We start from the raw sequence: 72,089 nt of genomic DNA on the forward strand, positions 1-72,089 counted from the left end.
ACCATTAACTACCAACAAGATGATTAGACAACTCTTTTGCCATTGGGAGAGTTTGCTTGTAATAACACAGTACATTCTTCTACAAAATAAACATCTTTCTTTGCCAATTATGGTTATCGTCCACGACTTGATACTTTTGACTTTTCAAAAGTTGATAATCCTACTACAAAAGATTTGGCAATTCATTTGTCAGAGCTACATGCAACGATGAAGGTACAGTTAAAAGAAGCTCAAGAATAACAAAAGATCAATGCAGATATCTATCAAAAGGAACAACCACCATTCCACATGGATAATAAGGTATGGTTACTTTGTCGTAATATTAAGACCACTCGTCATTGTGATAAGTTGGACTATCTAAGGCTTGGACCATTTTTTATTTCTGCACAAATCAATCCAGTTGCATATTGTTTACACCTACCGGAGACAATGAAAATCCATCCAGTATTCTATGTGTCTCTTCTTGAACCATACAAGATATTGGACATACCAAAAAGAATACAAGCTCCACCTCCTCCTATAGAAGTGGACAATAATAAAGAATTTGAAGTGGAAGAAGTCTTAGATTCAAGGCGGTATCAAAATAAATTGGAATATCTTATCTATTGGTATGGATATGATATTAGTGAATGCACATGAAAGCCAGTAAAGAATCTTGCAAATATAGCAAAGGCGATAGAGGCTTTTCATCGACAACATCCATCAAAATCAAGATAAAAATCTTCTTTATAAAAGAAACAAAATCTAGGCAAGATAACATTCTACTTTCAATCCTTGTTTGTAGCTTCTTTGTAGTTGTGACGCTTAAGAGATGGAGAACCAAAAACCAGTGGATTTGACTCAAGAGCCTTTATTTGCTGACCTATCGGATGAGACATTATGATTGTCACAACCTTCAAGATGATATAATCGAGATGAAGATCTTCAAGAACAACATGCTCTTCCTTGAATAGATGGCGAGATACAACGCATTTGGTATCATGACCTTGGAAGAGACTCCCAATGTTTGGTGATTTTACTAGAGGTAGGAACAACTCTTGATGGTGTTCCAAATATTTTATTCGAAGGAAGTTATGAAGGCCTCAACAATGATCAAATAACTGGGTGGTCTTTCCGCCGTAATATGGAATACTATCAATGGTTGAGAGGTCCTATCAACCATCTTCGAAGAAAACAAAGATCAGAGTATGTGGCGAATACAACTCATCGCATCATAAATTTTCTTAACATATGATTACCGCTCCTTGCGGAACTCGTTCCTAGAATGGAGGGCAATGTCATGGACATATACATGTAAGCCAATAATTATATCTATAAATAGGTAGAAATAAGTAAAAATAAGTAAAAATAAGTTAATTCTATAGTATTTGGTATGAAAGCTTTTTAGAAGCTTTATAGACACTGCTTTGACTTTATAGGTGTCTTTAATTGACTTTTTGGGATAAGAAATGTGGTCAACAAGTTGGCCATGTACCACACATGTTATTAGCTTGAAGACCAAGCTAACTATATAGCCCACACATAGAAAAACTTATCTTGTAAGTCAAGGCATATATCTTACAAAGTCAACACATATTGGAGGTCCTATAGAATGTCGCCATGTAGCGCCTAGTAAGATAGTATATATAGAGACAAGAATAAAGCTTTCTTCACTCTTGTCAACTCTTTTCTTGCTTCTAGTCTAGTTTCAAGGTTCTCAAGTTTTCTAAGCTTTTGGTAATACCCATTCCAGTTTCTTTCTTAATATACATATCAAGTTATTTCTATTTTTTCATCTTTCTTTGAAAGAAGTCTCACTTGTTTATTTATATTTATCATATTCTTATCTTTGACAAGTAGTTGATGATATGTTTCAAATACTATTTCAAAATTTAATTCATTTTTTTATCTATCAATTTGAGAATGAAAAGCTAAAGATAGTTTTATATCTATTTTTAATATCTTAAAAATAACCTTATAAAAACTTCTTACAAATTGAGTTCTTCTATCCAAAATAATATTCTTTTATAATTTATAATAGCAATAAATATTGTCAAAAAAAAATTTAATTTTTTCATTATTTTTGATAGTTTTTGTACATAATAAATATATCTTGGTGAAATAATATACTATCAAAAATATAAAATTATAAGAACTTGAGATTAAAAGAAAAATAATAAAATCCATAGAAACAAAAAAACCATAGTTGTTTTAATATAGGTAGTCGTTGAAAAAGTCTTAAACAAATATTATATGATTGTAAAAAGTCTTCAATTGTCTTTTATATTTGAGACCATTAAAACTCTTTTGATATTAGCTCTAAAGTCTTATTGTATCTAAAATGTCCTACAATAAAAAAAAATTATAACAAAGTTGAAGAGCACGTAGTCATGCTTCATCTTTTAAAATATATAAGCATCTTTTATAATAAAAAAGGTTGTTCTTGAATTCAAACTAAGAAATATTGTGAAATTTAGAAGGATTCTTTTTAATATCATAAACAAGAGGATTAAAAAACATACTTGATTGAACTTGATTAAAAAAGATTAAATCAACAATTAATATTGATTTTATTGTACAAAGATAAAATTAGTCTAGTTTTTAAATAATTATTTATTATTAATAAAATATTACATCTCTTTCTTTTGGTATAAGATAAGATTATCTAAAAAAGAACATCTAATAAATCTTATTTTTTTCTTGATTGATAAGTGATTTTGAATTCAAATCTTGAAAAATATATGTTTCAATGCACTTAACAATAATTTAAAATATTTATCAATATAAAATATTTAAGGTTCTTGTGATTTGTATAAAAAAATTATTAAATTAAAATTACCTTCTAAATTTTGGCACTATGCTTGTAATAAATATACTATTGTAAGAAGTTTTTTATTATAGATTTTATAATTTATATTGGTAATTTAAAAAATAAATAAAAAGCTATTTGGTGAAGTTTATCATTTGCTTTCATTTATGATAATGCTGCATTGAAGGCAAAGTCCAATACATTTGATACTACAAAAAAATTAAAAATTAAAAATTAAAAATTAATATAATACAAAAATGGGTACAAAAAAATAAAAATTGTCTTTAAAGCTTTAAATGTTTTTTATATTTTTTATTCTACTTAAGTTTGTTTTTAAAATTCAAATATATAAAACGAAGCTAAAACTTTAAAAAAAAAAAAAATTAATAAAGATCTGATAGTAATTGGCCAATTCCAAAAAAATTAGACATCTCTTATTATTTTTGAAATCTTTCAATCTATAATAGTCTAAACTTTCTTAGAATTTATTAAGAAATTATCATTTAAAATGATATATCATTAGAAATTGATTTGAATTGTATAAAATATACACTTTTTATCTTGGTACATATTCATACATCTCTAAGTTTTTGTAATACACAATAAATATGAAATTTATGCTCTTTAGTATTCTTAGAATATATTGAAATATTATTGACATAACAAGCAATAAAATCTTCTAAAAGCTATCAAAAAATATCATTCTATAGATGTTAGAAATCAATTAATATATTTATGAATAAAAATATATGATATCATATTCAAATTATCTATATTAAATTCAAAACATAATTTCCTATTTTTTTAATATGTTTCAAATTGTATGCACTGTATAGATCTATTTTTGTATAGATCTTTTCTTGATTTAAGTGATTAAAAAGACTTAATATCAAAGGTAGAAGATATCTATTTTTAATGGTGATCTTTTAAATCTTTGATAATCTATACACATCCATAGTGATCCATTTTTTTTCTTCATAAATAAGATAGAAGAACTTATTAGAAATTTCAAATAATATATAAAATTCTTAGCTAAATTTTCATCAATGTACTCTTTAAATCTAATCAACTTGTTATATAATAAGCTACAGATTAGTCTAAATGGAAAATTGAGATTTTTCTTAAAGATTAATTGGGTAATCATAAAAATAATATTTTAAAAGAATATTTAAATTTTTCTTCTCAAAAATATCTTCATAATCTTAATATTAGTTCATAATGCTGCTTAAAACCATTTTACTATTAAAAATGGATGTGGCATAAATAGCAAAATTTAATATTTCTTTTGCAATATATATGAAAGCTCTTATATTTACTAATAATAATTTAGAATTATGAATTTTTACTTGAAAAATAAAAGTTTGGATTATGCTATTAGAAAAATCAAGATTATAATAAATTTAGACTATTTAATAATTATACTTCTTTAGCCATAATAAACTTAAAGTAGTTGGATTGAAAAAAGACCTAATAACATTAAATATTATTAAGCTATTATGACCATTAGTTATTACATATATAGGAATAGTTTCATAGCTAACATCTCCAAAAGACAAAAAATGACCATCTATGACATCTACATGCATAGACTTAGTTTTCTTGACTAAGATTATTTCTTATTTTTTAAAAAAAGTCTTTATTTATAAAAACAAGTTGACGCTTTTAAATCTAACAAAATAAAGACTTAGTATTTTTTTTGTCCTAAAAAAATATTTTAAAGCAAAATAAGAGATTTGACAAAAAAAAAATAGGACCTTTAATAGGTGTCACATAAGATTCTAATTGTGTAGTGTCATATTATAATACAATTATATGGTGAAAGATAAAAATATGGTTTCTATTATAGCAGAATTTAATTAAAAAATAAATTAAAAAACATGAGTAAAAGATAGGAAGGTAGTAAAATTATTTAGTTTTAATATATATATATATATTCTAAAAATCTTCATTGTGTTAATAATATCTTTTAAGGGCCAATATATTCACTCATTACTAAAGAAACAACATCCACATAGGATTTTTTTTATAGCTCAATTTGAGATCTTTTTATATTAATTTTTTAATATTTTATAAAAATATATATGTTATAATAGCCTTTTAAAATCTAATGATTGGATTTGATTATACAATGAAAAATTTAACTAGCTCCATATTGTTTTATTCCAACTCTCTCTTAAATAAATTGGTGTAGAAGAAAATAAATAGGTATTTTTTTTTACTCTATGGATATAAAAAAAACAAGTAGGAATTTAGTCTAAAAAATTATTTTCTAAAAAAAAATATTTCTTGCATAAGAATTTAAAGGCAATAAAAAATCAAATAAAATATTACTTGATAAAAACTTATATTGACTTAATATTAAAACCAATAAAATAAAGAACATTTGGTATCAAATTCTTCTATGGTTTATTTATAAAATTAAACTTTAAATGTCTATCATTTTTATGGGATAATGGTGCAATACTAATAACATACTTTACTGAACTAGACAAAAAATTACTTCAATAGAATAAATTTTCTAAAACTTTAATTTCACAATTTTTTTTTCTTTTGAAAAGATAATATTGAATGATGTATTATACTTCATCTTCTCATCTTCTTCATAAAATAGACCTATGAAATAATGGAGGCATTCATCCAAGTAACAACTTGTTGTTTTTAAGATAAGATAATAGAATAAAGTAGTGATAAAGCTAAAGCATAGGAGCTTCTTGATAAACATATTTAATGTACTTTAACTCATGAAATTAGTATAAAACATGCTGCCTCTAAAGAAAAAATCACCAAGTGTTTTTTAAACTATTTTCTAAATAGTAAGAATAGGCCGATCTAGTTTTGTTTTAACAAATACTTGGTCTAATCTTTATTTTCTTATGCTACTTCACTTTTATACAAATTAATATCTAATTCACTTTTATAAAAATTAATATCTAATTCATAGAATTAAAATCTTTAGAAATCTTTCAGCAAGCAACAAGTTATATTAAAAAAAAAAAAAATACTTTCATTTAGGTTTAAAAGTTTTTGTAATATTTGGTCCTTTTTGAAAGAAATTTTTTATATAGTCTATTAAGATGCAAAGAAACAAGTTTCTCTTCAAAAAAAACAAATATAGAATATATTCCATACTAGAAGCATTGTTTGGTTGAAACTTCTCAAATATTAAAAACTTTGTTAAATTTTGTTATCAAAAAATTAACAAAATATTTGTAATATGAGACCTCTCTATTTAAGAGATAAAACAACTCTTAAATTACTAAACATATATTTTTTTTTAGGTGCAAAAAAATAATTAAATAAAACTCTAAAATATCTCAATACAATATGATCATTCACAAATTTATCAATAGACTTACATAATTGGTTACTCCATGTTTGTAGTACTTTTAGCTTTGCCTTTGAATATAAGGAGTTAATTAGTTTATTGTAACATTATATTTTATTAATGCATTAGATACACTCCATTCATGTGTCAAAAAAAAAAATAAAAACAAAAAAAACTTTTGATTCGAAGTTGTAGATTTGGTGATGTGTATAATAACCACTTTAAGGCCTTCTTACTCATGTTATTAAATTCTCTTTTGAAAGATAGTTTGTCTTATAGCTTTGATTAGATAATTTAATTAGAAATAATTGACATAGTGAGAAAGAAATAGAGAAGTATAGTACTTTACAATCTATGAATCGTGGAAGCCAACTAAATATTTGGTTGATTATTGCTAAATAGATTCTTTGTAAAGATGATTTTAAAATAGTAAGTTATATTTTAATATTGATTCTCTATTTTATTTTATTTAATATTTTTAAAAATATGTGAAGACAAAAAAAATGTGTCTACCACTAGTAGGTAAAAAAACTGAAGGTAATAATAATTTTTTCATTTGACATGCTTTTTGCTATATAATAACTAAAAACTTTAAACTATTGATTATTTTTATTTTTACATAAAAACATTTATTTTGTAATTTTTATGCTTTATATATAGATCTTGTGTACAACATTATTATTTAATATTTATTAAAAATATATATATAATATATATAATATATATTATATATTATTAATTTTTTCTTCATTTATACATAACTATAATATTATTTATGTTATATCAATAATTTCTATAAAATCAATATATTATATAGAAATTTGGACAATATTGTTTTGTTTTCTTTTTTTTAAATTCAAATCCAAAGATATGTATTGTCTTTGCAATGCAACATAGAGCTTATTGTTAAAGTAAAAGTAGAATAAGTTACCTAATAAAGAATATTAACTAAGGTAAGTTATTATTGGTGAAAGGTTTGACTCTTGGTATATGGTAAGGACATCCAATGGATATAGGACAAAGTCATGGACCAAGAGTCAAAGTCAAAAGGATAAAGTATTAACAAGGGAATATCCAAAGACTAGGTATGAGTCATTAGTGTGTCTCATAAGATATCCTTGAACCTCGTGAGATGCCAAAAAGATCTTAGGACCACGTGTGTAAAAGTCAAAGAGTGGAAGTAGTCTTTTAGGGCAGCAACTATTACATATAAGTAATGGATATTGGAAGTGAGAGATATCTTATTCCATACTCTCTTTGTGTGCAACCTTGCTGATGCTAAGTATTGTGTCTTCAAAGTGCTTGTTCTTCAATAGGTTATGGACCCACTCACCTTTACTTGTGAGTTTTGAAGTACTTTGAAGTCTTTCTTGTTGTGAGGAATAGATCTTATGGTTGTTACTGAAGTTTGAGTTTGCTCTCTTCTAACCCTTCTTATGCATCTAGTTATTGATGTAGTTTTTGCTTTTATTTGTTGTTAAGTGCATTGATAGTCTTGGTTGTTGTTAGACTCCATATAATGATATTTTAGAACTTTAGTATTATATTTCTTTGCTGAGTTTCATCATTGGTGCTCTAACTTTGTACTTTCATATACTTAACTTCATAAGAGATTGTCTTATTTGTTATAAGAAGTGTTTTGTGTGGTTAGAAGCATTTTGTGAAAGAGGGGGGATTGAAAAGTGGCAAAGCTTATGCAAGAGGTTTATATAGAATATAAGACTTGTGAGAAGTCTTATATATGAAGTTGAGAGTAATAGAAGAGTGAAATCACTTGTATAATTACAAAGATGGCATTTTGGGTTTCTAAGGCAGCAACATCTTTTTGTTGATTTTGAGAGTTCTATCTTCTCTTTTCTTGATTTTCTTTCACACATCCCTTCCTTAGACATGGCTTCAAGTGAAGATGAGAGCTTGAGAGTGATTGAAAAGTTTAGAGGTGACAACTTTTACCATTGGAAGAAGAAAATGGAGCTTTTGTTGGCTTTATTGAACCTTTCGGACATTGTTGATGAAAGTGAAGACCCTCTAAGTGACAATGCTGATATTAAGGTAAAGAAAGAGTACAAACATCATGAAAAGAAGGCTTTTGAGATGATTGCAAAAAACCTTGATGATGCCAATTTTTCACATGTTATAGCTTGTAATAGACCAGCGGAAGCATGGAAGATTCTTTGCAATATCTATGAGAGTAGAAACCTTGCTAATATCCTTTGGACAAGGAAGAAGTTCTTGACAATAAAGATGGAAGAAAGAGATGACCTCATGGCTCATGTTAACAAGGTAAAAGTACTTACTAACCAATTAGCAGTTGTTGATAAACCAGTTGATGATAAGGATATTGTGTTAATATTGCTCATGAGCCTTTTCAAATCCTACAACTACCTCATTGTGGCATTGGAGTCCATGAACATGAAGGAAGTTACCATAAACTATGTCACGTCAAGACTCGCCCATGAAGTGACCAAGATGAAAGAAAATGAGCTTACAAGTGATGATTTGGCTATATTTTCAAGACAAGGCAAAGGTAGCTATTTTCACCAACATGATAATTCAAAAAGCAACATGAAGAATTGCTATATTTGTGGAAAACTAGATCATTTTGTTAGGAATTGCTACAAGGCCAAGAAAGGAGATAGAGAGAATGCAAACAATGCTAGTGATAGTTTTGGTGGAGATGAGTATGCTTTGATGGCAAGGGAAGGAGCTTCCATGGCTGCTATTTCGAAGTGGATTATAGATTCAGGTGCTACTAAGCATATGACACCATATAAGTGTTCATTTGACACTTATGAAGAAATTCCAGCAACAAAAGTGTGCTTGGAAGACAATGGTATAGTGCAAGCTATTGGAATTGGCTCCATTGTGGTGGAGATTGTTGTGAAGGACCAAATCAAGAGGATCACATTGAAAGAAGTCTAACATGTGCCAAAAATAAAGAAAAACCTCTTTTCGGTGAGCAAACTTGTATCACATGGTTATAAGGTTCAATTTGATATGAATAGATGTTTTGTCAAGATATTGGATGGCCAATATGTTGCCAAAGGCCTTAGAGATGGAAATCTCTACTTTATCAATTGCAAGAAAGTGAATAAACTTGAAGTGGCGGTATTTACTGATTTTCCATAAGATCAAGATAAGTTTAGAATTTGGCATCAACGACTTAATTATTTGAATACCAAATGCATGAAGGAGCTCCAATCCATAGTAAGTGGCTTGGATCTTGGTCAATTTAGCCGCAATACCATGACACTTGCTTGTGAAAGATGTATACAAGGTAAACAACAAAGGGCTTGATTTTCAAGTAGAGTTGCAACACATGCAACTAAATTATTGGAGATTGTGCACTCTGATGTTTGTGGACCAATGAAGACACCATCAATTAGAGGAGCAAGGTACTTTGTCAAATTCATAGATGATTTTTTAAGAAAGGTGTAGATTTATATCATTAAAACTAAAAGTGAATATTTTTCAAGATTTAAGGAATTTAAGGCTCTTGTAAAAAAACAATGTGAGTGCAAGATCAAAATATTGAGAATAGACAATTGAGGTGAATACATTTCAAAGCATTTTGATGAATTCATATAGATTCAAGGTATTGCAAGACAAACCTCTACTCCTTACACTCCACAACAAAATAGAGTTGCTGAAAGAGCAAATCAGACCATTGTAGAGATGGCAAGGAGTATGCTTCATACACAAAACCTTGGGCATGAGTATTGAACGGAAGCTATGATAAATGTGGTGTACACAAGGAATAGGTACCCTACAAGTGCACTTACATCAATGACTCCGCAAGAAGCTTGGAATGGAAAGAAACCTTGTATTTTACACATGAAGATTTTTGGATGCATTACTTATGCAAAGGTACCAGATTGTATGAGGTCCAAATTTGATGCAAAAGGTACAAAATGTGTATTTGTTGGATATTTTAAAGATACCAAAGCATATAGGCTAATGTGTTTAGAAACCAAGAAGATCATCAAAAGTCGTGATGTAGAGTTTTTGGAGCATAAGAGTGTTTTTGAGTACTTGGAAGAGTGTCTAAGTGTGAGTAAAGGTGTGTTTGTGGACACATCTTTAAGTTCAGCAAAGAAAGAAGAAGAAGAAGATGATGATGATAATGAGGATGGAGGAAATAAAAGTCAAGATCAAGTGCTAAAGAAGGTAAATGATAGTGTGCCTTCAATTGCTAGAACCAACAATGAAGACAATGAAGATATTGAAGGTGATGATGATAATGAAGAATATCAACCTTTGAGTGAGAAAAGACAAGCATTGAAGAAGAAGAAGAAGAAAGTTAGAAGAGAGGATGGAATGCAAGAAAAAGGGTCTTCTTCAAATGAAAGGAGATATCCTTTGAGAGAAAGAAAACCATGTGGTGAATGGTGGAAGGACCACATCTTTCCTCAAATAAGTGAAGAACATGCTAATGTTACACTTTTTACTGATCCATTGAGTTTATCTGATGCAATGAAGTCCACGGATGCATTGAAGTGGGAGAATGCTATAGAAGAAGAATATAAATCATTCATGGACAATGGAATATGGAAATTGACTCAACTTCCATCAAATCGAGTTTCAATTGGTTGTAAGTGGGTGTTTAAAACAAAGAAGGATGCAATGGATAATCTTGTGAGATATAAGGCAAGATTGATTGCGAAAGGCTACTCACAAGTTGCTGGTGTAGATTTCAATTAGACATTTGCTCCCGTTGTCGTATTACGTGCTTTCCTGCTCGAGAACGCGCCGGACGTCTGGCTGTAGAAGGTAGTATGGAGATCCGCTGATAGTCAAGCAGTCTATCAGTTTTTACTGCTGGAATATAAACGACTGCAAGAATATACCGTAAATCTTTACTGATGCCCTTCGATTGCTTGTCGAAGTCCTTTTTTTTGCCCCAACTGGTAGGTCTCTAGACGTTACAGAGAACCCCAAACAACCCAAACTGTTAATCTTCAATACTCCTTTGTACTTACGATCTTGTATCCACTGACTGTCCTGTTAGATTAACCCAATAAATTTCATTCACTCCGCATACTCAATCCTATAGACACTCCTTTAATCCTTCAATCACAGACGTAATTCAATTTTACAAAACAGTCAAGAGTATTCAAACCCACTTCATTTAAAAATCCCGATTCACCATTACAACACTGACTTCAGCAGCGATTGCCTCAGTCGTCCCAAAACTCTACGAAGAAGAAAAATCCAAATTCTATGTCTTTCCTTCCCCGACCCGAAGCATGAAGCTCCTCTCTCTAATTCCCTTGATCTTCCAAAAACCTCCAATGAAAACCGAACTAGTAACCTTGCAAAAGCTTGAAAACTCGCTCCCCCCGATTCCCCCCGAAAAAAACCTCCCTCCCTAAAACTATATTCTCCCCTAATCTTATCCTCTGAATTTCTTCAATCTTCCATCTTAGATCCGGAATTGGCCCCCGCAGTCAGAGCTTAGATCCGAAATTGGCTCACGTCATCAAGCTTTCTCCTCCGTTTTTACCTTTAAGAAATCCATTTATCGAAAACAACGTTCCCTGAAACGGCACAGAGAACAGGACAGCCTGAAACAGAATCGAACCCCGTAATCGGGACCACATTGAGTCGCCCGACCAATTCAGGTCCTATATTGGGAAAGATGCCCGTAGTAACCTGGATGTTCCCGTAATTGGGTCAAATTGGTCCTCACGTCAGATTGGCTAAGACCCGTAGTAAGACCTGGATTTCCCGTAATTAGACTGCATTGGGTTGACCGGCCAATTCAGGTCTCATACTGGATAAGAGGACCCGGATTGGATTATCGAAATTGGATCCAATTGGCTCCTCGAACCCGTCGTGTGAATTGGTCCTTCTCTTCCTACTGACTCCCGTTATTGGAATCAAACGGAGCATTTCAGTATGCCCCGGCTGACTGTAACGGAGTGACTGAACCTGACCACTCAGTATTTGTACTGGAGTTGGTTGATGCTCCCAATATTCGAGGTAACTGAATATTAATAAAATTCCCCTTTCTTTTTATTTTCACTGTATACTCGTGTTACAACATGACATCCACCCCCTCTGAACCTGTGCATCCTCCGGTGTCGTGTTGTAACACGAGTATACAGTGAAAATAAAAAGAAAGGGGAATTTTATTAATATTCAGTTACCTCGAATATTGGGAGCATCGACCAACTCCAGTACAAATACTGAGTGGTCAGGTTCAGTGACTCCATTACAGTCAGCCAGGGCATACTGAAATGTCTCGTTCGATTCCAATAACGGGAGTCAGCAGGAAGAGAAGGACCAATTCACACGACGGGTTCGAGGAGCCAATTGGATCCAATTTCGATAATCCAATCCGGGTCCTCTTACCCAATATGAGACCTGTATTGGTGGGGCAACCCAATGAAGTCTAGTTACGGAAAATCCAGGTCTTACTACGGGTCTTAGCCAATCTGACGCGAAGACCAATTTGACCCAATTACGGGAACATCCAGGTTACTACGGGCATCTTTACCAATATAGGACCTGAATTGGTCGGGCGACTCAATGTGGTCCCGATTACGGGGTTCGATTCTGTTTCAGGTTGTCCTGTTCTCTGTGCCGTCTCAGGGAACGTTGTTTTCGGTAAATGGATTTCTTAAAGGTAAAAACGGAGGAGAAAGCTTGGCGGCGAGAGCCAATTTCGAATCCAAGTTGAGGTGAGAGCCAATTTCGGATCCAAGCTTGAGGTGGGAGCCAATTCCAGATCTAAGACGGAAGATTGAAGAAATTCAGAGGATAAGGTTAGGGGGGATATAGTTTTGGAGTGGTGTGGGTTTTTTTTTTGGGGAAGAAGGGAATCGAGGGGGGAGCTAGTTTTCAAGCTTTTGGAAGGTTACCAGTTCGGTTTCATTGGAGGGTTTTGAAGATCAAGGGAATTAGAGAGAGGAGCTTCATGCTTCGGGTCGGGGAAGGAAAGACATAGAATTTGGATTTTTCTTCTTCGTAGAGTTTTGGGACGACTGAGGCAATCGCTGCTGAAGTCAGTGTTGTAATGGTGAATCGGGATTTTTAAATGAAGTGGGTTTGAATACTCTTGACTGTTTTGTAAAATTGAGTTACGTCTGTGATTGAAGGATTAAAGGGGTGTCTATAGGATTGAGTATGCGGAGTGAATGAAATTTATTGGGTTAATCTAACAGGACAGTCAGTGGATACAAGATCGTAAGTACAAAGGGGTATTGAAGATTAACAGTTTGGGTTGTTTGGGGTTCTCTGTAACGTCTAGAGACCTACCGGTTGGGGCAAAAAAAAGGACTTCGACAAGCAATCGAAGGGCATCAGTAAAGATTTACGGTGTATTCTTGCAGTCGTTTATATTCCAGCAGTAAAAACTGATAGACTGCTTGACTATCGGCGGATCTCTATACTACCTTCTACAGCCAGACGCCCGGCGCGTTCTCGAGCAGGAAAGCACGTAATACGACATAAGTGGTGAACCCGACGTGAAAGCTTGAGGTAGAAGGTATTGGATTTCGGTTGATTTTATCTTTATTTTTATGGAAAACGAAAATAAAAATTTTGAAGGATTTTTGGGAGAAGTTTCTGGTGGGGAGTCTTCTAAAGGACAAGGTATGCACATGGATCCGTCTATTGCTAGTTTGTTTCAAGCCTTCTCATTGTCAATGCAACAACAGCAAAGCAATGATCGAAAGAAAGCTTTGGCAACCAAAGCATTGCAAGCAGTGGTCAATAAAATTGATCAATTTGATGGGAGGAATATTTCAAGGTATTTAAGATGTTATGTTCGTGAAATGGAATTAAATCGGGTTTCTGAGAAGAAAATGGTTGCACTATTTGGACTTGCCACGATACCGGAGATAAGGAACCACATTACATCGATTACGGATCATTGTGGGAATTCATGGGAGGATTTTTCACATGCATTGAAAGACGAATATTTCTTGGAAGATGCTGATCGCGTTACTAAAAAGCTGTTCCTGGGATGGATTGAACGGCCCAATAAGAATTTGCAAGCAACAGAGCTACTAAGGGAATTTGAGAGGCAGTACTCTCAATTATCGAAGGTAGAAAAATTGACATTGGAGCCGAACAAAGTTGATCTATTTCTTCAAGCTGCTGATGGAGAATTGCAAGAGAAATTAGAACCCCTTCTTGAAGACAAAGAAGAAGATGAAGGATTGACAACGAAGTGGAAGAACGTTGAAGATGCGATGGGGTTGCTTACAAAAAAAGAAAGGAGGAAGGATAGGAGCAATATTCCGAAAACAGTACAAGCACCCAAAGCTCCAGTACGTACAACACCACCGACAATGCCTATAGTTCAACCTTCGACATCCTTGTCAAAGAAAGCAGATATGGGTATGGAAGAAATTATACGAGGAATGTGAGATCTTCAAATCAAATTGGCAAGACTTGAAGAGAATACTTCTATAAACAATTCGAAGAATGTTTCAAAACAAGGATATGTACAAAGATGCATTTGGTGTGATGATGTTTCACATACTAGAAAAGATTGCAATGAATTTAATAATATGATACGGCAGGGAATTATTTGCTGGAAAGATGGAAAGATAGCATTGAAAGATAGGGAGGATCTTCTTCAAACCAATTTTGGCAAGGGAGGAATGAGAGCATTGGTTCAAGATTACTTAAAAGAGCATGAAACAGTAGTACGAGAAAGTGCAAGTTATGGTGCTAGAGTAGATGATGAAATTGGTGGAAGTACGGAAACTAGTGAGTTTTGGGCTTCTGCCGTTTCTACAATGCAAGAAGGGAAATTACCTCGAGAAGCGTTATTGAGAACTGCAGCTACAATACGAGGAAGAACAGGTTGGGAGGATCCTGTTGAGTCTCTTTCAGTTCATGCATATATTGCTAAGAGCCAACATGAAGCTTTGATGGAAGAAAAAAGACGAGGAAATTTTGATGATACTAGAGAAGGAAATTCTTTTAAGAGGCAAACTCGAGGAGACAAGGCTCGGGAGGCAGCTTCACAAGAATTGCCTGTAAAGGATACCTCAGCATCATTGGGAGAAAAAACAACGGAGACAAAAGATAAGGGCAAATCAATTGCTTATAAGCTACTTTCTGATATTGAAGCGGCAACAAATTTGAAAGGGGTGTTGGAAGAACGTATATTAAACGCTAAGGTGGAATTCACATTGAAAGAAGTCTTGGGAATTGCAAAGAAGGAGTTTCATGATATTATCATTGACAGCATTAAGCGAAAGAGGCAATTAATGAGCGAAACTGGAATGAGTCATGCTATTGATGCAAGAATATGTAGAGATGAAGAAGAGGTTGATATTGGTTACAAGCAACCAACAAATGAAAAGAATGGGTATAATCAGCGAGTACGTTTCGAAGATTCTAGTGACAAGGAAATGGAAACTTTGAGCCATTATACTCGAAAGCATTGGACAAGGGCAACTACTGAGGTATTGGTGAAGGTAGGAGATATAGAAGAACCAATAGTTGCCTTGGTGGACCATGGTTCTGAAATAAATCTCATGTCTAAAGATCTTTATAAGAAGCAAAAATGGCCAATTGATATGGAACATGGATGGGCAATACGAGCAGCTAATAACACACGAGGCGAATTATATGGAGCTTGTCCAGATGTCAAAATTCGGATTGGGGATGTTGCGACGGAGCAACATTTCTTCGTTCAAGATACAACGTCTTATCCGTTGATTTTAGGACAACCTTATATCACGGCAACACGGATGGAAACAAAGGTACTTGACGATGGTTCTGCTTATGCAAGGGTACAGAGCGAAGATGGGAGGAAAGCTGTACAATTTCTAACAGTACCTCCTAACCATGAACGGAATCGAGATAGGTTGAGGGAGAAACCATTGCTAAAGATTGTTGAAGGATTTAAGGATTTTGGGGAGGTACCACTGTAAAGCGAGATTATGGAGGTACAAAAGAGGAGGTACTCTCGCGAGATGAAGGTGCCTTTGATGCGAGTTTTATTGGTATATTGGAGAATGGAAATATTATGTATAAGAAAGTTGATGATTTTAAAAGAAAAGAAAGAAAAAGATTATATGATATTGAAGGACAGTTACGCAAGATAGGTACATTGCAAGATAATGAGAGGATTTTGGGTGTTTATGAAGAAAATGGGCTGGAAGATTCATTGGAATTGATTACATCTATTGGGTTAGGGGATAATGATAAGATTATTGAGATTCATTCGAGAGAGGTTTATACCATGCTTGAATCTTTTCAAGCACCAGAAGTCACAGTAGAGACGAGATATAAAACGGCAGATAAGAAGGTAAAGCCCGTTGCCAGACCATTACCAGAGGATTCTAAAGAACAAATGGGAGAAGCATCAAAAGAAGCAAGTTTAAGAGATCCAATGAGTATTGGACATCAGTTTACTGAAGAGACTTTTGAAGAATTGAAGATTGGTTCTGATGGTTCTTTATTGCCGGAGGAAATTACTTGCTTCAAAAAGATGTTGGCTAAACAAGGTAGATCGTTTGCCTTTGAATCTCATGAAATTGGGTGTGTGGATCCAAATATTGTAACACCTATGGTTATCTTCACTGTACCACATGTACCTTGGAATCTAAGACCGATTCCAGTACCGAGGGCACATTTACCTAAATTGGTGGAACTATTGAAAGAAAAGATAAAGATGAAAATATTAGAACCTTCATTTGCGCCGTATTCTAGTCGATGGTTTACGGTACCTAAGAAGAATGGGTCACTACGGTTTATTCAAGATATGCAGCCGGTGAATGTTGTAACTGTCAGGAATGCAGGAATTGGACCTATTGTGGATGAATTTGTTGAGGCGTTTGCTGGAAGGGCGATCTATTCAATGGGTGATTTGTATTCAGGTTATGATCAATTTCAACTTGCCGAAGGAAGTAGAGATATGACAACGATGAGGACACCGCTTGGATTGGTTAGAATGTGCACTCTTCCTCAAGGCGCGACCAACTCGATTGCGCATATGATGAATGGGATGAATAAGGTATTGAGAGATTTTATTCCGGAAAAGACTATGCCTTTTCTGGATGATGTTCCTATAAAAGGGTGCAGAGAAGGAGACAAGGATGAAACTTTAGATACGAGGGGGTGTCGCAGATATGTTGTTGATCATATACAAGATTGTGAAAAGATTTTAACTCGGCTTGGAGAAGTTCATCTTATATTATTGGGTATGAAGTCCGTATTTGGAGTGCAAGAGGTTGTAATTGTTGGACATTTATGCGGATCTTACGGAAGAAAACCAGATCCGACTAAAGTTGATGCAATTGGAAGGATGAAAGAAGATTGTGGTTCTTTAACAGAGGTTCGCAGGTTTTTGGGTGCATGTGTATTTTATCGAATCTAGATCCCTCATTTTGCTCACATAGTGGATCCATTATGTGAACTGTTACGCAAGGGTTACCGATTTGAATGGAAAGAAAGGCATATTCAGGCAATGCAAAAATTGAAGAAATTATTGATGTCACCTCCAATATTGAGGAAGGTTGATTATAAGTGCAATAGACCAGTGATTCTTACTGTAGACGCTAGTCCAATTGCCGTTGGATGGGCGGTGGGTCAAGATGATTCGAATGGGAGTAGATTTGCAGTTCGATTTGGGGCTAAAGTTTTAAGTATTCGTCAGCGTGCATATTCGCAAGTCAAAAGAGAACTTTGGGGAGTCGTTTCGGCTATGAAAGCTGAAAAGGACTATTTGATTGGGGCAGTAGTAGTAATTGAAACAGATTGCTTGCCATTGCTTGGAATGATTATTAACTGTTCAACGCCAGATATTGCAATGTTGAGATGGATTGCTTATATTAAGTCACTAAATTCAGAATTTAAGCATATCACTGGAAAGGACAATTTAGTAGCAGACATGCTATCTCGAGCAAGATACGAGAGGGAGGACGAAATGGTTGAAGACATTGATGATGTCGGATTGAAATTCTATTCAATATCGAATCTCAACAGAGAAGACAAGCTATTTCTTGAAGAATCTTATGAAGGAGAATTATTGGATATTGGTCATTATTTGAATACCTTGTCTAAGCAGGGGAATTGGTCTACAAAAAAATTCAAACAAATAAGAAAAAAAGCATATGGATTTTTACTTCGAGATGGATTCTTATGGAAGAGACCGAAGAAAGGAATTGGGATGCCACAACGAGTGATAGGCAAAAGGGAAGAAAAACTAAAATTATTAAAGGAGTTTTATGATAGTTTATGGGCAGGGCATAGAGGAATCTGGGCTACTTTTGCTAAACTCAAGGAACGATATTGGTGGAAAAATATGTATCGAGATGTGCTCTCATTTGTAGAGTCATGTGAAATCTGTCAATCGTATTCTAATATCCGACATCGAGATGGTCTTCATTCTACGTATCCTCTGGCTATTCATTTTAAATGGGTTGTTGATTTGGTTATTATGCCGGTTGGGTTATGGCAGATGAGATATTTGGTTTTAGCTCGTGAAGATTTATCAAATCAAGTAGAAGGAAGAGCATTGAGGACAAAATCTACAGAGGGGATTTGTAGATTTTTGCTTGAAGATGTCATTTGCCGTTACGGGTGCGTAGGAAAAATCACTGCAGATCGTGGAGAATTAAATGCACAAGAAGCTCGTAAGTTCTTTGAAAAATGTGGAGTTAAACTATCACTGACTACTGCTTATAATCCGGAAGGGAATGCGAAAAGCGAACGCGGTCACCCGCCGATTGTGAAAGCATTGGTTAAAGCTTGTAATGGAAAGATTAAAGAGTGGCCACGGCTTTTGTCATTTGCATTATGGGCTGATCGAACAACACATAGTTCGGTGACAGGATATATGCCAGTAGAACTTATGACAGGTCAAAAACCAATTATGCCGATTGAAGAAAAGGTACTTACTTGGAGTATGCTACCATGGGAAGATGGATTGACAAGAGAAGAACTTCTGGCTATTAGAATTCGACAATTGGAGCAAAGAACGGAAGATGTCCAGATAGCATTGGAAAGGTTAAAAAGAGCAAGGTTACAAAACAAGGCGCGATTCGATAAGCAACATCGATTGAGACCAAAAGTAATCGAGGAAGGTGACTGGGTACTTGTTTATGACAATAGTCTGGATAATCAACATAGTACTTTGCGGAAATTTTTAAAACGTTGGTTTGGACCATATGTTATAACAACTGTTCATGATAATGCGACTTACTCATTACGGGAGTTAGATGGTACAAAATTGAAAATACCAATTGCAGGGAAGAGAGTAAAAATATTTAAACGAAGACACGCAGAGATGAATATGGAAGACCTTAATGAAGGTACACAGATTCCGCAGCAAGAAGATGAAAGTGATATGGATAATGAAGGTGACGAAGACGAACTGGACAAAGACGTAGGGGATATATTCTGAATCAAACAGCAATTGGGTAAATTGGTGCATACCGGTGTCGTATTACGTGCTTTCCTGCTCGAGAATGCGCCGGGCGTCTGGCTGTAGAAGGTAGTATGGAGATTCACCGATAGTCAAGCAGTCTATCAGTTTTTGACTGCTGGAATATAAACGACTGCAACAATGTACCGTAAATCTATACGGGTGCTCTTCGACTGCTTGTCAAAGTCCTTTTTGCTCCAGCCGGTAGGTCTCTTGACGTTACAGAGAACCCCGTACAACCCAAACTGTTAACCTTCAATACTGCTTTGTACTTACAATCTCGTATTCACTGACTGTCTTGTTAGATTAACCCAATAAATTTCATTCACTCCGCATACTCAATCCTATAGACACCCTTTTAATCCTTCAATCACAGACGAACGGGACATTTCAGTATGCCCTGGCTGACTGTAACGGAGTCACTGAACCTGACCACTCAGTATTTGTACTGGAGTTGGTCGATACTCCCAATATTCGAGGTAACTGAATATTAATAAAATTCCCCTTTCTTTTTATTTTCACTGTATACTCGTGTTACAACACGACATCCACCCCCTCTGAACTTGTGCATCCTCCGGTATGCACCAATTTACCCAATTGCTGTTTGATTCAGAATATATCCCCTACGTCTTTGTCCAGTTCGCCTTCGTCACCTTCATTATCCATATCACTTTCATCTTCTTGCTGCGGAATCTGTGTACCTTCATTAAGGTCTTCCATATTCATCTCTGCGTGTCTTCGTTTAAATATTTTTACTCTCTTCCCTGCAATTGGTATTTTCAATTTTGTACCATCTAACTCCCGTAATGAGTAAGTCGCATTATCATGAACAGTTGTTATAACATATGGTCCAAACCAACGTTTTAAAAATTTCCGCAAAGTACTATGTTGATTATCCAGACTATTGTCATAAACAAGTACCCAGTCACCTTCCTCGATTACTTTTGGTCTCAATCGATGTTGCTTATCGAATCGCGCCTTGTTTTGTAACCTTGCTCTTTTTAACCTTTCCAATGCTATCTGGACATCTTCCGTTCTTTGCTCCAATTGTCGAATTCTAATAGCCAGAAGTTCTTCTCTTGTCAATCCATCTTCCCATGGTAGCATACTCCAAGTAAGTACCTTTTCTTCAATCGGCATAATTGGTTTTTGACCTGTCATAAGTTCTACTGGCATATATCCTGTCACCGAACTATGTGTTGTTCGATCAGCCCATAATGCAAATGACAAAAGCCGTGGCCACTCTTTAATCTTTCCATTACAAGCTTTAACCAATGCTTTCACAATCGGCGGGTGACCGCGTTCGCTTTTCGCATTCCCTTCCGGATTATAAGCAGTAGTCAGTGATAGTTTAACTCCACATTTTTCAAAGAACTTACGAGCTTCTTGTGCATTTAATTCTCCACGATCTGCAGTGATTTTTCCTACGCACCCGTAACGGCAAATGACATCTTCAAGCAAAAATCTACAAATCCCCTCTGTAGATTTTGTCCTCAATGCTCTTCCTTCTACTTGATTTGATAAATCTTCACGAGCTAAAACCAAATATCTCATCTGCCATAACCCAACCGGCATAATAACCAAATCAACAACCCATTTAAAATGAATAGCCAGAGGATACGTAGAATGAAGACCATCTCGATGTCGGATATTAGAATACGATTGACAGATTTCACATGACTCTACAAATGAGAGCACATCTCGATACATATTTTTCCACCAATATCGTTCCTTGAGTTTAGCAAAAGTAGCCCAGATTCCTCTATGCCCTGCCCATAAACTATCATAAAACTCCTTTAATAATTTTAGTTTTTCTTCCCTTTTGCCTATCACTCGTTGTGGCATCCCAATTCCTTTCTTCGGTCTCTTCCATAAGAATCCATCTCGAAGTAAAAATCCATATGCTTTTTTTCTTATTTGTTTGAATTTTTTTGTAGACCAATTCCCCTGCTTAGACAAGGTATTCAAATAATGACCAATATCCAATAATTCTCCTTCATAAGATTCTTCAAGAAATAGCTTGTCTTCTCTGTTGAGATTCGATATTGAATAGAATTTCAATCCGACATCATCAATGTCTTCAACCATTTCGTCCTCCCTCTCGTATCTTGCTCGAGATAGCATGTCTGCTACTAAATTGTCCTTTCCAGTGATATGCTTAAATTCTGAATTTAGTGACTTAATATAAGCAATCCATCTCAACATTGCAATATCTGGCGTTGAACAGTTAATAATCATTCCAAGCAATGGCAAGCAATCTGTTTCAATTACTACTACTGCCCCAATCAAATAGTCCTTTTCAGCTTTCATAGCCGAAACGACTCCCCAAAGTTCTCTTTTGACTTGCGAATATGCACGCTGACGAATACTTAAAACTTTAGCCCCAAATCGAACTGCAAATCTACTCCCATTCGAATCATCTTGACCCACCGCCCATCCAACGGCAATTGGACTAGCGTCTACAGTAAGAATCACTGGTCTATTGCACTTATAATCAACCTTCCTCAATATTGGAGGTGACATCAATAATTTCTTCAATTTTTGCATTGCCTGAATATGCCTTTCTTTCCATTCAAATCGGTAACCCTTGCGTAACAGTTCACATAATGGATCCACTATGTGAGCAAAATGAGGGATCTAGATTCGATAAAATACACATGCACCCAAAAACCTGCGAACCTCTGTTAAAGAACCACAATCCTCTTTCATCCTTCCAATTGCATCAACTTTAGTCGGATCTGGTTTTCTTCCGTAAGATCCGCATAAATGTCCAACAATTACAACCTCTTGCACTCCAAATACGGACTTCATACCCAATAATATAAGATGAACTTCTCCAAGCCGAGTTAAAATCTTTTCACAATCTTGTATATGATCAACAACATATCTGCGACACCCCCTCGTATCTAAAGTTTCATCCTTGTCTCCTTCTCTGCACCCTTTTATAGGAACATCATCCAGAAAAGGCATAGTCTTTTCCGGAATAAAATCTCTCAATACCTTATTCATCCCATTCATCATATGCGCAATCGAGTTGGTCGCGCCTTGAGGAAGAGTGCACATTCTAACCAATCCAAGCGGTGTCCTCATCGTTGTCATATCTCTACTTCCTTCGGCAAGTTGAAATTGATCATAACCTGAATACAAATCACCCATTGAATAGATCGCCCTTCCAGCAAACGCCTCAACAAATTCATCCACAATAGGTCCAATTCCTGCATTCCTGACAGTTACAACATTCACCGGCTGCATATCTTGAATAAACCGTAGTGACCCATTCTTCTTAGGTACCGTAAACCATCGACTAGAATACGGCGCAAATGAAGGTTCTAATATTTTCATCTTTATCTTTTCTTTCAATAGTTCCACCAATTTAGGTAAATGTGCCCTCGGTACTGGAATCGGTCTTAGATTCCAAGGTACATGTGGTACAGTGAAGATAACCATAGGTGTTACAATATTTGGATCCACACACCCAATTTCATGAGATTCAAAGGCAAACGATCTACCTTGTTTAGCCAACATCTTTTTGAAGCAAGTAATTTCCTCCGGCAATAAAGAACCATCAGAACCAATCTTCAATTCTTCAAAAGTCTCTTCAGTAAACTGATGTCCAATACTCATTGGATCTCTTAAACTTGCTTCTTTTGATGCTTCTCCCATTTGTTCTTTAGAATCCTCTGGTAATGGTCTGGCAACGGGCTTTACCTTCTTATCTGCCGTTTTATATCTCGTCTCTACTGTGACTTCTGGTGCTTGAAAAGATTCAAGCATGGTATAAACCTCTCTCGAATGAATCTCAATAATCTTATCATTATCCCCTAACCCAATAGATGTAATCAATTCCAATGAATCTTCCAGCCCATTTTCTTCATAAACACCCAAAATCCTCTCATTATCTTGCAATGTACCTATCTTGCGTAACTGTCCTTCAATATCATATAATCTTTTTCTTTCTTTTCTTTTAAAATCATCAACTTTCTTATACATAATATTTCCATTCTCCAATATACCAATAAAACTCGCATCAAAGGCACCTTCATCTCGCGAGAGTACCTCCTCTTTTGTACCTCCATAATCTCGCTTTACAGTGGTACCTCCCCAAAATCCTTAAATCCTTCAACAATCTTTAGCAATGGTTTCTCCCTCAACCTATCTCGATTCCGTTCATGGTTAGGAGGTACTGTTAGAAATTGTACAGCTTTCCTCCCATCTTCGCTCCGTACCCTTGCATAAGCAGAACCATCGTCAAGTACCTTTGTTTCCATCCGTGTTGCCGTAATATAAGGTTGTCCTAAAATCAACGGATAAGACGTTGTATCTTGAACGAAGAAATGTTGCTCCGTCGCAACATCCCCAATCCGAATTTTGACATCTGGACAAGCTCCATATAATTTGCCTCGTGTGTTATTAGCTGCTCGTATTGCCCATCCATGTTCCATATCAATTGGCCATTTTTGCTTCTTATAAAGATCTTTAGACATGAGATTTATTTCAGAATCATGGTACACCAAAGCAACTATTGGTTCTTCTATATCTCCTACCTTCACCAATACCTCAGTAGTTGCCCTTGTCCAATGTTTTCGAGTATAATGGCTCAAAGTTTCCATTTCCTTGTCACTAGAATCTTCGAAACGTACTCGCTGATTATACCCATTCTTTTCATTTGTTGGTTGCTTGTAACCAATATCAACCTCTTCTTCATCTCTACATATTCTTGCATCAATAGCATGACTCATTCCAGTTTCGCTCATTAATTGCCTCTTTCGCTTAATGCTGTCAATGATAACATCATGAAACTCCTTCTTTGCAATTCCCAAGACTTCTTTCAATGTGAATTCCACCTTAGCGTTTAATATACGTTCTTCCAACACTCCTTTCAAATTTATTGCCGCTTCAATATCAGAAAGTAGCTTATAAGCAATTGATTTGCCCTTATCTTTTGTCTCCGTTGTTTTTTCTCCCAATGATGCTGAGGTATCCTTTACAGGCAATTCTTGTGAAGCTGCCTCCCGAGCCTTGTCTCCTCGAGTTTGCCTCTTAAAAGAATTTCCTTCTCTAGTATCATCAAAATTTCCTCGTCTTTTTTCTTCCATCAAAGCTTCATGTTGGCTCTTAGCAATATATGCATGAACTGAAAGAGACTCAACAGGATCCTCCCAACCTGTTCTTCCTCGTATTGTAGCTGCAGTTCTCAATAACGCTTCTCGAGGTAATTTCCCTTCTTGCATTGTAGAAACGGCAGAAGCCCAAAACTCACTAGTTTCCGTACTTCCACCAATTTCATCATCTACTCTAGCACCATAACTTGCACTTTCTCGTACTACTGTTTCATGCTCTTTTAAGTAATCTTGAACCAATGCTCTCATTCCTCCCTTGCCAAAATTGGTTTGAAGAAGATCCTCCCTATCTTTCAATGCTATCTTTCCATCTTTCCAGCAAATAATTCCCTGCCGTATCATATTATTAAATTCATTGCAATCTTTTCTAGTATGTGAAACATCATCACACCAAATGCATCTTTGTACATATCCTTGTTTTGAAACATTCTTCGAATTGTTTATAGAAGTATTCTCTTCAAGTCTTGCCAATTTGATTTGAAGATCTCACATTCCTCGTATAATTTCTTCCATACCCATATCTGCTTTCTTTGACAAGGATGTCGAAGGTTGAACTATAGGCATTGTCGGTGGTGTTGTACGTACTGGAGCTTTGGGTGCTTGTACTGTTTTCGGAATATTGCTCCTATCCTTCCTCCTTTCTTTTTTTGTAAGCAACCCCATCGCATCTTCAACGTTCTTCCACTTCGTTGTCAATCCTTCATCTTCTTCTTTGTCTTCAAGAAGGGGTTCTAATTTCTCTTGCAATTCTCCATCAGCAGCTTGAAGAAATAGATCAACTTTGTTCGGCTCCAATGTCAATTTTTCTACCTTCGATAATTGAGAGTACTGCCTCTCAAATTCCCTTAGTAGCTCTGTTGCTTGCAAATTCTTATTGGGCCGTTCAATCCATCCCAGAAACAGCTTTTTAGTAACGCGATCAGCATCTTCCAAGAAATATTCGTCTTTCAATGCATGTGAAAAATCCTCCCATGAATTCCCACAATGATCCGTAATCGATGTAATGTGGTTCCTTATCTCCGGTATCGTGGCAAGTCCAAATAGTGCAACCATTTTCTTCTCAGAAACCCGATTTAATTCCATTTCACGAACATAACATCTTAAATACCTTGAAATATTCCTCCCATCAAATTGATCAATTTTATTGACCACTGCTTGCAATGCTTTGGTTGCCAAAGCTTTCTTTCGATCATTGCTTTGCTGTTGTTGCATTGACAATGAGAAGGCTTGAAACAAACTAGCAATAGACGGATCCATGTGCATACCTTGTCCTTTAGAAGACTCCCCACCAGAAACTTCTCCCAAAAATCCTTCAAAATTTTTATTTTCGTTTTCCATAAAAATAAAGATAAAATCAACCGAAATCCAATACCTTCTACCTCAAGCTTTCACGTCGGATTCACCACTTATGTCATATTACGTGCTTTCGTGCTCAAGAACGTGCCAGGCGTCTGGCTGTAGAAGGTAGTATAGAGATCCGCCGATAGTCAAGCAGTCTATCAGTTTTTACTGCTGGAATATAAACGACTGCAAGAATACACCGTAAATCTTTACTGATGCCCTTCGATTGCTTGTCGAAGTCCTTTTTTTGCCCCAACCGGTAGGTCTCTAGACGTTACAGAGAACCCCAAACAACCCAAACTGTTAATCTTCAATACCCCTTTGTACTTACGATCTTGTATCCACTGACTGTCCTGTTAGATTAACCCAATAAATTTCATTCACTCCGCATACTCAATCCTATAGACACCCCTTTAATCCTTCAATCACAGACGTAACTCAATTTTACAAAACAGTCAAGAGTATTCAAACCCACTTCATTTAAAAATCCCGATTCACCATTACAACACTGACTTCAGCAGCGATTGCCTCAGTCGTCCCAAAACTCTACGAAGAAGAAAAATCCAAATTTTATGTCTTTCCTTCCCCGACCCGAAGCATGAAGCTCCTCTCTCTAATTCCCTTGATCTTCCAAAAACCTCCAATGAAAACCGAACTAGTAACCTTGCAAAAGCTTGAAAACTCGCTCCCCCCGATTCCCCCCGAAAAAAACCTCCCTCCCTAAAACTATATTCTCCCCTAACCTTATCCTCTGAATTTCTTCAATCTTCCATCTTAGATCCGGAATTGGCTCCCGCAGTCAGAGCTTAGATCCGAAATTGGCTCACGTCATCAAGCTTTCTCCTCCGTTTTTACCTTTAAGAAATCCATTTATCGAAAACAACGTTCCCTGAAACGGCACAGAGAACAGGACAGCCTGAAACAGAATCGAACCCCGTAATCGGGACCACATTGAGTCGCCCGACCAATTCAGGTCCTATATTGGGAAAGATGCCCGTAGTAACCTGGATGTTTCCATAATTGGGTCAAATTGGTCCTCGCGTCAGATTGGCTAAGACCCGTAGTAAGACCTGGATTTTCCGTAATTAGACTGCATTGGGTTGACCGGCCAATTCAGGTCTCATACTGGATAAGAGGACCCGGATTGGATTATCGAAATTGGATCCAATTGGCTCCTCGAACCCGTCGTGTGAATTGGTCCTTCTCTTCCTACTGACTCCCGTTATTGGAATCAAACGGAGCATTTCAGTATGCCCCGGCTGACTGTAACGGAGTGACTGAACCTGACCACTCAGTATTTGTACTGGAGTTGGTTGATGCTCCCAATATTCGAGGTAACTGAATATTAATAAAATTCCCCTTTCTTTTTATTTTCACTGTATACTCATGTTACAACACGACACCGTGGCCAAATTCACCATCATTAGAACTATTGTGGCAATTGGGGTAGCAATGGACTTGGAAATGCATCAAATGGATGTGAAGACGGCTTTCTTGAATGGGAGTTTGGAAGAAGACATCTATATAGAGCAACCACAAGGATTTGTTGAAGAAGGCAAATAATACCTTATTTGTAAGTTGAAGAAATCCTTATATGGGCTAAAGCAATCACCAAGGGTATTATACCAATGCATTGATACATTCTTTGTAAGTGAAGGATTTGTAAGGAGTGAGGCTGATCATTTCTTATATGTAATGCAATCAAATAGGTTCATATTGATTGTCATCCTCTATGTTGATGATTTGTTCATCTTAATCAATACATTGAAGATGATGGATTGGTTGAAGGAAAAGTTAGAAAAGGAGTATGAAATGAATGATTTGGTAGAGCTCCACTATTGCTTAGGAGTGGAGTTTGTGAGAGATCGAGCTAAGAAGATTATTACATTGAGTCAAAAGAAGTACATTGAAGAAGTGTTGAAATGATTCAATATGGAGGAGTGTAAGCCTATTGGAACACCATTGGAGGCAAACTTGAAGTTGATGAAGCTCACGGATGAAGAGTTTGCTGAAGTTGAAGGTCAAATGCAAGGTGTTCCATACAACGCAGCAGTGGACTCATTTACGTATGCAATGGTTGGCACAAGGATAGAACTTGCATATGCGGTGAGTGTTGTGAGTTAACACATGTCAAAGGCTAGACCAATCCATTGGGCAACCATCAAAAGGATCTTGAGGTACTTAAAAGGTACTTTGAACTTCAAATTATGCCTTAGAGGTGATAACATTAGTTTGCATGGTTATTGTGATGCGGATTGGGCTGGAGATGCAAATGATAGAATGTCAACAATGGGGTATGTATTCTTTGTTGGAGTGGAAGTAATTTCATGGAATTACAAGAGACAACCAACAATTGCAAGGTGAACAATAGAGGCGGAGTATATGGCAGCAAGCCATGGTGCAATGGAGGCAATATGGTTGAGACAACTTTTGGAGGACATTGGAGATGTGTAAATGGAAGCAACTCCAATAGAGTGTGACAATCAAGGATGTCTTGCATTTGCAAAGAATCCAAAGCATCATTCAAGGACCAAGCACATTGACATTCAACATCACTTTATAAGAGAGAAGATTAAAATGGGAGTGATTGATATGAAGTATTGTGCAACGGAGGAAATGCTTGCTGATTTGTTGACAAAGTCATTAGTAAAAGATAGACACCACATGTTGACAAAGGCATTAGGATTAAAATCCATTTGACCTATAGTAAAGTGAGAGTGTTAAAATAAAAGTAAAATAAGTTACTTTATAAAGGATATTAACTTAGGTAAGTTGCTAGTGGTCAAAGGTTTGACTCTTGGTATATGGTAAAGACATCCAATGGATATACGACGAAGTCATGGACCAAGAATCAAAGTCAAAAGAATAAAGTATTAATAAGGGAATATCCAAAGACTAGGTATGAATCATTAGTTAATATCATAGGATATCCTCGAGCCTCATGAGATGCCAAAAGGATCCTAGGACCATGTGTGTAAAAGTCAAAAAGTGGAAGTTGTCTTTTAAGGCACCAACCACTACCTATAAGTAATGGATATTGGAAGTGAGAGATATCTTATTCCATACTCTCTTTGTGTGCAACCTTGCTGATGCTAAGTGTTGTGTCTTCAAAGTACTTGTTCTTCAATACTTATTACTTTCCTTCTTAAATTGTTGCACAACATACAATCTACAAAACAATCAACATTTCATATACTTATTATTTTTCGTAGATATATTATATATAAGAATTCTAAACGGATTTTAATTTATTTATCAATTTTTGTGTACCAATATATATATATATATATATATATATATTTATTTATTTATTTATTTATTTATTTATTCATATTTTAAAATAAGATACTATATATATATATATTTATTTATTTATCTATTCATATTTTAAAATAAGATACTATATATATTTTTTTTTATTTATTCATATTTTAAAATAAGATTATATATATATATATATATATATATATATATATTTCATAGTAGTTTTTTTCTTGTACTTTTATATAATATCACGTAATTATCAAAATTACAAGTTGAATAAAAAAAATTATAAAATATTTTTAAAAATCTAAAATTATAATTTATTGATTGGAATTAAAAATAGTAATAACGTGAAATATAAATAAATGTGATTATAGATCTAAAATCGAATTTTAAAAAATTAAAAATTTCGTAATTTATTTTTAATTTCATTTTATTATGACACATTCAAAAATAATTATTCTAAAAATTTACATTCATTAAAATTTTATAATTTTTAATATAATTTGAATATTGTTGATATTTTTAATTATTTTTAAAGAATATATACAAAAAATATATCTTTAAAATATATTTTTAATTTCAAATATATATATATATATATATATTAGGTAAAAAAATTAAGTCTAAATTTTATTAAATTTAAAACCATTACTCTTAATCTTGCATTAGTATTCATAATATCATTTTTTAAATGTAGGATTTTCTTGAATTGTAAGTAGTTTTTCAAATTTGAACTAAAATATTTTATAATGTATACAAGCATGACCTTGCTTTTGAATATCTGGCATAACTCAATACATATAGTATGATAGAAATTTATATACGTGAATAAACTTTTGGTTGAAACATATATAATTTGGATAATACTAAAGTAGTAAAGATGTTGACATAGTCTTAAATAAGTATCATTTTAAAATTATGCATTTTCTTTTGCAAACCTCATAGCTCCAACATTACATAGTACTTCAAATACGAAATTTAGTACAAATATGGAAACATGATTAGAAGATAATTAGAACATTGTATCAAAATTAGGATTTTGTCTACAACCTCTTACACACTTTAAGTTGTCCAATAAGGTTTGTCAACCTAGTTGCAAAAGTTTCACATAAAATCACCACAAGTTAATTTAAGATTGATAAATATTATTCATATAAAATACAGTATATATAAAGTAAAAACAAATCATATTGGAATTCAAATATGTTGAATAAGATATTGGTTGTATGTGTTTATAATTATTATTGATGTAAAATATAAAATATAAGAAGAAGAAAATAAATTGACATCAAAGAATATGCATCAAAGAATAAATTAGAATCAAAGATAATATAATAATAAAAAATTGAAAACAAACACTTTATTCTTTTAGATAAGGCAAATGATAGCTTCTAATGTATGGTTATCTTCTGCATCAATGGTTGTAATGAATAGAGTATAAAAATTTCTATAGCCTTATGAGCCCACTTTGAAAGGCATTGATTCAAAAGCCTTATGGAGGTTCTTTGCTTTGTAAAAAGTAATGCAAAAGCCTTATTTGTTAAAAATTATTCTTCAAAAGTCTTGGCTTTTGGAGATAATATAAAGTAAGACAATGTTATCACATGGACCAAATAATCTATACACATAATAGAATGATGTCAGCCTGTTTGGCAAAGCTCATCTATATGATCTTGTGCAAAAAATAACATGCACCAAAAAATTAGTGCATTATGTACATTGTCAATTGTAAATTGCATGAATTTCAAAAAATAAAACAACCCTGGCTCATACATCTCAAAAACTCTCCCTTCATGGAGTCATGACATGGACTCTAAGGATTGCGATGATGATCAATGCAAACCCGATCTCTACGGTTTAGTGGTGAATGTGGGTGTAGGGGATTGGGGTGTGGTTCTGAACTTATTTGTTGTTTCCTCTCACCATAGGTATGATGTGCAGGAATTCACGGCTTGGTTGTGATCACATTAGATTGGAGTGCCTTTGGGTGTCATTGGCAGGGAAGCATCCAGACCAAAGCTTGGGGTGCATATGCAATACTACTAGCACCCCTACATTGCTAAACTCTTGGTGCTTCTCATTGAAATTGGATAACAATTTTGGATCCCAGGTCTAATTTTAGAGATCAGCTAGTAAGTGGGAAGAGAGGTTGCAACAAGGATTTAGGGTTACGGGGGATGAGGTGAGGCTATGAAGTGTGTGAGCGAGCCAGTGAGTAACTATTTTGATTTCAGTGACAAAAGTAAGGAGGTGATTATAAGGTGGTGTGGGTGTGGTATGATGGATGGGCCTGTAGTTGTATTAAAACATGGAGTCATTTTTGAAGCAGGATTTTGGAGGGATTTTGGAAGAGAGGTTGACAGACATCTGTTTGCAGAATTATTGAATGCAGCTTTAACTGGTGAGAGGTTGATGGCGCAAAAGTATCATACATGTGATGTTGAGGATCCAAACTACCCCAGCAAATTTCTCGAGGTTATCACCCTCCACTCACAAAGTTGTGAACTAATTTGGTGCTTTTTCTAGGATCCTTAATGTGGTTGAATTTCTTGCCTGGTAGGAATTAGGGTTTGGGGAGTTGAGAGGTGTAAGAAGGTCATGGAGCTGGTTTGTGAAGTCAAGCTTTTTGGGTGCTGGTCATTCAACAACACTGAGGTTTGTTTTTTTCCCACCACTTCAGCCTCTCTTCATGCTCAATTGCTTTGTGTTTTATAAATTGGTGGGGTGAGTGAGTGAGTTAGAGATATAGCATTTGTCAGATTATATACCTGAAAAACACCAAATAATTTCATTTCTTAGAATAGCACCAATGTGGTTCAGCTCAATGTACCAAGTTGGTGCCTTGCCTGAAACCATATTGCCGTGAACCAAGCAACAACATGGGCTAGGTTTCAAGTAACCTGCACTTTTGAAGCACTTCAAAGTTTCTGGAGTATGTGGAGTTGCTGCACAAGAATGTGACTTCAACATAATGCATTCAGGAACCTAGAGCTTCAAATCTGACTTGTTTGTGCAATGTTGTACAAGACGGTTTGTAGAATGAATCATGTAGGTTATTTTGGCTCCTATTAATGAACTTAATACAGCTTTTTATGGAATGGTTTTGTAGTTGCTGGCTGTTAAGCAAACACATCAAAGATAATTGCCGGAACGGCTTATTTTGTTTAGTTTTCTGATTGCTGAAAACTCACAACAATGTTTTATAATTCTCATCATCCAAGGTCTCCAATGTAAAACACATTCTAAAACTTCACTTCATAATTTCAGTTGCCATTGCAAAATCTTTTCTAATGGCTTTATGCATGAATCTTCTGTCATCTTGTGTATTATATCCATTGAGGTGATGGGAACGCAATTGTTTCTGAAAGTGAACAGCAGCAATCACGTGATACATGACACATGGTTTTGACCTGGCCAAAGGCATGACCCCCTAGGTCATACTAATTCTATACAATAATTTTGAATATGGTAAGTCACATCTCAATTGCAATAATTGTAAAGTTATATATTAAAAAAAGACATTAAAATTTGGATTTATGGTTTTTCAAAAGACATTTTTAACAATTTTTTATGCAACTTTTTAATTTTTTTTGTAAAAAACTGCCCCTTGAGGTGGGTCCTAGCACATATTCATGGACATAACACTATTTAAATCATATTATATAAACTAATAATAATAAATTGCACTCTGGCAAATTTTCCTCTTATGCCATCTTTTCTAAATAAAGTTAAATTTTATTTTTTTATAAAAGTAAAATAAAATGAATTTCTTCTCTTCAAACTTCATATTTTTTTAGAACAAAACAAATAAGCACAAATAGAAAAAATGTAAATTTCAAGCAATGTAACAAGTTTGATTGCCAACACAAATTCATAAAAACATTACAATTTTCAACCTTCAAAGCAATCAAAATTTGGTTCTTTAAAAGTGCATAGCATTTAACACAAAAAAACAAAAAAAAAAAACAAAACAAAACAAAACAAAACAAAACAAAAAAAAAAAAAAAAAAAAAAACCCAAATTTAACACAAAAAAAAAAATTAAACCCCAAAAATCGCAAATACATAAATGTTAAAAAATATATATAAAAAAAACTGGAAATAAAACATAGATAATGCAAATGACTTGAGGAATTGTTTTGTTGGTTACTATCACCCTGCAAAATAAACATCAACACTCCAAATCCTTACCTAGAGTAATCCTGCCTACCACATCAAAAAAACAAACAAACAAAAAACAAAAAAGAAGCACAGATATAAATACATATGCTCCACAAAAGGATGCATATGAGGATGCACAAATATTTATTTGACATATTTTTTTATTTGACACCCCCCAAAATATTAAAAAAATAAAAGCAAAATGGGTGTCCAGAATAACAATCAAAGCAAGTCTTACAACACTAATTTTTGGTGTACAGCTTTTGCTTCTCTGTGCTCGTGTGGATTGCTTCTCACTTCTGCACACTCTCCCATGCCTGCTTCCAAAATTGTTCCCTGCAACAACAACTACTAAAAAACAAAAACAAAAAAAATTAAGAAATTAAAAAAATTGTTCCATGCTCTTTGTTTTTGCTCACATTTTCTTGCCCTGCTTTGGTCCATGATTGACCCTTCTTTATGCAAACTCTGAACAAAGCAGATTCTGAGAGATTGTTGTCACACCACATCCAAATCCTTTTGAAAACAGACACAGAGTTGGCAATTTTATAGGGTTAAATAATTTATCCTCCACGTCCTTAAAGCTGAACTTCTACCCATTCTGCCTTCACATTTGTAGCAAATGTCCTCACAAGTCCATGCAAACTTGCAATAGGAACCTTTATAGTTCCCCATGTCAGTAGTTCACAATCTGGGTAGAGGAAGTGGAGCCAATTTAGGTAGACATTTAACTTGTTGAAGAAACAAATTTTTAGGACTTTCTACACTAATTTTCATGTATCCTCATAGCAATCACAATGGGTATACTTTGTGCATTTCAAATTAAACAAATAAATAAATAAAATCAAAAGTTGTAACATAACATTATTACTTATCAATAAATGCTAGTGTGTGTATATATATATATATATATATATATATTCATATTTATTTATATTTATTATGATTATAGTATTCTTCAAAATCTAGGTATCATTCAATTCTTTTGTACAAAAATTAATAAAATTGTGTCAACTTTCAAATGTATTTTTCACCAAAAAAGTTAATTTACAAGAAAGAAGAAAAATAAGTGAACAACTAAAAGAAATGCTACAACACTAAAATTGCAAAGTAAGATGATATGAGCCTTGTACAAACTTATTTACATAATCAAATTTGGTACTACATGTCTAAAATCCTTTTCTACACATGTTTTCTTTGACAATGCCATCCTTTTTTCTACAATGTTTTTGGCAATAACAAACAATTTTAAATATTTCTACCTTTAAACCTTCCTAAATATTTTAAACCAAATTTTGTATTGAACCTCTTGTGTTGATCATGTGTGAACCTGTTTATTAAACCATATGCTGCTGTATGCTTCCTTGTAAAATAATTCAAGCATATTATTCAACTTTTGGTTACTTGCAAATGAAATGATATTATATGATTTGTCCCTAAACAATTTAGGATTTATTTCCACAAGTGTTTTGCATTATTAGTCATTTTTTTCATCCTTTCCATCTCTCTATAGAGCAATATTGATTTTTAATGGAATAGTATGTTGTCATGTATTAATCCTCTCCAGCTTAATATAGAAAATGGGTTGATGTTAGTGGAAAATCTTTTCTATATATACATATTTATATATAAACAAATAAATGAAGAATCTTCAATTTTTATCTTCAAAATCTCTTGTTAATGCATTAAGCATCTCATGTTTATGTTCTTAGACCATAAACTTCAACAACCTTTTCTTGACATGCTATGAAATATTAAGTGACTTGCAACTGTTTTTATGTGCATGTGTTTGTGAATTAATTGACAAAGATAGCACACACAGCTTGATTCTTCACTCACTCATGTAAATCTTTTGATATCAACCATCTTTAAAGATCATATTCAAATAATGCTCAAGTACTTTTATTTTTTTAAAGGGTGAAACCATAAATTTATATACATATGTATATAAATAATCACCATCAACACATGTCCATACTATTATTAAAATCTACTTGCAAAAAAATAAAAATCTATGTTTTATTAAAACTTCCTTAAATTATTTTTATTTTATTCAATTTTTTTAAGTATATTTATCTTAAAATACATCAATCTATCAAATTATATATATATATATATATATATATATAACAAAATCACTAAAAACATACATCCTTTCATAATATAAAAAATTGTATAGCCCTTTCATGTATGGCACTCAGAGCAAAGGTTGCCCATTCTCAATGTATATTGCCTTATTTTGTGTCAAAATATTTTTCACCATGTTATCCTTTCACATATATTCCCTTGTTTTGTATCATTTTTTTTTCTTTTCTTTTTGAGCAATTAGACGGGTTTTTGGTAACATACATACACATATATTAATTGCATCTATTATAGTCTTTTTTTGATAAAAAAATCTCAATATTCATATTTTTTATTATAATGAATGAGTTGCATACTTCTTGCATGTTTGTTTCTACTTGCCACATTTAGAAATTGTAAAGCATCATGTGAAGAGATTTTGAAAATTTTCACATTTTCATTTTTTTACCAACAAAAGTTAAAATGTGGTTTGTTTACTATTTTTTATTTTTTTATTTTTTTTACAGATTTTGAATTCTTGACCAGTTAATAACAGTCATTCTTTTTTAATTGTAGTTTTTTTTTGGTTGAGATGTGGTTTTGAAGATTCACAAGACCAATACCTTTATTTCTTTTTATGATCTTTCGTGCAAAACATCTAGAATTAATTTTATGCAGATTTCTCATTATCAAAATTAATAAATATTTGGGAGTTATACTTATCTTTACATAAATGTTTATTGATTTATCTTTCAAAAAGTATCAGTCTATTTTTTTAGCATCAGTCCAGATACCTTTAAAACATATCATACATATTTTATTTTAAGAAATTGTGCAATGATTCCATTAATTAATCTCTCTCTCTCTCTCTCTCTCTCCCTCTCTCTATCTATCTATTCTTTTAAAAGTTTCAATACAAGACTTCATTGTCACTTAGGTAGTCACAAGTAATGTCAAATGTGTTCAGACAAACTTTGGTGTAGAAGCATTTCATCAAGTCTTAGTATTTTATGTGAATAAAAATAAATAAAAAATGAGACACTTACAAAATATGAAAAAAAATATATGAAATTAGTCATAATAAAAATAATAAATAATAATGTTCTTGAAGAAAGTAAAACTTATTGATTATTACATATCAATTTACATCTATTTCTTTTTTATGTCAACACTTTAAAAAAAATAGTATAAAATAGTATTATTTTAAATTAAAAAATATAATTACATATTAAAATTTAAAAAAAATAATCAAACACCTTATATAGATTAAAAAAAAGTGGATGAACAATATTAGGATACATTTGTTTAAAAGACAAAGTCATTTCTATCCATAGCTATTCTTTGTAATGCACCAATGCTTTTATTTATTTATCTATGTTTGTTTTTGTTGTTTATTTGCAACCACCTTCCCTATCTCTCATTAAATTTCCCATAAAAAATTAAAAAAATAAACTCTAAAAGGAAAAAGAAAAAAGAAAAAGACGAAAGGAAAGGAAAGGGACAGAAGGAGCTAGAAAGAAAAAGAAATGGTATAAAAGAAAAGGAAATGAGAAGTAAAAGACTCAGAAAGGGAAAGAAGAAGGTGTAAGAGAAAGATATGAAGGGCGTAAGTCACGCGCGACCGTATTCTATTCTATTGTACTCTACTCTATTGGTCTTCTACTTCCCTTTCTCTTTCTATTCTAGTCTATTCTGCTGCTATTTTATTGTCGAAGACTGGCAGATTGATAGCGCTGCACCGAGCTCTCTCTCCCTCGTGTCCGTTGAATAGTAACAGCACCACCTACAGCAACAATCCCGCACTGTCGTTACAGTAGCTACAGTACTAGATGTGCCTCATCAACAATGTGCACGGCGACGACCCCGAAGAGCATCTGCAGACAGAAGAGTCTTCTTCTTCACAGGCGCTGCGTGCGTGCTACTATTCAAACGTCCTGTTGCACCGGCGGATTCCTCGTGATCATCGCTCCCCCTTCGTTCGGAAGATTCCATGCAGCGGATTGCAGTCCCACAACCCCCACAGTCAGAAGCTAGAACGATTCCGAATTGGGTACGCGAGCCACGCAGCAGCATCTGAGATTCTTGCCTCTTTCACGAGCTCTCTTGCACTTCCCGCGCGTCGAGTGTCGAGAAGAAGGAGGTGCTGATTGTCGTACAGCTTGAGCGAGGTCTTGTGAGTGAACCGATCTGTGTGAGGTTTTGCGGGGAAGCTGAATTCGTGCCTGGGTGACGCGAGTCGCAGCTCAATGTATGCTAGGCATGAACTAATGTTGACGCTTGATGTCGTGCGTCTGGTTGGGGATGAGGATTCGTCCTCGGTATGCTTCAGCTTAGTGGTCGGCGAGGACCGGATCCATGGGAATCGAGGATTGGGGTTTGGATTTCGCAATATATCCAGCTGGAGATTTGCAGCGAGGATGGTGTACTGAGGTTTCTGTACCCGTAAGGAAGCTAGCAGCTGAAGTTATCTCTGTCTGTTTTTTGAGCTCTTTCATGACTGGAAAAAAAGTGCCGATGATAGTCATTCTGGCCGGATCTTGTATTTTTTTTGGTGTCGATGCTGGCCCACATTACGCTTGACTTCAGACATTCTCGTGGTTCATTGGGGTAATGCTCGGAGTGGATCGAAATGTTTCCTCCGTCGTAGCAAAACCCAGTATTATGTCGAACAGTAGCTAAGCCTGGAGGCGCTGAGAATGTCTTTGGCTCGGCTCATTATTTCCTGCGAATCACGCTATCGAAGCTACGGATCGAGACATGAATGCTGAGAGTACTCTTGTATGTGAATGCGTACACACAAAAGATTCATGTTCTGGAAACCCTGGGAAATCCTCGGAGAGCATCACAGCAGTAGCGCTCGAATTTGTTCCTAGCAAAACTATTGAGCTTTGCAGCGTGGATAGCGAAATCAACAGGGGAAATGCAATAGACGAGTGCGATGGGAAGTCGTTGTCAGCTCCAGGGAAGGTCTGGGTGCGTGCTGCGAGGGTAGCCTGCATTGAGAGCAACAAGCTGAAGCACCATGGCTCGAATAATCGACTCTTCATGCTTCATTTGGGCTGTCGTAGAAATACTTGTACTCTCGAAAGTGGATCTCCTTCCGCTTTGTCTAGCCCTTAATTCCGAAGGTATAATCATCAAACTCCTCCAGCTGCTTGTAAGGATTGAAAACTAAGAATACTGCAGAAAGTGCTATCGGGAGCCGTATCAGAGCTTACCAACATGGCACCTCCATGTTTTGCAGGATTGGCACTCTGGGAATTCAGAAAAATGGTACAAGGTCCAAGCGGAACCCTGAACGGCTGGAATTATTCCGATGAATCTCCTTGCGATTGGAGAGGTGTCGTTTGCGATAATGTCACTAATCACGTCATCAGAATGTAACAGACCTGATCTCTCCTGAAAGCTCTTGCATTATGAGATCAATGCATTAGTTTAAAATAACCATAGATCACAGTCCCAATCTCGAATGATTCATGCAGAAATCGGAAAAATTAATTTTGTGGTTGCTAATTTTGTGCAGCAACCTGCCAAGAGCTCGATTAACTGGGACAATCAGTCCTCGGCTGTCGGAATTGTCTCAGCTGCGTCGGCTGTAAGCTTCTACATATTTTGTGTTTTTATTGTGATTAGTAGTGCAGCGGAGGTACCACGGACAACTTTTTTCAGCTTTGATCCTAGGAATGTTGATCATCCTTCGAATTTGGCATGCATGAACTGAGCTTGTGAAAGAATTGGCGTTTTTGACAGGGGACTGCACGCGAACAATATCACTGGGGCTATTCCATCCTTCCTAGTAAACCTCACATACTTGCGGACCCTGTGAGTGTTGCTGTTTAAAACTCCCTTGGTGTTATGGTTGAAAGATAAGTGGAATGTGGATGGACTGGTCATGATCGAAAGATTAGGCACTCGCAGGCAATCTCATGCATCTTGTCAGCTGGAAGTGGATTAAATTCTTGTGCACGTGAATGGATGCAGGTACTTGCATAATAACAACTTGACAGAGACGTTACCGGATGTATTAGGGATCATGCCAGCTCTCCGAATACTGTGAGCGTCTATGACATTTGATGGTTGGATATATATATATATATATATATATATAACTGCTTGAATCTGTAAGGCATGAATTGATAGTCCGCTCTGCTGCGGAAGCCTGAAAAGTAGATGGAGGCTATTACTGTCCAATCCAAGTTCCGTGTGTGATGCTTCATTAGGGATGTATCAGGCAATAAGATCGAGGGACCCATACCAGCGACCTTCAGTGCCATGAACAAGCTCAAATTTCTGTAAGCTTAAGCTCAAATGAAGCTCTGATTAGTGTCCAAGTAGAATCATGCTCTTTGTTTGCCTGTAGTGTTTTTCTTACAATATTCAAAATGTTGTGAGTTGATGAGCGTTTACTGCTTGAATTGAGAGCAGTTACAAGTTTCAGTGGTTGGGTGGGAGTTAAGAGCTGATGTTCCAGTTCTTCAGGAACTTGTCGAACAACCGGCTCTCAGGCGAAGTTCCAGGTGGATCTATGCTTCGTTTCCCTGCATCCTCGTAAGCGCTTCAATTCCAACACATTTTATGATTTTAGAGAAGATTCGTGGCCTCTAATCTTACAATTCCGCTGTTTTTGCTGATACATCTTTGTGACCTCGTTCCAGCTTCGCAGGTAACAGCCTTCTATGCGGAAGTTCCTTGTTGGGCTTGCCTGCTTGCAAACCAGAAGAGGAGACAAAAACAGACCATAAAGGTTAGTAATTATTCTCCCCCGAAAATTTGTGCTCGCCATTGATTTGTAACCTGATTTTCCCCTAAATACAATTAGGATTGCTTTGGCCATACTTTTATGAGGTGGAATTGATCGTCACTTGCAGGGTCCCGATGGAGTGCCTGGAAAATACTGGTGCTGTCCATTGGAATATTCCTCCTCTTGAAAATGATAATCGCGCTGTTAATCCTCTGCCACTGTCTACGCCAAGACAGGAAACGCGAGATACAACTTGGAAAAGGTGACGTCCTTACCTCCAGAAGCATTGTTAAAGAACCGACAAATGATGGACGAAATACTAACGTTGAGGTTGCTGCATCGTGACATCAGAGGGCAAGTTGGTGATGTTCAGAGGAGAGACGGTGCCAAAGTCCAAAGCGATGCTCCAAGCAGTTCGTAAACTTCGCAAGAGAGACATCGTTGGAGAAGGTGGTTACGGAGTGGTCTACAAGACAGTGCTCAAAGATGGGAGGGTCTTTGCCGTGAAGAAGTTGAAGAATTGCTTAGAGGCGGCTATTGACTTCGAGAATGAGCTGGAGGCGCTTGCAGAGTTGAAGCATCGCAACTTGGTGAAGCTCAGAGGGTACTGTGTGTCGCCCACTTCGAAGTTCCTAATTTACGACTTCATTCCAAACGGCACTGTAGATCAACTCTTGCACCGTAAGTTTAACTAGATGGATTTAGCTCATGAAGATCGATGGCGTTTTCAAGCAACAAATGACAAGTTGATCACAGTTATTGACAGCTTCTGTTGAATTTATTAACCCTACAATTCCTGACCTGCAAATTTTACCTCGGCAGCACGCACGGAAGAAGGGGAGAAAGGTAATCCCGTGGACTGGGCAACCAGAATCAAAATAGCGCGTGGGACGGCACGGGCGTTGGCTTGCTTGCACCACGACTGCCAACCTCGTATCATACACCGCGATGTAAGCTCCAAAAATATATTACTGAATGAAAGATTTGAGCCATGCCTCTCTGATTTTGGCCTAGCCAGATTGATGGAAAACGATCACACGCATGTCACCGCTTCTGTTGGTGGAACATATGGCTACATTGCACCAGGTAAGTGAATCAATGCTGCAGCTATTGAATAAGATGTGGGAAAGCATTGGAAACTATTTGAAAGCTCCTTCTGCTGAAGTGCTCCTGTTACTCGAAACATAGAATTGCTTTATTCTGGTTGGTGAAATTTCCAATAATGTTTCGAAGCGAAACTCCGGTGATTACTGTAACGCAGAGTATGCGCAAGCTGGGCGAGCTACAGAAAAATCTGACGTGTACAGCTATGGCGTAATTCTGCTGGAGCTTCTCAGCAGGCGCAAACCTACAGACTCTTCCTTCTCTGCGCACCACATCAATATGGCCGGATGGGTAATCTCAATAACTCAAGTAACCTCTGATTCCAGCTAATGGATCGAATTTTAGCCCCCCTCTATTTCTACTTCAAATTGACACATCTCCCTTGATTGATATCTGTCAGTTGCGCTGTTTGAGGGAGAAAGGCCAGGAATTGGAGGTAGTGGAGAAGTATTTAAGAGAGACAGCGCCACACCAGGAGCTCGCAATCGCTTTGGAGATAGCTTGCAGATGTGTCTCGTTAACGCCGGAAGAGCGCCCACCTATGGATGAAGTTGTGCAGATTCTTGAGTCTCTTGCCAACTCGTCCGAGAGTACACAGCCCACAGTTACTGAAACCACCGCCACCTCTAATGAGACATGAGTTATGAAGCCTGTGCACAAACATATCTCCAATATCGGCCCTGACTTGTGGCAATCTCCTGTCCAAGTAGAGTCGACTGACACGTCGAGTCGAACATTGACAGCAACATGCCAATGAGAAAACGCGAATGAGCAGATACACATCAGTGCAGGGAGACTCTTTATGGCTCAGTGTAGAACATCGAGCACGGTTCATAACCAGTAAAGGTGCCCTCGCGAGCAATGATTCTACCCATCCACAACCACCCGCGGCGTTCAACCAAGAATATGAAATCTGTGTTCAAAACTTTAAGTTTTGAGACTGTTACGGTGAGTGAGCTTGAATTTCAGATGGTGGAGTCCCTCCCACATTTTCTGGTACCGAACTGGTAAGCTGCCCAACTCCGTTCAGTAGCTTGGAAGATCCAAGGCTCACAATTAGCGATGTGGACCTTGTTGTTTTCCGACGCTTGTTTGACCTACTTGGACGCCATATCCGCCATTGTCACCACTTTGGCCTGCAACAACGTCGACGTAGCTGTGATCTTAAGCTTCAGCTGACACACAATAACCAGCGCGAGTTCTCTACAGAAACCCTAATCCCACGGAGATATTCAGGAGCCCTAAATTTGTGAAGCTTTTTGGGGAGCTCAATCTGTGGAGAGAGTTAATTGGGGGATTTAGAGAGTGCAATTTTGAGGATGAAGGATTTGGATCATGATTGAACAAAGTTAATAAAAAAAAAATTTCAACTAAACAAACTAGATTCCAAATGTTAAGTTTTATTGTGTTAAATCAAATCAATCTATGATTAAAGTTTTTTTTATTTAATTTGAATCAATGTCTACAGTATCTTTAGCAGGTGTGCAATTACTGAAGAAGTATTATAAGATTTGAATTGATTTTGAAGTGGTAGTCAAATCCAACAATGTCAATTACATACTCTAACTTCCCAGATTTTTACAATGGTTACAAATACATTATTTGTGGTCATGAATCAGGGTAATAAAATGCGTGTTGCAATTTATAGCATCTACTTTCACATCTTTGTACTTGTAAATATGAAACATGGTGATTAAGTATTCTGCAAAATTCTATGTGTATTGCAACATTAAAGTAGAAGATGATATAATTTTTTTGAATATGTAGTGAATAATCACAATAACATCTAAGATGTATTTCTAAGTCCACTTTGAAATGATATGGTTCAAAAGTCTTATTAAGGTCCCCTTTAAAGTGAAAACAACACCCTCTATTGGAAATACAGTTTCAAAAGCTTTGGCTTTTGAAAATAGTATAAAACAAGAAGAGAATATAATTATACCAAATCGTTCTTTTATTACAAGTCCATACATGTTAATTTATATCTTGATTTTAACAACTATGAGAATTAAAAATAAAAATGTATATAAAAATTAAATTTTATAATTTATAGAATTTCAATGGTTTTTTAAACAATTTTTTATACTTCTTCTTAAATCTTTCTATAAATCACCTCTTGAAATGGGTCCAACATAAATTTTGGGAGGCAGTACTATTTATGCCATATTAAAAATCAAAAATGCATTTTGATTTTTCTAAATACAAAATCTACTATGCAAGGCATCTCAATTTGAACCAATTAAAGTATTAAAATATTTATAAAACTCCAAAACAATTACTCCAAAATTAAGCTATTTTCTAATTCCAGCATGTTTTATTGAGTTTTCCAGAAGTAGTTAAACGTGGCATAAAAATGATTTTGTTGGATCAGTTATAAATGGAATCGTTAGATAAGTTACAAAAATCACATGTTTAACATAGACAATGTATAAACTAAAACCGTCTTAGATTTAAAATGCCTACAATCTTGTAGAATTAAGAATCAACTTTCTCTTTTACATCTTTATTGGTTAAGAGTTATTAATGACTATAAAAATGAAAATAAAATAACTTCAACTTAAATATATTCTTTATTTGTAGAGTAATTTTGTGCCATGAGTTGTAATTATGACTTGAATTTGAAAGTTTCATATGCATATGCCTAATTCATCTAGATTTTTATATATGAGAAAATCTAAAATCAAATTATTATTTTTATTTATTTGAATTTGAACTAGTAATTTTTCTTACATTTTAAAAATCTGTAAACCAAAATAATGTGAGTATTATCTATAAATCAAGAATCTGTAGGAATTCACTTCAACCTTTGATTTTTGTATAAAAAATAGCAATCAATTCAATTTTTTCAACATTTGAAATGACAATATTAATTACTCTATTGATAAATAAAGACATTTTTCTATAATGATTTCATACATTCTAACAGCGCTAATTATTATCATTTAATATTTTCATAATTTGAAAGCAATAGAAAATATTTGAATGTCAAGTTTTGATTTGATAAAACATTGTTGTATATCACAATATCTATTTATGAAGCACATTGTGTATTTCAGTATGATGTAGTACACTATGAAATGATGAACAATTCAAAAGATATTTGCAAATTCTTTCAATCTTTTAGTTGAAATCTCCAAACCTTCAGTAAAATAAAAAAATATGTTAAACGTGAATACCACATCAAACATATTATTAATTTTTGACCAAGATCGCATACAAATAAACACTTTGTCAAACACATTCTATGATATTAGCTTAATTAAAAACAACACATAATACATAAATGAAACATCATTCATATCCACACAAAAATCAACAAACAAATAAACCCATCAAACTATTGCCAAACTATTCTTATTCAACTAATTTTACTTATTTATTCACTATTAGTCGACATGTACATGTAAGAGGATATCAATGTTTGCTTAATGGATTGCGTTCAAAAAATATTAAGAAAAAATTGTTTTCTTTCTAATTAATCCATTAAGCAAACATTGATTTCTAATCATTCCATTAAGTAAAGGGAGCTTGAGCGGCAACACTGAGCTGCAGGAGAGCGCGCGGGAGAGCGATTTGGCGCCAACATTCTTCCCGCTATAAAATATCATTCATCTAAATGAGGATGTCGTCCAAAAAATAGGTGAACGACGTCCGCGGCCACCGGCGCTTGCTTGGGCTTTGTTTCGGCTAAACCCAGAATGGCGATGGCGGAGCCGGGGATTGGCGTTGGGATCGATCGCAAGCCATGGAGCCGTCGAGAGTATGGAAGAATTTGTTGACGGGTAAACAGGCTGTGCGGACCGTGGCATGTCCGTCATGCGGAGGTCAAGTGCCGGAGTTTCGTATTCATTCTCATCTGGATACTTGCTTGACGACTTTGCCTTCGAGCATCCCTGAAGATGTCGAAGAAGAAGAAGCAGAAGAAGAAGCTGCGCAGCTCGGCAATGTGGGTGGTGAAGTGCGTGAACTCAGCGATGGTGGGGGTGGTGCGCAAGTTCATCTTCGTAAGAGACAGGTGGTGGGTCCTGCGAGAGGGCAAGGACGGGGGAGAGGGAGAGGGAGGAAACGGAGAGAAGTGGTGGAGAAGAAAGGGCGCAACGGGGAGAATAGCGGCGGACGGAAGCGGAAGGGTTCTAGGAATTTGAATGTAGAAGGTGGGAAGGGGAGTGATGCTGCTGCATTGGTTGACGATGATGATGATGAAGATGATGACGTTGAGGATTATTCCTTCTATCGAAATTGGGAGTACTCTGTCGCAAGGTTGGACGAATTGGAGAAATTGAAACGGGAAGATCCTTTGAGCGAATTGCAGAAGAAGGAGCTCCGGAGGTCCGGTGTGCTCACAATTGAGCGCCAGGAGGCGAGTGCCGTGATTCTGAAGCTAGATCGCCTTCTGGCCGACTTTAAGCCACCGGAAGGGTCGTCGGCAGATGATGTTTCCATAATGAGCTTCAAGATAAAATCGGGAGTTCGACCTGAAAACTTATCTCCTATGCCTGCGTTGAAGCAGCACAGCGTGCCACAACAAATTAGCTGCCCTGCAGATCGGTATGAAATCGTGACACTTTGGGAAGGTCGGTACATTTAGTGTTCGTTTTCGTCTTGGTCGTGAAGTCGGTGGAGGGAGTTTTGAGAATTGTGTATAAGCTTGGGTGGTCTTCACGATGTTAGGGGAGGTTAATCATGTAGACTTGGCACCGCATGTTTGATCTGTTGCAAGCTCTGCGGAAGCTTGGGTAGGCAGTATTTCAATTATAGAAGTATACACTAAGGATTGCAAAGACGAACACTGCTACATGGTGGTAAGCTCACACGTCTTTCATGGAAATGCTGAAAGAAGTTAGATTACTGGTGGTTGTAGGGCAAATCATTCTGAACCTGGACAAGACGAGGCGCTGGAAGCGTGGTGGCAACAGTGGGACATGGGGGAGTGGCCTGAAGGTCCTCTGCCTCCTGGATTTCATGCTGTATCCTGCTCTCCAAATATCATTTTCTTTACCAATTCAGACACCATCAACGCGATGGTGTGTATTATCTTCAGGTTGTCTGTAGTCATAGTGAGTGCACTTTCTGAAAACTATTGGATTGGAGGCCTTAACAGCGTAAACATCAGGGTCTTTCAGCTCTTCCTCCACAATTAGAAATCCAGTTGCCTGCAGCTCAGGACCTTCACATTGGTATAGATAAAACTGAGATTGGAAAACATGCAGCTCAAGAAGCGACAGCAGCTGATGCAGCATCAACGAAGTTACTGGCCAACCTGAAATTCAATGAAAGTGGGGGCATTGTCGGAGTAGATTCTTGGAACGGATTCTCGGATGTACAATTGATAAAGTCTCCTAGAAAAGCTGTCTCAGAGGTTGGGATGCAGTTTCGGTCGAAGGTTTCCACCAATGACAAAGTTAACGCTTCTGTGATGGCTGACAAAGTGCAACATGTAGTTACTTTCTTGGGAGAACACCCTAGCTCAGTAAAAGCAACCGAGCTTAGTTCTCGCTCAAAACCGATGGATGTTGATCATTTAACTGTTGCTGAAACCTCGACTGCTTGGGTGAGGCCGTCATCCCCATCCAGAGCTCCACCAAGCACTTCTGCAGCCATGAATGAAGCTTCTCCAGGTAAAGCTTAATCTTTAAAGAGCGATTTGGAAGGATCTCTTTCTGGAATTGTTCTAATGTTGTGTTCCTCGTTGCTAGTGTGGAACGCTTATCTGACTGTTCCAACTTAAGAACTTCTGGGATTCCTCCTTCTGTAGGAACAAGCATTCTTTTTGTTTGTTCAAGTACGAGGTTATTGGTAAGTTTGGTTACAGTAGCTCAATAAAACATTGTGCTTGCTTAATTTCGTTGCGTTGATTACTGCTCATTTGTTGTGGTATAGATTTTAAAAATTGATTTTTGTCAAGGAAATGTTCTTTGACTTGGATTTGGACGTGACAGGAATTCAAGCTTGCCCTATATGTAGTACCTCATTTCCACCAAATTCCAGCAACAGGAGTATTAACGAGCATATAGATGAGGTGGGCCAACTAAATGGTTTTGATGCAAACTTTTCGCAAAAGCTGCTATATCTTTGCTTTCTTTGCATGTACCAAGCTGCCCTATGGGTCTGTTTAATGTATTTAGAACCAGTTTCTGTGGCAATCTGGAGACCCCCGTGAATAGACCACCGTATGAACCAGAGGATCTCCATCGATCCTCTTTTATAGAAACCAGATTTTAACAAATATATTTGCTTAGCTACAAACCTTCGTGAAAGTTAGGAAGAGGCAATATTTTTAGCAGCATTTCAACGAATATTTTTCTACCACTTGTCTGAAGTAGGAGGCGAGTCATAAATCGGTAGGATTACACAAGCTTCTTCAAAATTGTCATCTTTGGATAGGTGCTTTGAGGCCCGTCTGAAAAGGAATATTGGCAAGAAAGCCACGAACTCTGAAACTAGCTATAACTGTCGCAATTATCAAGTGTCTTTCATAATATTTATGTGGATAGGGAGAAAAATTGATGCTAACGAGTCTTTGGTGTTTGCAGTGCCTAACTCAACTTGCAGAACTTCTCGATTGACGCGGGTGTGTTTGATGGAGGATGTATTCTATGGCCAATTTCTACTCAGTATGTGGTTCGATTGAAGTCGATAACTGTAAAATACAGTTAACATCACATTCATTACCCTAAGTACAACTCTCCAGTTTGGCTACGTAAATACCAGGTTGACCAGCGCGGAATTGTTTCCACCCTCTAGCCGTCACCTAGTAACTACATGACCGTTATCATTCCTCTCAAGCCTGGCGATGAAGATGGTGCAATTGCATAAGGACATTGTTTCTCAGTTGGCAACCTTTCGGATGCCCCTAACTTGCTGTTTTCCAGGTATCTCCATCAGCATCATAAAGGTGGCTGGTCGCTGCACAAACCTGCACCATATCAGTTAGAAGTCGATATGAGTCACTTGTTACGAAGCTTCGAAGGCCTGTTGACTTATCTCTGGTCTTGTTTTTCTCTCCATAAATGAGAAATTGGCTCTGCCTTGTTGGCAGCTTGCTGTTGTTTTCTGGGTAACCTCCAACACTCGAGTGCTCCTTGATGACATTGCATTCGTTGCTCCACCATTGATAGTGCAGGCTCTGGGTGGGGATGAATTCCCCCTCACCACTGGGCGTTTCCTTTGAGACAGCAGTTGACTATCTCGCGAAACTGACTGCTGATGAACTGATGGCTGCAGGTCTGCCTGTGAAGCGAGGACTGAGCTTGCCAGAGGTACACCTGGGACAACGATGTGGGTATATGTCCATGATTTCAAGCTCATCACAAAACTTCTCGTGATGTAAGAGCGGATCATTGAAGGTTAGCACGGTAACAGATTGACCTCGAGATGCAAGAGAAAGGAGGGAGGGACATGAGCCTCTGTTTCCTTCTGGATATGTTTTTAGTGTGAATGATGTCGTATATGCTTCATACTTAGTGATAGTATGCTATGGTTAAAGAGTGGCATGCAAATCAATCATGAATAGTACGAATAAAAGATTATTGCACGCCCTTCGTGTCCTACTCTGAGCAACTGTTCTAGTCTCCACATTCTCATCAGTTATCTACTTCCTGAAATGTCATGGAAATCTATGTCGTCAGTCAATTTACTCAATCAAATCAGGAGATTTCTTTTTGCATTTGTAATTCTAGCAAGATTGACCAAAGTAAATGAATACGAAGAATTTTTAAAATTTTACATCATGGAGGTGAATGTTGAGGATTCAGAATTAATGAAATTGAATAAAGACAAGTTTTTTCTCAGCCACCAAATAAGAACATGTGGTGTTGATATAAAATAATGGCATTCTTTTAATTATTTGATTATCCATGATTTCAATAATGCAAAGTAAAGTGATTTGAAATGGAGGTATCTTCATTGTTCAAAACATTCAAGGGTTTGGAAATATATGATTTATTCAACATTTAATGTAACAAATCAAACAATGTGTTTATTGCCATCTGTACTACCAATAAATACTAATAACTTAGACTCTTTGTAAAGTAATAATATGTTTATGAGCAAAAAAATCAAGGATTAATAATTATTTATTAGACAAAAGATGTAATTATTTAAAAATCTTGTGGTGAGTGTAAAAAGTTATGAATATATGTGGTTATATTTATAACAAGCCTTCTTTAAATATTCTTAGTGTTGCTTTATAACACATTTTAGAAGATTTGATTGCCAACTTTCTTACTCTAAATGAAAACAACTTGATTCACTATTTAAACTATAAATAAATAAATAAATATACAATTGCACATAAAAAAACCACTTTAAACCATTGTTGGACATAAATATAAATTTTAATTAGATAACTCTATTAAATGCTATTTATTACAAGATTGTTCAAAGTTTGATAATTAAACATGCATTTAAACTATATAAATGTTGTTTGCTACATTCGAATTGTACAATGTAAATTTCTTTTTGAAAGTTAGCAAGAACAAATTGATGGAAGACGATGGTAATCCTGGGAAGATCAAACAGAAAATGGACCCTAATTTGTTAATAAGTCAAGCTCAAGACACTTTTACACATTTTTTCATGAGGAAAACTGGTAAGTAATCCTTGTTACCAACCTTCACAAAACTGTGGAGTTTTCCATGGAGGCATTGTGAAGAGGTGATTCAACAATAGCCTTCATGAGAATGGAAACGAGGAATGAACATGAAGAGAGTTTTATTCAAGCGTTTGTGCTTCGAAAGGGGAAGACAACTCATATGTGTTTGTTTGAACTGCAGGGTTCGAAACGCTTTCCCTTACCTGAACTACAGTGCAGGATTAACCTTAATATGCTACAGGAACAATGCTTGAGTTAATTCAAGCCCAAGGGTAGTAGATCTAAGCAAGAATGCAGCCAGTGCAAGAATACCCAACTCGGTGAAACCACAGGGCCAGACTGGAAAAAAACAAGAAGACGCCAAACCAGGCTTAATGATACAAGCGCCGGATGACGCTAATCAGACACTCTAGATAAAGTCCGCCTGCTTATGAAATCAGCTTCACGCTTCCAGTTCAGCGGCAGATGGAATGAACCAGGAGAACTTGCAGTGTTTGTAGAGGTTGCCGATCCATGAGTTGGAGCTACGTCGGAGAAGGTCTTGCCCTTTGCTGGTGAATTGGCCCCAAGTGGACGATGAGAGAGACTAGCGTTGATTGTCAGGTTAACCGTTCTGCGGACTGTTAAGGTCTCGAGCTTGGGAGGAGGGTTCGTGGCAAAGTATTTAGAATTCATGAAACCCGGTTGCGAACTCTACGATGGATCAGAAACAACTACAAAGGTTTACTATTTCACCTGTTGCCATTCTACAGGGAATTTCTCGAGTCCACGTCCCGGGATGGTGGCCCAGCGAAAGACCGTCCAGAAGTCAAGCGTCCGGATGGATTCATTCCAATGCCTCCAGTTGGATTCTTCCTCCCGAACGCTCCATCTAGTCTCCGAGCTGAGCCGGTGCAGGATTCCCAACCGCATCATCTTAGTCTGCGCCCTTACGTCCCTGACTACGCCGTGGAAGTCCCCTTGTGGCCCCCGCAGGAGGATCACGTCTCCCTTCACGGGCCACGGTGGAATGCACTTGGGATTCGAGCCGAGTGTGTGCGCTCCAGCCACCCTGTTCCCTTTGCTACTCCGGTACTGGCTTGCCTGCTGCGTTGTTGATGGGAGCTCTGACTCGAGCATTAAGGCATCCTTGTCCTCTTCCCAGTCTTCCAAGCTTTGCTGCGGTGGCATATGCGTTGGCAACTGTGAAAGCATCCTCGGTGAAAGCCTAGGAGGAGCTTCCTTAATGGAGGCCCTAGGAGATTCTGATACAGCTGGTAAACGTGACTGGAAGGCAGCAGGCACCGCGGGTCGATGAATCTGCAAATTCATGTCATTTCGTTGTGCGTAGTGATCGTTGCGCATGTCTGCTTGCAGATCGCTGAGAACGTCGTGTTTGAGCAGATGATCGTTCGACATTGAGTTTTTCCGACTGTCAACCTTGTCGTTCTTGTCGGTGTTCCCGTTTTCGGACTCATTGTCGCACACACTAGCTGCGAAGGCTGTCACTAGACGACGCGGCGGTTGAATAGCCGCTTGACGGGCATTTAAAGGCTCCGGTTCCACATGGCCTTGCAACATGTGCACAACACGGCTCATGGCGGGACGTGATTCGGGATCGTCCTGTATGCACAGCAGGGCAACATGAATAGCTCGCACAGCGTCTTGTTTGTGGAAGTACTCCACCTCCTCAACGTGCAGCCGCTTGTCGAGAAGCTCCATTGTGCGACCTTCGCTCATGAGCTTAAAAGCCCAAGCTGGAAAGTACCACTGCTCTTTGCCGAGGGAGAAATTCGTGTTCTCGCGACCACTTAAGAGCTCCAGAAGCACCATTCCAAAGCTATAGACGTCCGTCTTGGCAGTCACAGCAGCGTGAGGGAGCAACCATTCCGGAGCTAGGTATCCAGGTGTACCACGCATGCTTGTCACCACCCTGCTTTGCTCTCTGTCCATCAACTTCGCGAGTCCGAAATCTGACAACTGCAACATAGCCACCACATACACAACAACTGCGCAATCAGATCGAATTCTCCGTCACGTCTAATTTCGTGCGCTACAACCCCCAATTTTTCCAACAAACACTCCTAATGTCCAGTTTGCTGCAACTTGTTCGACTTCGATCTCTTACCTTGGGGCAGAACTGATGATCGAGCAGAATGTTCTCGGGCTTGACATCCAAGTGAATGATATGGTCGCTGCACTCTTCATGCAAGTATGCCAAAGCTCTAGCGGTGCCCGCAGCAATGCTGAGGCGTTGTTCCCAATCCAGAAGTTTCTCACCTTGCTTCTTGCAAAAGAGCCAGCTATCCAAGCTACCGTTAGGCATGAACTCGTACACGAGCAGGCGATGGGAACCTTCGGAGCAAAATCCATGCAACCTAACAAGATTAAGGTGTCGGATGGCGCCCATGGACGAAACCTCGGCTCTGAATTGCTTCTCCCCTTGCACAGATGTTTTCTCGAGCATCTTCACAGCCACGCGGGTACCGTTGGGCAATGTTCCCTCGTAGACGGATCCAAACGCGCCATCTCCTAGCTTTTGAGAGAAATTCTTTGTGGCTTTCTGTAACTTGGAGTACGAAAAGCGAGGAGGAAGAATAGGAAGTGTGTCTAAGAATTCGGTCGGAGATTCATCTTCTTTTTTACCCGCACATAACATTGCTAGCATCGAGATTCCAGCCAAGGTGACAAGTGTCCCTGTCACGTATACACTCCATTGAAAACGTGAATCGCCTCCTCTGACAACCCTAGCCTGACATAACCACGGCTGGTTAAAAACAACTCAACCAGTAGGCTGCCTCCTTCATAACCACAACAAAGCCAGCCAATGATGAAGGCATGATAACTCCAGTGACAAGTAAAACATTTCCTTGACAATTCTGCCCAGTGTGTGTGAGCAATAAACCAAGGCAAGAAGTGGTTTACCTGTAATGATCGACGCCCCAATTGATTCAAGCCTGATCCAAGTGGCTGGATGGTCGACATTGGGCTCAAGGCAGACAGTGATAAATCGAACATCTTCGTGATGGATTTTTCTTCGGGAGGACGCATGCCGAAATGCTCAAACGACCGATTCGATTCCTTGTGTGGAGTAAGAGCGGCTTCATATTCCTGTGACAGTAGCGCAGGCCCCTTACTTGACAAGGCGCCAAACCACTTCACCGTTCCTAAACACCCTGAGAAAAAACCCCCTCTCAAAGCTACCGATTCACTCAGCCAAGATCTTGTGCTGATTGAAAGATTACAAGAAACACTTAAACATTCTCCCCGACTTTGCACAGAGGCCAAAAACGATGGCCTACTCGGGCTGAGCCAATACCATTTAAGGTACAAAAAAAGAGAAATCACAGCATCCGCTTTCAACTCACATCCGAGGTCTTTCACGTCACTTCGTTCGGAATTGGCCACGACGAAGCTACTACTGACCGAGGAATTGAAACGCAGACAAAAATCCAGTAATGACGGCGTGTCGCCGGAGTCGTTGCCGTCCAGGGTCGAATGGGAAGGCAGAATACTGCAGCTCAAAGAGTGAGTCCGCCGCGTTCCATCTTCAAAATCCTCGACACTCAAAATCGCTGACTTAGGCGAAGCCCACCCACAGCATTGCAAAAATTCGCCCATGATTGCAGACGCTTCAGTTAGGTTACCTCCAAACAAGCCATTGCTGTACGTCACTTTCACAACATCAGTGACACCCACCCCTTTCCAAACCCGCGGAACGAAAAACTCCAGAGGACCACAATCGCTACGCGCCTCAACGAGTTGCAACGTGAGCTGCGACAAAAACAACACCCACCCGACCATAGTCATCTTGGAGCTCCACCATGATGACCACCCTCTTGTCCTCATTGTCATTGTCGACATCAGAAATTACTAAACAACCTCGTCTCGGAATAATAATGAGGTCAAACCCATGCACTCATCCACCTTAATCCACCCATTGCACAGCTGGATCATCGACCAACACTTCCAAATCATCCAACTGAAGGCAGCTAGCTAATCCACCCCGGCTTCTCATGGAGCCAGCTGATCCCCGTTTCCTCCGAATCCTGCAACGCGATCTGCACAGCACCAATGCTTGCCAAGCAAGTTTTAGAACCGTCGGCACTACAACTGCTGCTTCTCTGTCCCAATAAAACCATCATTCAGGACAGTGTAACGCACAGGAATTAGAGCCGGAAAGAAATGAGTAATAGTCCAATACACTTGGCCCACTTGCTCCATGGCGCGCTGACATGCTTCAAGTGATGGGGAGCTGCGGCCCCGCCATGCGTGCGGTTGCACGTGTGGGGCCCCTGGGTCACTGATCATCGACCCACGGCTGCGAGGTGCGTCCACAGGTCGCACAACGAACCCAAGTAGCAACTCAAGTCCGGTTGTCCCTGGCTGCTCACATGAGACGGTTGCAACCCCCTAGAATGTGGCTGGGAACAATAAAATTTAGAACGTGGGTGGAGGCGGATCTACTTTTAAAAGCCACATCGAAATTTGACGACGACGGTTGGATTGATCTCACTCCCAACCTGAATGAAAACTTAGCACTGGTTAGCGCAGCACGATTCCTGGTTGAAAAGCGACCCCTTATATTCGCCGTGCGTCACAAAAATCAGCTGACTTTCATGGGGTTTTACCGAATCGCATAAAATAAATATAAGAAATGCAAAAAAGATATAGAAAACAATCCCCGCTGCAAGCGTCCGGACACCATACAGCTGCAAGCTTCTAACGTCAGCGATCACACGGTACAGTACCAGACGCTAGAATCAAATGCCAGAGTCGCTGTCCCCGTGACGGCGATTGTGAGTTACCCCGAGAATCAATGCGACCTGGTAACGTGGATGTGTCAGCGGCTTGTGTCAGATCCGAGTGTGGGCGGAACTGCGCGCATTCAGGGCGCTGACCAGGTACATGCATGGCGGTCTCGATCCATGGATCGCCTCATCGACCCCGCGATTTTAAGGTCCGCATTCCGAAAAAGAGTCCCCGCTCGCGTCGGTCCGCGCTATATTTTCAGCCGCGTCGATATCTAAACTGATCGATTTGGTGCGAGCTTGCTATTTCCCCCCCTCGCGATCAATTGCCCGCGGCGTCGTCGCCGTGAACCTGGACGGTCACCCATGCCCGTGCCGCGCCTAACCCCACCTCGTCGTTGACTGTAGCTAATGCTTCATCTTGGTATGGGGCCCTATTTTAAACTTGCATTCCAAAGGCCATTCAGATTATCTAGTGGGGGAATCTCTCATCCATGGGCCTTTTTGCACACACTTACTCTCTCCGTGGAAATTACGCTGTAAGTGGGAACTGTAAAGCGTAAAAGCTGCATGGAAGTATCCATTGGTAAAGCGTTGCAATGTAGTAATAGGGCTGAACAAGTGTAGAGTTTGGCTAATTTACATATTGAAGGGGTTCAATATAGGTACTATGACATGATTATGATTATTTTAAAGCAGAGAATTATTGTTGGATTCTTGAAGGTATTTGCATTTTATTACTTTTGATGTGATGGAAGATAAAAGAGATTGGTGTATGTCAATTGTTCTTTACTAAAGACTTTAAATGTGCTTTTTGCATTTGATATATATATACACACACATATATATGATTGTGAAACTCTTGGAAAATTTATTCAACAAATAATAATAATAATTGTAGATTCTTTGTTAAGATAATTCTACATTAGTACCAAAATATATCTTTGCTATATATTAATAACTATCAAAGCATTCTGAAAATATAAATTTTAATATATATATATATATATATATATATATATGCTCAAGCTACATATATATTCTAAGTTGTTATATGCATACCTAAGAAAGTAGAAGCCTGAGATTACTTGGTTTGCTAAATCAATTAGCAATTGACCACTTATGACTTTCATTGCAATTCATTGTTTATATTGTGATTTACTACTTGCATCTCTCTCTCTTTCTATCCTCTCTCTATATTGTTCAAGGTGTTGCTTGTAATTCACCTCTCATAACTCACATATTTCAATTCATTGCTTGTATCTCTCTTCTTTACTATCTTCTTCTCTTTCTTTTTCTCTCTTCATCTTTTTTACTATTCTTGTTGCACTTTCTTTTTCTTTCATAATGAACCTTCTTTAATAACACTTAAAATAAACTTACAATTTAAGAAAAGAGTTTCTCAAAGATGTCTAGATTTATGTAATAAATTGAGGCTATGTTATTATAATTAAATGCTCAAAGAAAGATTGTTACGTTTGGTATTATTGTGACTACAACAATAATTACATAAGCATTGTTTCTAAATCTTTGCAAAAATGAGAGAATTGAACTTAAAAAATAATTTATTACAAACATATATATTTGATCCAATAATTACCTATATGATTAAATAGAAGTAGATAAATATAGATTAATTTTATAATATCTTCTAAAAAAACTTTATAGATGCAAGTTTGACTATACATGAATTTATAATTGATTGTTAGGTTAGAAACTTGGTCAATAAGTTAACTACCTATCATACATATTGATAACTTGTGGAACAAGCTAACTATGTGGCATACATATAGAAAACTTGTCTTACAAGTTAAGACATGTGTCTAACAAAGTCAACATAATTTGGAGATCCTATAGAATATTGTCATGTAGCTTCTAGTTAGGTAGTATATATGGAAACAAGAGTGAAGCCTCCTTTATTTTTATCAATATTTTTTTAGTTTTTAGTCTTGTTTTAAGATTTTTTAGTTTTCTTGTCTTTGACAATAGCCATTCTAACTCAATATATTATCATCTTTGAAAGATTTCCTAATCTTTTTGAGTGACACTAGAGTATATTGAAATTTTATTTTTTTGAGATTCATGTCTTTGATAGTTTAACAAGAGTGTTAATTTATTATTCTTGTCTTGTTTTAGAAGTGAGTGGATTATCCTACTTCTATTGTTGTATTTTGAAGGTTGTAGATTATCCACCTTTAAACAAACTTTTTAATTTTCTAATGTTGATTTTTTCTTTAAAGAGATTGGATTACTCTTCTTTGTAGAAAATTTTAATTAATATTTGAGGTTGCAGATTAATCTCCTCTAATTTAATTTTTAAATTTTGTTTGAATTTTTTATAGAAAGAAAGATTATAGATGCTATTTCAGCAAAACTGATAATAAATTTATAACTATTGTAGATCTTCATGATCTTATTAAAAATCTTAGAGTGGATATTTCATACATCACCAATGTCAACCATAGAAATGTTAATTCTATGCCTATGGAAGAAGTTTAGAGTCTACATTAAAAAGTTGTTTAGTTGAAGAAAACAAGTACATTGACCTCACAACCAAATCCAAGAAGTTTTGCTTTTATAAGTATAACAAGAACAAGGATCAGTATGTCTAAAAAGTTTAATAAAACAAGATCAAAATTTTGAAGATTTTTTCAACAAGTCAAGGTCTATCTAAGGTTGCATCCCTTCTAATATCTTGATGGATTTACTCAAGTGAATTCATAAGAGCACTTCTATTTGAAAGTGCTTTCTCTTAGTTTGCTCCTTTGATAGAAAATGATTTATGACTCTTTTATAATTTGAATTCATTCCTAGAAATGTTTACAACCACATTTGGAGAAAGTAATTGAAAAAGAATAATAAAAACCAAACTCTTATTTTTACAATAAAGATCACGATCAACTATCATATATGTTGTTGAATTCCAAAACCTTGCTTATAATATGGATTGGAATGACAAAGCCCTTATCAATCAATTTTGATATGGATTGAAGTTTAACATCAAAGATTTATTATTAATAATGCCAAAAATAAAATCTTTAGAACAATTTATTGCTCAAGCCATTGCATGCAACAATTAATTATTTGAAAGGCATCAAGAACAAAGACTTGGTTGGAGAGGAACAAGTCAAGTAATAATGGTAGCTCTCAAGTTTTTAGAAACTTATTCATCAAGGTTAGAATCAATATAAATTAAAATGATACATTTTAAATCCCTCACAAAGTAAAAAAAGATTCAACATTATCAATAGGATTTATATTTATATTATGGAGAAGCTAAGTACACTGCTCAATATTATTAAAATAAATAAGACAATCACAAAATGAAGAGCACAGTTATCAAAGAAGATAGTATATTAAAAAATAAGTTTTTCTAATTACAATAGGAACCATGTGGCTAGAATCATATGCAACATCTAGTAAAGGTCTTATTCTCAAAGAAAAAAAAATCTTCAATACACTTCAAATATTACTCAAGAATCTGATTCATCCATTTTATTTAACCATCAATTTGAGGATGAAAAATTGAAGAAGGTTTTATATCCACCTTTAAAATGTTAAAAGGGTTCTTCAAAATCTTGATACAAATTGACTTCTCATATTCGATATAATTTCATTGAGTAATCCATGATAACAATAGATATTGTCAAAAATAAGCTTAGTTATTTCTTCACCTATGATAAATTTTGTATGTAATACAAAATAAGCCATCTTAATAAAATGATCTACTATCACAAATATAGAATCATAAAAATCTAAGAGTGAAAGATTTGCAATAAAATCCATAAAAACAAAAGACCATGATTTTTTTGGAATAAGTAATGGCTAAAGAAGTCCATAAGATCAACAATGAAGAGTAAAATCTTAAATAAATATCACATGATTGTTCAAAGTTTTTGACTATCTTCCATATTTAAGACTATAAAAAATCTCTTGATATTAGTTCCAAAGTCTTGTTGTATCCAAAATGTTTGGTTGCTAAAAAGTCATGACAAGCTTAAAAAACATGAAATTATGCTTTGCTTTTTGGAATGTATAATTATCTCTCAAAATAGAATAGATTATTTTTGAACTCAAACTTAGAAGTATCATGAGACTTAAAAGAATTATTTTTGATATCATAAGCAAGTAGATTAAACGACATATTTAATTGAACTTGCTTGACAAAAGTTGAATCAATAATCAATATTGATTTTATTACTCAAAGATGAAAATACTTTAGCTCCAAGAATTTTTTTTTGTTGATTAAATATTTCATTTCATTTTTTGGTATAAGATAAAAATATCTAAAAAAGGCATCTCACAAATCTTATTTTTTGAATTTATAAGTAATCTTGAAATTAAATCTTCATAAAGACATACTCCAACAAGTTTGACAACAATTCAAAACATGTATTGACTTGAAATATTTGAAGTTCTTGTAATCCATATATATATAGTGATTGGACTAGAAGCGCCTTTTAGATAATGACACCATTCTTCAAATGAATCTATAATTATAAAAAGCTCTTTGTTGTAGATCTCATAATTAATCTTGATTGCTGAAAATTTCTTGGAATAAAAAGGTACTAAGTAGAACTTGTCATTTACTCCTATTTGTGACAAACAACATCTATAGAAAAATCAAATGTATCTATTTTCATGAAAAATATCTTAAAAAATTTGATGCAATTCAAAATTGATATAGAATTAAATGTTGTCTTAAAGATTTCAAAAGATACTTGAGTTTCTTTACTCTACTCAAGTTTATCTTTACATATCAAGTGTGTAAGAGGATTTGCAACTTGGAAAAAAATTCTTAATAAAGATTTGATAATAATTAGAAAATTCTAATAATATTGAACATCTCCAACCATCTTTAAGATCTTCCAATCTATGATAGTCTGAACCTCTTTCAGATCCTTCATTAGTCTTTTGTTGGGCATGATTTATTCTAAAAAATTAACTTAAGTTGTGTGGAATATATAATTTTTTTATCTTGGTATATAATTTTGCATCTCTAAATTTTTGTAATACATGACAAATATGACGTTTATATTCTTTTGTATTTTTAGAGTAGATTAAAATATCATCTAAATAATAGACAATAAAATCATTAAGAAACTCACAAAAAATACCATTCATAAAATGTTGAAAAGTAGTTGGTGCATTTGTGAGTCCAAAAGGCATGACATTATATTTGAAATGTCCATACATTATTTGAAAAGAAATCTTCCATTCATCTCTTTTTTTGATGCAAATTAGATTATATATTCTTTGTAGATCTGTCTTTATATAGATCTTTACTTAATTGAGTTGATCAAGAAGTCCTAAAATTAGACATAGGAGATACCTATTCTTAATAGTAATCTTGTTAAGTCCTTGATAGTCTATGTACATCTTCAAAGATCAATTCTTTTTTTCACAAATAAGATACAATCTTTCACTAGAGATTTTGAATGGGATATGAAGTTTTTAACCAAGTTTTTATTAATGTACTCCTTTAATGTAACTAATTCTTTTTTTCACAAATAAGATACAATCTTTCACTAGAGATTTTGAATGGGATATGAAGTTTTTAACCAAGTTTTTATTAATGTACTCCTTTAATGTAACTAATTCATTTTACAATAAGTTGTAGATTGGTTTGAATGATGGTCAAACTCCTTCTTGAAGATCAATTGAACAATCATGAGATTAATGCTTTAAAAGAATATTTATATATTTTTTTAAAAAATATCTTAGAAATCTTGATATTAGCTAAAAATACTACTTAAATTCTTTCTACCATCAAAAATAGATATGGTACATATAACAAAAAATGACCTTTTTTTTGCAACATGCATGAAAGTTCTTATACCTATCAATAAAGATTTAGATGAATTAGACTTATATATTTTTATTTCACTAATATAATTTTGATTTAAACTATCTGAAAAGTTAAGGTAAGAAGAAATCTAATTGATTTGAAAGTTTTATTTTTTTAATTAAGATAATCTTAAAACAATCAAATTGGAGTGAAATCTAATTATATTAAATATTACTATGCTATTATGATTTTTAATCGCTACATCTAAAAGAATTGTTTCATAGATAATATCTCCAAAAGATAAACAATAACCATCTTTATCTTCTACATGTATAGGTTTAGTTTTTTTTAACTGAAGATATTTTTTGTTTTTTTACAAAGTTTTTATTTTTAAAAGAAGCCAAGGGACTTGAATCAAATTAAGCAAAGATTTTGTGATTTTTAGGTCTTGAACACATATCTATTATAAAATAAGGTGAAGGATCTAAAGAGAAAATTAGACCTTTACTAGGTGTTGCATATAATTCTAGCCGCACAGTTTCTATTGTAATTAGAGAAACTTGTTTTCATCTACATTGTCTTCTTTGGCAATTATGATCCTCATTTTGTGATTATATTGCTTCTTTGAATAATATTGAGGAGTAGGCTTAGCTTCTCTAAAATATAAGTATAAATCCTTTTAACAACATTGAATCTTTTTTTCTTTTGTAAGGGATTTAAAACATATTATATCAATTTGCATTGATTTTAGCCTTGATGAATAAGTTTATAAAAATTTGAAAGCTACCATCATTATTTGACTTGTTCTTCTTGACCAAGTATTTTTTTTGTTTTTGACACCTTTTAAATAATTTATTGTAGTATGCAATGGCTTTAGCAATAAACTATTCCAAAGATTTTACTTTCAATATTATCAATAATAAATCTTTGATGTTATCCTTCAACTCATATCAAAATTGATTGATAAGAACTTTGTCATTTTAGTCCATATTGCAAGTAAGATTTTGGAATTCAGTTGCATATATGGTAAATGATTCTGATAATTATTGTAAAGATAAGAGTTTAATCTCTGCTATTCTTTTTTTATCACTTTTTCCAAATGAGGTCATAAACACTTCTAAGAATGAATTCAAATCATAAAAGAGACATGAATCTTTTTCCATAAAATGTGCAATATAAGAGAGAGGACTTTTAGATAGAAGTAGGCCTATGAATTCAACTTGATTAAATCTATTAGGATATTAGAAGAAATGCAATCTTATATAGAGCTTGATTTGTTGCAAAATCCTCAAAATTTTGATCTTGTTTCATCAAACTTCTTAGGGCATATTAATCCTTATCGTTGTCCTATTTATAGAAGTAAATCTTTTTGGATTTGATTGTGAGGTCAATCTACTTACTTCCTTCAATAATACAATTTCTTGATGTAAATTTTGAACTTCTTCCATAGGCATAGGATTAGTGTTTCTATAGTTAGTGCTGGTGATGCATGAAATTTCTACCTTAAGAGTGTTCACAAGTTTGTAAAGATCTACAATAGTTATAAATCTATTCTCACTTCTACCAAGTATAGCATCCATGATTTTTTCTTCTATTTCAAATAACTTAAAAAAACTAAAATTTAAAATAAAAGATAATAATCTACAATCTTTAATATCAAATAAAAATTTCTATAAAGAAGAATAATCCGCTCTTTTCAAGAAAAAAAAATCAATGTTAAAAAACTAAACATTTTTTTTAAATGTGGGTAATTTACAACCTTCAAAATATAACAATAGAAGTGAAGTAATCCACTCACTTCTAAAATATAACATGAACAATAAATTAGCACTCTTGTCTAACTATTAAAGACATGAATTTTGACAAAAGTTATCTTCAATATACTCTTATGTTACTCAAAAGGATTAGAAAATCACTCAAAGATGACATAGTTTTAAATTAGAATGGCTATTGTCAAAGACAAAAAGACTAAAAAGTCTTGAAACAAGATTAATAATTAAAAAAGCATTAATAAGAATAAAAGAGCTACTTCTACCTAATTTTATAAATAACTATTGAAGTAAATGTGTATGTCCATGATATACAAATCTATACAAAAATAGATCTATGAGAAGCATATAATTTGGTCTTGATCAAAGAAGGAGATGAATATATGACTTCTTTTTAAATTAAGTATAGAAATTTTAAGTATAATATCTTATCTTTTGGATTCTAAAATGCACTAGCCACTTTTTAACATATTATAAATGATATTTTTTTATGAATTTCTTGATAATTTTATTATCTATTATTTAAAAAATATTCTTATCTACTCTAAAAATATAGAAGAATATGAACTTTATATCCATCATGTATTCTAAAAACTTAGAGATGTAGGATTATATGCCAAGATAAAAAAGTATATATTCCATATTATTCAAGCTGACTTTTTTAGAGTATATTATTTCCAAAAAAAGTCTAATGATAGATTTAAAGAAGATTTATGTTATTATAGATTAAAAGATTCCAAAAACAATAAGATATGTATAATTCTTTTTGAAATTTTTCAATTATTGTAGGATCTTCATCAAGTATTTTAGGTTGACATGTATTTTGAATCATTCCTAAGCCTATTACAGCATGTCTTTATAAAGATTTGATTTCAAGATCTCTTACAGACCCACAAAATAATAAGGTTTGTCTAATGTCTTTTTTAGATATTCTTATCTTATATCAAAAGAATGAGATACAACTTTTAATCAACAAAAAATGTTTCTCTTAAAGCCAAAACATTTTTAAAACTTTAAGCAATTAAATCAACATTGACTATTGATTCAATCTTTGTTAAAAAAATTCAATCAAGTATGTCTATTGATCTTTTTGTTTATTATTTTAAAAATAATTCTTTTAAATTTCATGATACTTCCAAGCTTGAGTTTAAAAATAATATATTCTATTTTAAGGAGAAATTTTACATCCTAAAAAGAAAAATATGATTATGTATTCTTTAAGCTTATCATGACTTTCAAATAGCCAAATATTTTAGATATAATAAAGCTTTGGAGCTAATATTAAGGGATTTTTAACGGCCTCACATGTGAAAGGCAGTAAAAAACTTTGTATAATCATGTGATATTTTTTCAAGATTAAAAACTCTTCATCATTGATTATATGGACTTCTTTAGCTATTATCTAATTCAGAACAACCATAGTCTTCTGTTTTTATGGATTTTATCACAAATCTTTTATTCTTAGATTTATATGATTTTATATTTGTAATAGTAGATCATTTTATCAAGTCAACTTATTTTGTATCATGTAAAAAATCTATCATAAGTATAGAAACATCTAAGTTTTTTCTTGACAATATTTATTGCTATTATGGATTGCCCAAGGATATTATATCAGATATAAAAACTTAATTTGTATCAAGATTTTGAAAAAATCTTTTCTATATTCTAAAATTAGATATGAAGCTTTCTTTATCTTTTCATGCTCAAACTAATGGATAAAAAAAATGAATGAATTAAGTTTTCAAGTAATATTTGAGGTATATCATCAACTATTATCAAAATGATAGGATAATTATTTTACCATTTGCACAATTTATGTACAATAATTTGATATATTCTTGTACTCAAGAAACACTTTTCTTTGCCAATTATGACTATCATCTACAACTTGATACTTTTGATTTTTCAAATGTTAATAATCTTGCAGCAAAAGATTTGACAAATTATTTGTGAAGGCTATATACAACAATAAAGACAAAGTTAAAAGAAACTCAAGAATGACAAAAGATCAATATAAATTCCTATTGTAAGGAATAACTAAAAATCAATGTGGGTGATAAGATATGCTTATTTTGTCGTAATATCAAGACTACTTATCCTTGTGATAAGTTGAACTATTGTAGATGTGGACCTTTTTCTATTTGTAAATAAGTCAATCTTATTGCTTATCAATGATATCTATGAAAATCTATAAAAATCCATCTTATATTCTATGTGGCTCTTTTTAAGCCTTATAAGATAGTGAGTATCTTGAAAAGAAGTTAAATGCCACCTTTTCTTATAGAAATAGATAATAATTAAGAATTTGAATAGAAAAAGAATTAGATTCAAAAAACTTTTAAAAATAGATTAAAATATCTTATTGATTGGTACAAATATGATACTAATGAATGTATATGGGAGTTGACAAAAAATCTTCTAAATGTAGCAAAGAAAATTGAGGCTTTTCATTAATGACATTTATCAAAATCAAGATGAAAAATAGCAAATCCATGAAAGATGATGACAACTCCTTGTAGAATTTGTCTCTAAAAGATAAAATATTATCATAGATATACATATTTAATCCAATAATTATATATATCTGATTAGATAGAAGTAAATAAATATAGATTAATTTCATAATATCTTCTAAAAAAGATTCTTAGAAGCTTTATAGATGCGATTTTGACTTTAGATGTATTTTTAGTTGATTGATAGGATAGAAACTTGATCAACAAGTCAACTACATGCCATGTATAAAGATGTATGGCATGTATGCTATATCATCTTTGAATGATTTCTTAGCCTTTTTGAATGACACTAGAATATATTGATTTTTTTTTTTTTTTTTTTTTTTTTTTTTAAATTTATGTCCTTAATACAATTGCATGTTTTAGATTATTATTTAGCTTAGAAATAGAGATAATTATTAGCACTTAAAGGTCACTAATTGATCACAAATATACATATTTACTTAAATAAAAAGTACTAGATAAAAGATAATTATAAATAGATTTAATATTATCTTGTAGTGAAGTTTTATAAATACATATTAACTTTATAAACATTTATAGTTGATTAGTAGGTTAAAAAATTATCCAATAAATTAGCCATGTATTGCATGTATGGATAGCTTAAGATATAAGCTTATAATATCATGTACATATAGAAACATGTTTTACAAATTAGACATGTATTGAAGGTTGTATAAGATGTCACCACATAGCTTCTAGTTGGATAGTATATATGGAGGAAATAATGAAGTCTACTTTATTCTTGTCAATATTTCTTTAATGTTTAGTCTTGTTTTAAGACTTTTTATTCTTTTTGTCTTTGACAATAGCCATTCTTATTCAATATTTTACCATTTTTAAGTGATTTTTTTATTCTTCTTGAGTGATACAAGAATATATTGAGATTTTTTTTCTTTAAGATTCATGTCTTTAATAGTTTGACAAGAATATTATGTTATTGTGCTTATTTTATGTTAATAATGAGTGGATTATTCTACTTCTATTACTGTGCTTTGAAGGTTGCAGGTTATTTACCTTTAAATTCACTTTTAATCCTCTAATATTGATTGTTTTCTTTAAAACAAGTAGATTATGCCTCTTTGTAGAAACTTTCATTTGATATTAGAGGTTGCAAATTACTCTCTTGTAATTTGACCTATAAATTTGTTTGAATTGTCTATAGAAGAAAAAATTATGAATGCTATTCTTGATAAAAATAAAAATAGATTAATAATTATTGAAGATGTTCACAAGCTTGTTTATATTCTAAAGGTAGAAATATTATATATTTCTAAAATCAACCATAGAGGTAGTATTCCAATGCTTATAAAAGAGGTTAATAATAAAGTTCAAAGTCTATGCCAAAAAGTCAAGCAATTGAGAGAAGTAAGTAGATCAAGCTTACAACTAAATCTAAGAAGTCTTGCTATTCTAAGTATGAAAGAAACAATGATAAGTTTGCCAAATTTATTTCTCAAGCCATTACATGTAACAATTGATTCTTTAAAAAATACCAAGAACAAAGATTTGGTTGAAGTAGTAAAAATTATGCTATAATAAAAGCTTCTAAGTTTACAAAAACTTATTCATTAAGGCCAAAATTTATACAAATTGACAGGATACATTTCAAGCCTATTATTGAGTAAAAAAATACTTAATATTATCAAAAAGATTTATACTTATATTATAGAGAATCCAAACACACTACTCAAAATTGTCTAAAGAAGCAATGTAATTATAAAATAAGAAGTATTATTGATAAAGAAGAAAATATGCTAGAAATTCTAACTACAATAGGAATTATGCAGCTAGAATCTTATATAATATCTAATAAAGGTTATATTTTTTCTTTAGATCTCTTACTTTATTTTATAATAGAAATTTATTTAAGACCAAAAAATCACAAAGTCTTTATCTTGCTAAATTCAAGAGCCTCAGCTTGTTTTTTAGATAAAGACTTTGACAAAAAATAAGATATATTTATAGTTCAAAAAATCAAACTTATACATGTAGAAGTAATAGATGGTTGTTCATTGTTGTTTGGGAATCTTATATATAAAATTATTCCTATAGAAGTAACAACTAGTGGTCATAATAATTTAGTAATATTCAATATAATTAGATCTCTTTTTATGCTAATTATTTTAAGATTATTGTGATTAAAAAGATATAATATTCAAATAGATTTAATTTTTTATAATATTGATTTTTTCCATAATTTAATTTAAGTTTTTTCTTGGCAAGTAAAAATCCAAAAGATTGATACATCCAAATAATTATTGGAAGATGCAAGAACTTTCATGCATGTTGCAAAAAAAAAATCAATTTTTTTTATATATGCCATATTTATTATTGATGGAAAAAATATTTTAAATGGCATTCCAAGCTAATACCAAGATTATCAAGATGTCTTTAAAAAAAAAATGCAGATATTCTTCTAGAGCATTCTCTTTATGATTATTCCATCAATCTTCAAGAAAAAGCTCAACTAACATTTGAACCAATATATAGCCTATCACAAAACAAGTTGGTTGCATTCAAGGAATATAATGTATGTGAACTATTGAAGACTCAACAAGTTCACCAAAAAGAATAGATACCTTGTATCTTTGATTTCAAGACTTTTTAAACAACTAAATCAAGCAAAGATCTATACAAAAATACAACTATAAGGAACATATAATCTAATACATATTAAAAAAAGAAATAAATAAAAAACTATGTTTCAAATTAAGCATGGATATTTTGAATATAATATCATGCCTTTTGGATTTATAAATGCACTAGATATTTTTCAACATCTAATGAATGATGTTTTTTGTGAGCTTTTTTATGATTTTATTATCTTTTATTAAGATAATATCTTGATTTATTCTAAGAATACAAAAGACTATGAAGTTCATATTTGTCATGTATTACAAAAATTAAGAAGTATATGATTAAATATTAGATGAAAAAGTATGTATTCTATACTACTCAAGTTGACTTCTTTGGATACATCATTTCAAACAATGGTCTTATAATGGATCTTAAGAAGACTTAAATTATCATTGATTGGAAGATCTTAAAAATAATTAGAGATATGTAATATTTTATGAAATTTACTAATTATTATTGTATCTTCATCAAGAATTTTTTTCAAGTTACGGCCCTTCTTATACACCTAATATGTAAAGACAAACTTGAGTGGAATAAAGAAGTTGAAGCATCTTTTGAAGCCTTGAAGATAGTATTTATTTTTGTATTAATCTTGAATTGAGTTAAATTTTCAAAGGAATTTTTTATAAAAACAAATGCATTAGACTTTGCTATAGGTGCTATTTTGTCATAAATGGAAGCAAATAATAAGCTATACTTGGTATCTTTTCATTCTAGAAATTTTTTAGTAACTAAGATTAATTGTGAGATCTATAATAAAGAACTTTTTATAAACATGGATTTATTTTAAAAATAGCATCATTATCTAGAAGGAAATTTTCGTCTAGTCATTGTATATATGGATTATAGGAACCTTAAGTATTTCATCTCAATAAGTATTTTGAATAATAATCAAGTCTGTTGGAGCATGTGTTTATTAAGATTTGATTTTAAGATTATTTATTAATCCAAAAAGTAATAAGATTTTTTAAATATCCTTTTTAGATGTTCTTAGCTTGCACCAAAAGAAAGAGATACAAATTTTGATTAATATAGAACAATCTTCTTGAAACTACAGTATTTTCATCTTTAAGCAATAAAATCAATGTTGACTATTGATTCAATCTTTGTCAAGAAAATTAAATCAAATATCTCTTCTAATCTTCTTATTTATGATATCAAGAATAATTCTTCTAAGTTTCATGATACTTCAAAGTATGAGTTCAAAAATAATCTACTATATTTCAAGGAACAATTATATATTTTAAAAGGTAAAGTACAATTACATATTTTTCAAGCTTATCATAACTTTCTAGCACTTGGATATTTTAGATACAATAAGACTTTGGAGCTCATATCAAGAGATTTTTGGTGGCCTCAAATGTGAAAGGAAATTAAAGACTTTGTAAAATCTTGTAATATTTGTTCAAGATCAAAAACTCTTTGTCATTGACCTTGTGGACTTCTTGAGCCATTACCTATTTTGGAACAACTATGGTCTTTTGTTTCTATGGATTTTATGATAGATCTTGCAGTTTCACATTTATATGATTCTATATTTGTGATAGTAGGTTGTTTCACTAAGATGGCATGTAATATACTATATAAAAAATCTATTACAACTTAAAAAATGGCTAAGTTTTTGTTTAACAACATCTATTATTATTATAGATTACATAAAGATATTATATTAAATAAAAAAACTCAATTTGTATCAAAATTTTGAAAAATCCTTTTCAAGATTTCAAAGATGGATATAAAGCTTTCTTTGGCTTTTCATCTTAAAATTGATAAACAAATGAAATGGATGAATCAAGTTGTGGAGCACTATTAGAGGTATACTATTAATTATCATCAAGATGATTAGATAATTCTTTTGTTATTAGCAAAGTTTTCATATAATAATTTGGTGCATTCTTTGATTTAATAAATATCTTTTTTTTCCAATTATGGTTATTATCTATGATATGATACTTTTGACTATTCAAAATTTGATAATCCTATGATAGAAGATTAGGCAAATTATTTGTTAGAGTTATATGCAACAATAAAGGTGCAATTAAAAGAAGCTCAAGAATAAAAAAAGTTCATTATAATTGTTTATTATAAGAAACAATCACAATTCACTCTAAGTGAGAAGATATGGCTATTTTGTTGCAATATCAAGACTATTCATCCTTATGAAAAGTTGGACTATTATAAGTTTGAACTTTTTGCTATTTGTGAATATGTCAATCCTATTGCTTATCGATTATATCTACCTAAATCTATAAAGATTCATTCTATATTTGATATGTCTCTTTTTGAGCCATATAAGATAGTGAATATCTCAAAAAAAAGATAAATATCATATCTATTTATAGAAATAGATAATAATCAAGAATTTGAAGTAGAAGAAGTTTTAGATTCAAGACATACCAAAATAGATTAAAATATCTTATTCATTATTACAAGTGTGATATTAAAGAATGTACATGAGAGTCAAAAAAAATCTTGCAAATGTAACAAAGAAAGTTAAAGCTTTTTATCAATAACATCTATCAAAACCAAGATAAAAAATAGCAAAACTTTGCTACAAAAGAAACAAGATCTAGAAAATATAAAATTCTATGTTTTATTCTTATTAATAAATTTTATATATTTGTGTTGCTAAGGAGATAGAAAAACAATAATTAATAGATTCAACTCAAGAATTATTTAATTATTGACTTATCAGACAAGATATTATAATTATTACAACCTTCAAGACGACGTAATTGAGATGAAGATCTTTAAGAATGACATGTCTTTCCTCAAATAGATGACAAGATACAATGTGTTTGATATCATCACCTTAAAAGAAACTTCTAATATTTGGTGATTTTATTAGTGGTAGGAACAACTCCTGACAATGTTTTAAATATTTTATTTGAAAAGAATTACAAAGGTCTCAATAATGTTCAAATAATAGGATGGTCTTTCTATCCTAATATGTGATACTATTGATGGCTAAAAAGACCTATTAATTATCTTTAAAGAGAAGAAAGATCAGAGTATGTGACAAATATAATTTATCGCATCTTAGATTTTTTCAACATATAATGATTATTTTTTATAGAACTCAATCTTAGAAGAAGAAGTAATATCACGGATATACATACTTATAATAATATTTATCTATATGATTAAGTAGAAGTAGATAAATATAGATTTATTTTATAATATTTTTTAGAAAAACTTTTTAGAAGCTTCATAGATATTCTTTTGACTTTATATGTGTTTTTAGTTGATTGGTAGGATAGAAACTTAGTCAACAAGTTAATCACATGTTGGTAGCTTATAAAATGAGCTAATTATATGAAATATATATAAAAAACTTACCTTTCAAGTTAAGATACATATTTTAGAAAGTCAATATGTTTTAGAGGTCCTATAAAATATTGTTGCATAGTTCTTAGTTAAAAGTATATATGGTAGCAAGAATGAAGCCTTCTTTACTCTTGTCAATGCTTTTTTAGTTTTTAGTCTTATTTCAAGACTTTCTAGTCTTCTTGTCTTTGGCAATAGCCATTCTACTTTAATACTATATCATCTTAAGGTGATTTTTTAATCTTTTTGAGTAACACAAGAGTATATTGAGATTTTTTTTTTTGAGATTCATATCTTTGACATGCATTAGACTTTGCTATAGATGTGGTGGTATTACAAATGGAAAAAAATGATAAACTCCACCTAGTAGTTTTTTATTCTAAGAAATTTTTAGTAGTTGAGATTACCTACAAGCTCTACAATAAAGAGCTTTTTGCAATCATAGATTTATTTTAAGAATGGTATCATTATTTAGAAGGCATTTCTCATCCAATCACCTCATGTATGAATCATAAGAACCTCAAGTACTTCATATTGGTATGTATTTTGAAACATCTCCAAGCCTATTTCAGCATGTCTTTATTAAAATTTGACTTCAAGATTACTTATCAATATGAAAAAATAACAATGTTTATTAGATGTTCTTTTTAGATATTTTTATCTTACATCTAAAAAAAATATAACTTTTGATCAATAAAAAATATTTTTTTTGAAGATTGAGTATTTTCATCTTTAAGTAATAAAATTAATATTAATTAATAATTCAATCTTTCTTAAGTAGGTTCAATCAAATATTTCCTTTGATTTTCTTACTGCTAATATTAAAAATAATTCTTTAAAATCTCATAAGAATTCTAAGATTAAGTTTAAGAATAATTTATCCTATTTTGAGGGATGATTATATATTTCAGAAGACAGATCATAATGATGTGTTCTTCAAGTTTTTCATGACTTTTTAATAGCCAAATATTTTGGATAGAATCAGACTTTGGAGCTAATATTGAGAGATTATTGGTGGCCTCAATTGTGAAAGACAGTCAAAGATTTTGTTTAATTATGTAATATTTGTTCAAAATTAAAAATTCTTTGCCATCAATCTTGTAGACTTCTTCAACTATTATCTATTTTGAAACAATCCTCATTTTTTGTTACTATTGATTTTATCATAGATATTTTAATCTCAAATTTTTATGTTTTTATATTTATAATAATAAATTATTTCATTAAAAAGGTATATTATATATCATATACAAGATTTATCATTGATAAAAAAATAGCTAAGTTTTTTTTTTTTTTTTTTTTTTTTTAATAATATCTATCACTATCATAGACTATTCTTTGCTATAAAAAAATATAATTAATGAAAGATTACATTGTATCTTTTATCTTTATTTTTAATTTTTTTTGTATATGTAGCATTAAA

General features: G+C 34.1%; 4 protein-coding genes across 7 annotated transcripts; 3 read left to right on the forward strand and 1 right to left on the reverse strand.

The window, feature by feature from the left end:
• The first annotated feature begins 30,810 nt into the window (after positions 1-30,810).
• Positions 30,811-32,174, forward strand: LOC149987888 (uncharacterized). The gene is made up of 3 exons (XM_090256051.1): positions 30,811-31,709; positions 31,795-31,889; positions 32,034-32,174. Exons 1-3 carry the CDS (start codon positions 31,425-31,427, stop codon positions 32,098-32,100), a joined length of 447 nt encoding a protein of 148 aa, XP_090112177.1. The 5' UTR covers positions 30,811-31,424; the 3' UTR covers positions 32,101-32,174.
• A 3,572-nt stretch (positions 32,175-35,746) lies between these two features.
• Positions 35,747-42,762, forward strand: LOC112291178 (receptor-like serine/threonine-protein kinase At1g78530). The gene is made up of 13 exons (XM_024538274.3): positions 35,747-38,586; positions 38,703-38,838; positions 38,982-39,053; positions 39,209-39,280; positions 39,440-39,511; positions 39,679-39,750; positions 39,938-40,006; positions 40,114-40,202; positions 40,327-40,461; positions 40,551-40,880; positions 41,022-41,285; positions 41,461-41,594; positions 41,704-42,762. The coding sequence occupies exons 1-13, from the start codon at positions 38,481-38,483 to the stop codon at positions 41,941-41,943; spliced, it is 1,791 nt and encodes a 596-aa protein (XP_024394042.1). The 5' UTR covers positions 35,747-38,480; the 3' UTR covers positions 41,944-42,762.
• A 2,207-nt stretch (positions 42,763-44,969) lies between these two features.
• On the forward strand, positions 44,970-48,841 carry LOC112291071 (uncharacterized). Of its 2 annotated transcripts, none has more exons than XM_090256052.1 (6): positions 44,970-45,851; positions 46,165-46,270; positions 46,417-46,921; positions 47,243-47,322; positions 47,837-48,360; positions 48,528-48,841. In XM_090256052.1, the coding sequence occupies exons 1-5, from the start codon at positions 45,049-45,051 to the stop codon at positions 47,867-47,869; spliced, it is 1,527 nt and encodes a 508-aa protein (XP_090112178.1). In that variant the 5' UTR covers positions 44,970-45,048; the 3' UTR covers positions 47,870-48,360; positions 48,528-48,841. The 2 variants fall into 2 exon arrangements, with proteins under 2 accessions (XP_090112178.1, XP_024393803.1); XM_024538035.3 differs by having other exon boundaries at positions 47,837-48,175.
• A 1,157-nt stretch (positions 48,842-49,998) lies between these two features.
• On the reverse strand, positions 49,999-54,411 carry LOC112291718 (uncharacterized). 3 transcript variants are annotated; one of them, XM_024539537.3, is made up of 5 exons: positions 54,080-54,410; positions 53,803-53,936; positions 52,801-53,649; positions 52,004-52,627; positions 49,999-51,855 (listed from the first exon to the last, which is right to left on the reverse strand). In XM_024539537.3, exons 2-5 carry the CDS (start codon positions 53,851-53,853, stop codon positions 50,623-50,625), a joined length of 2,757 nt encoding a protein of 918 aa, XP_024395305.1. In that variant the 5' UTR covers positions 53,854-53,936; positions 54,080-54,410; the 3' UTR covers positions 49,999-50,622. The 3 variants fall into 3 exon arrangements, with proteins under 3 accessions (XP_024395305.1, XP_073395009.1, XP_024395304.1); XM_073538908.2 differs by having other exon boundaries at positions 52,801-53,936; positions 54,080-54,411; XM_024539536.3 differs by lacking the exon at positions 54,080-54,410 and having other exon boundaries at positions 52,801-54,027.
• Between the last annotated feature and the right edge of the window lie 17,678 nt (positions 54,412-72,089).

The sequence above is a fragment of the Physcomitrium patens genome, chromosome 14 (assembly GCF_059467195.1).
Source record: "Physcomitrium patens ecotype Gransden chromosome 14, ASM5946719v1, whole genome shotgun sequence".
In the NCBI taxonomy this organism is placed as follows: domain Eukaryota; kingdom Viridiplantae; phylum Streptophyta; class Bryopsida; order Funariales; family Funariaceae; genus Physcomitrium; species Physcomitrium patens.

Bases quoted from the DNA above. Each gene is read 5' to 3' on its own strand.
- LOC112291718 (XM_073538908.2), bottom strand. From the start codon at position 53,739: ATGTCGACAATGACAATGAGGACAAGAGGGTGGTCATCATGGTGGAGC. The intron at 52,628-52,800 runs GTAAACCACTTC...TGGTTATGTCAG, and splicing joins TGGGGCGTCGATCATTACAG to GCTAGGGTTGTCAGAGGAGG. The intron at 51,856-52,003 runs GTAAGAGATCGA...GCTATGTTGCAG, and splicing joins ATCATCAGTTCTGCCCCAAG to TTGTCAGATTTCGGACTCGC.
- LOC112291071 (XM_090256052.1), top strand. From the start codon at position 45,049: ATGGAGCCGTCGAGAGTATGGAAGAATTTGTTGACGGGTAAACAGGCT. The intron at 45,852-46,164 runs GTATGAAATCGT...TGGTGGTTGTAG, and splicing joins ATTAGCTGCCCTGCAGATCG to GGCAAATCATTCTGAACCTG. The intron at 46,922-47,242 runs GTAAAGCTTAAT...TGGACGTGACAG, and splicing joins CATGAATGAAGCTTCTCCAG to GAATTCAAGCTTGCCCTATA.
- LOC149987888 (XM_090256051.1), top strand. From the start codon at position 31,425: ATGAAGTGTGTGAGCGAGCCAGTGAGTAACTATTTTGATTTCAGTGAC. The intron at 31,710-31,794 runs GTTATCACCCTC...CTTGCCTGGTAG, and splicing joins ACCCCAGCAAATTTCTCGAG to GAATTAGGGTTTGGGGAGTT. The intron at 31,890-32,033 runs GTTTGTTTTTTT...TTCATTTCTTAG, and splicing joins GGTCATTCAACAACACTGAG to AATAGCACCAATGTGGTTCA.
- LOC112291178 (XM_024538274.3), top strand. From the start codon at position 38,481: ATGGCTCGAATAATCGACTCTTCATGCTTCATTTGGGCTGTCGTAGAA. The intron at 39,751-39,937 runs GTAAGCTTAAGC...CCAGTTCTTCAG, and splicing joins ATGAACAAGCTCAAATTTCT to GAACTTGTCGAACAACCGGC. The intron at 40,462-40,550 runs GTGACGTCCTTA...TCGTGACATCAG, and splicing joins CGAGATACAACTTGGAAAAG to AGGGCAAGTTGGTGATGTTC.